Source organism: Leptosomus discolor, chromosome 19 (assembly GCF_034619465.1).
Source record: "Leptosomus discolor isolate bLepDis1 chromosome 19, bLepDis1.hap2, whole genome shotgun sequence".
Classification (NCBI taxonomy): Eukaryota; Metazoa; Chordata; class Aves; order Leptosomiformes; family Leptosomidae; genus Leptosomus; species Leptosomus discolor.
In genome coordinates this window covers 14519992-14592080 of record NC_141409.1, presented here as the reverse complement: position 1 = coordinate 14592080, position 72089 = coordinate 14519992, and the positions used below count along the sequence as shown (strand labels likewise).

Here is a 72089-nt window from a genome sequence, read left to right as displayed (position 1 = left end):
CCACACACTGCGGCTATTTGGCAGTTACAGTTTAAACAACACAAGTCCATTTGTAAGTTACACTTTTTTTTTCCTGTCATAAATCAAACTTATAAAAAGTCAGTGAGAGAAGAGATCCCCCATATAGTTTCACTTTTTTGGGGAAGAAAAAGATAGAATGATAGAATCATTTTGGTTGGAAAAGACCTTTAAGGTCATCACGTCCAACCGTTATCCTAACACTGCCAAGCCTACTACTAAACCATGTCCCTCAGCACCACACCTATAAGTCTTTGAAACACCTCCAGGGATGGTGACTCCACCACCTCCCTGGGCAGCCTGTTCCCATGTCTAACCACTCTTTCGGTAAAGAAATTCTTCCTAATATCCAATCTAAATCTCTCCTGGTGCAGCTTGAGGCCATTACCTCTTGTCCTGTCATTAGTTACTTGGGAGAAGAGACCAACGCCAGCCTCACGACAACTTCCTTTTAGGTAGCTGTAGAGAGCAATAGGGTCTCCTCTCAGCCTCCTCTTCTCTCGGCTAATCAATCCTAATTCCCTCGGGAGCCCCTCATAAGACATTTTTTCATGACCCCTCTGCTTCATTCCCCTTCTCTGGGCCTGCTCCAGGACCTCAATGTCTTTCCTACACGGTGGTGCCCAAAATTGCACACAGCACTCAAGGTGGGGTCTCACCAGTGCTGAGTACAGGGGCACGATCACTCCCCTGCTCCTGCTGGCCACACCATTGCTGATACAGGCCAGGATGCTGTTGGCCTTCTCGGCCACCCGGGCACACTGACAGCTCATGTTCAGCCGACTGTCAACTAGCACCCCTGGGTCCTTTTCTGCTGGGCAGCTTTCCAGCCACACTTTCCAAAGCCTGTAGCGCTGCTGGGGGTTGTTGTGACCGAAGCGCAGGACCCGGCACTTGGACTTGTGAAACTTCATGCAATTGTCCTCAGCCCATCCATCCAGCCTGTCCAGATCCCTCTGCAGAGCCTCTCTACCCTCAAACAGGTCAACAGTCCCGCTTAATTTTGTGTCATCTGCAAACTTGCTGAGGGTGCACTCGATCCCCTCATCCAGGTCGTTGATAAAGGTATTAAACAAGACCAGCCCCAATACTGAGCCCTGGGGAACACCGCTTGTGACCGGTCGCCAACTGGATTTAACTCCATTTACCAAATCTTTCTGAGCTCGGCCATGCATCCAGTTTCTAACCCAGCGAAGAGTAGACCTGTCTAAGCCATGAACCACCAGCTTGTCCAATAGGATGTTGTGGGAAACTGCATCAAATGCTTTACTGGAGTCCAGAGAGACAACATCCACAGCTTTTCTCTCATCCACTAGGCAGGTCACCTGATCATAGAAGGAGATCAGGTTGGTCAAACAGGACCTGCCTTTCATGAACCCATGCTGGCTGGGCCTGATTCCCTGGATATCCTGCACGTACCTTGCGAGCACACCCAAGATGAACCGCTCCATAATCTCGCTCGGTACCTAGGTCAGGCTGACGGGCCTGTAGTTCCCCAGATCCTCCTTCTAGCCCTTCTTGGAGACGAGTGTCTGTCTTGGTTTGAAAGACAGGTGTCTGCGGAGGAAGGCAGGAGCCTCCCTTGAAATGGAAAATGCAACTCCCTTCCCTCCAAATTATTATAATTTTGAAGTTAACGGGCCTTCAGGCAAAGATATGGGGAATAGGAATAACAGTTCTTTACTTATATATATATATATAAAATTAACACAAGGCAGGGAAAAAAAACCAACCCACTGGTTTACACTGACAGAGTCAGAAATACAACCTGACACCCTGTCAGGGTGGCAGTAGCAGTCCGAAAAGGTGGTGGCTGCAGTCCTCCTGAAGCGATGGATGTAGTTCTGTTGAAGCAGCGATCTTGTAAAAGAGTCTGGTCTTCCTCCGAAGGTCCAGTGGTAGGTAGGTAGCTCTTGTCCTCTGGAACTCCAGTGGGGGGAAAAAACTCCTCTGTGAATCCAGTGGAAGAAGGCTGCTAGGGTGTTCAAGATCTCAGTTTTTATTTAGCATGGTAATAGAATACTTTTTTTTTTCTTTTAGCACATTTTACACTGTAACCTAGGACAGCGTCACATTGGTAAGCCTCCGGTCTTCCGGGACTTCTCCTGTTGACCAGGATTGCTGATAAATGATGGACAGTGGCTGGGCAAGTTCCTCCACCAGCTTCCTCAGCGCTCTCGGGTGTGTTTCATCCGGCCCCATAGACTTGTGAGTTTCCAATTGGCAGAGCAGGTCATTAAGTACCACTTCCTGGATTATGATGGAATTCTCCTGGTCTCCATCCCTGTCCTCCTGCTCAGGGGGCTGATTACCTTGAGGGTAACTAGTCTGACTATTAAAGATTGAGGCAAAGGCGGCATTAAGTACCTCAGCCTTTTCCTCATCCTAATAACAAATCCCCAGCGCTGCAATACCTAAGGCTACCAATCAGGACTGGTAGATGTGCTGGGAAAAAAAAAAAAAAAGAAAAAAAAGGAAAAAATAACCTTGATCACTCTTAGTACAGATGTCAGTGTCTCAATCAGGTTTTCACATACCCCTAAAAGATACTTTAAAAGCTTACAGACTGAAAAAGCATAAAGCTTTTATTGTGAAAACAGTCCGTTTCTTCAGAACACCCGAACTGTTATGCACAGTTTCTTTCCTCTTTGAGTACAATACAATTCTCACAGAATCATTTCTTAGTAAGCGCACAGAAACAGAAGAATACACACGCTTGCAGGAAGAGAAAATAAACAGAGGGAAGTACATTTTCCATTGGCCTAACCTGCTCCAGGATAGACATTATTTTATTTATCCAGTCACGATGGAGCAGTGGGGGAAGCGGCAAAAGCGAAGACAAACAGCAGCAATGTTAAGTGAAATCCAGCTTTAATTTTGATCACGTCTTTAAGAGACTCTCCAAGTCTACACCTCAGTCCTACGAAGGACTAGCCCTTTTTTTGGAAGGACAAGCTTCTTTTTTCATGTAAAAGTCCTAGACTGAGGACTCCACAGAACAGAATGTGGACTGAACCACAGGAAAAGCAGTCATCAATGCTCTAATGAAAAAACCAAATCAATTATAAACCAAGTTTTAAAATTACTTTCCATCCTGTTTCTTTGGTTACATTTCTACGGGCATCTAGGTGCTCAAAACTTCACTGTCCTGACACCACAGGTTACTGACAATGTACTCGGGCATCTCAAAATAAAAGGCCATCTCCGTCTCATCGATAAAATTAGGGTGAACCAACAGAAGAGAAATAGACAAGGTAACAGGCAGCTCTTACTTTATCACAGATGAGTCTCTTCCTTTACCTGGAATGAAAACATTTCAAACTCCCAAAGGCCCCCTTGGGGAACAAGCCGTGCTTTGTTAATGGCACTTTGTCACCAGCTTTTCTGCCCTGGCAGCAGATGGGCCGTTTTCCAGGCTCGAGTGGGGAGGGGCGGGGTGTGGTCATGCAAGGACGGACTCTGCATACCAATCAATATGGTTTCAAGCAAAAGCCGTTTATTGAACGTTTGGCTGCGTCTTATATACTGTTTTATTTCCGTACATGTAATCATGCATTTTCAGATTGGCTATCTCACTTTGTCCACCCGCCCAGCATGCAGTTACCTTACTTATGCGATTGGTTACAAGTTCTATGTGACAGTGTCTGTTAGTACCTACTATTCACCCCTTATTTCCTCTATGTCCATATTAAGGATGCTCTCTCTCTGCTAGATAGTCTCCTACAGCGGGGGAACCCTTCCACTCGCCCCGGTTCCTCCACACACACTCTCCCAGCCTCACATGGGCCATCGCCCGAGCAACAACCGCAGCAGCTTGCACAGGATTTACCTCGTGGGACACGGAAGGTGACACTGGGAAGAGGCGGTGAAACAGGAACCTCTTGGTCAGGATGCCTGGCCAGCAGCGAGAAGACCAGGCAGGGGAAAAGCCTCACATGGGCAAAAACCTCTCACGGAGGCATGGACAGGTGGATAGGGAGGGGCATATACAGGTGCATACATGTTGCACCTTCTAATACCTAATAATCTCACCTTCAGTCATATTAAGGGAAAAGCTGTCAGCCAAACTAGGGAAAAAAACAAGGTTCCATCCTGCATGAAGTCCAGAGTTCCAGAAAAATCCAGTACAGCTAGAATAAAACAAACAAACAAAAAAATCAGTTAAAATTCTGTTTTTAAAGCATCTTGCCACCCCTGAACACTCAGTATAAAATTGTTGACATCAAAATCAACAAACCTGCATCCAATGGCACTCTCTACTCTATGTGCTGCTGGACTTTGCCCAGTCCCGCAACTCTTACGTCACACAGATGCTTCTGCTTCTCTCCATGACCAAACCCCAATGCCCACACAGCCCAGCCAGCTCCTGAGCTGCCACTGCTGACAGCACCAACAGAGCACCCACACCACAGCAACCCCAGAGCAGAATGAGCTCCCTGAGCAGAGCCCGGGGCTCATCTACCCCAGACCCCGACTACCACCCTTCCCACAATCACAGGGAACTGGATAAACGGAGACACGGGGAGCGGGAGACCTAGAAATGCCATTGTCACAAGCAACGGGGAAGAATGAAATCAGAGCTGGTGGGGTGCCAGAAAGGAAAAGACATAGAAAGGAAAGGTAGAAGGTGACACTTTACAGGGCAATGCTAGCAGAAGAGCAAAAAGCTTTGGGGAACCAAACAGCCTGAAAGGCAGACAGAGGCAGGGACAGGCAAGGAGGCAGACAGAGATCTGGAAAACCAGGGCAGGGATGGGCACGGACACACATGAGGGAACACGTGGCTCCTGGTGCCAACAGCAGACCTTCACCGCCCCGAGGCTTTTCTCTCTGTGTCTGCCCCTTCCTCCTACACAGTACCAGCTGCCTGACCTTAGGAGTAGGTGGTGGGTGACTCAACACACTTCTCCCACGAGGTTTCCTGGACATGCAGCAGCTCACACGTGTGGCCAACAGAGCCGCCAAGGTCCTGGTGCCATGTGCTGGTGGTGTGCTCTGTTGGGGACGGCCGGGAGGGATCCTTCCTTGCCACAGGGACCAGCTGGAGACAGCTTCCTGTGGAAGCCCCTTGGTTTGACTCCTCAGCCAGGTCCCACAGGCAGGCATGCCCAGGCAGCCCCTTTCATAGCCCAAATCAGGGCCAGCCCCATCATTAGCCTCACTGGCCACACCTGCCCCAGCTGGAGCCCATCAGGAACAGGGGCCTGGCCAAAGCCTCACAGCACATGGGCCCCTCCCTGGCACCTGCCCACAGCCATGAGCTCTGCACCCAGGGGCTTGAAAACCATACAGGGGCACAGAGGAGGCAGGAAAAGTTTACTCATCTCTGTCCAGAATGACTCCTGGCACTGAGCTGGCTACAAGGCTCGGTGCCCAAATGCAGCAGGGGAAGAGAGAAGGGAAAAAGCAGGAGGAAGGTAGAGAAGAGGTGGGGGACAGGCAGCCAGCAAACAGGATGCTGCAAACAGGAGAGGGACAGGGAGTAGGAGAGTAGTGTAAAGAGAAGAGTACTGGGACACTGAGCAAAAAACCCAGGGAGAGATGGAGGAATACATAAGAAAGAGGGGGAGCAGGAGAGAGGTGCCAAAGGGACCAGCAGGACCACAAGGCAGGGACAAGATGAGGGACAGGGAAATATTCTAAAGCAATAGGGGAAAAGAAACAAAGGCAAGAACTAACACATAGGGTCAGGAAGACAGAAAGAGGGAGCCTTACAAAGACAATGTAAAAAGTGACACCATGTCCACCCCCTCTTGATTTCCACATTTTCCCTGACTTCACACCCCATCTCAGCCTCCACTTTCTTCCAGCCCTGCCACCTCCCCCTGGCTTGAGGGGAAGCCCCAGTGCCCTCGGAATGGCAGCAGGGTGCCTGGCAGGCTTCCACAGCAAAGGGGCCAGGACAGAAAGCCATTGTTAGCCCTCGCCATCCCTGGGCAGCCCTTTCCCAGGCAGCGGAAGGAGCGATAGGCAGGGCAGCAGAGATGGACCGGGATGTGCATGGGAGAACGCATGACTCACCCCAGCTCCCGGCACCGGCTCAGATCTTCAGTGCCCCAACACTTTTCTCTCAACTCCCCTCCACTGCCAGGCTGGCCAGCGGCTCACACACACACAGCCGATGCAGGCACCAAGCTCCCGGCAACTCATGCTGGTGGTCTGCTCCATCACGAACAGCTCAGGGGGATCCTTCCTCACTGCAGGGACCAGCCATTCCATGCCAGAGGCACCTCCAGCTCCCTCCTCAGCCAGTTCCCCTTTACCAGCTCCCTCAGGCAGCCCCTTTATAGTCCACAGCAGGGCCAGCCCTCTCATTAGCCCCACTGGCCACACCTGGAGCCCATCGGCAACAGGGGCCACAGGCAAGAACAAACACCCAGGGACAAGGAGCTCAGAAGAGGGAGATGTAGGAAGAAAATGTAAAACGTAATGCTGCTTTTCAAATCTCTCACCAACACCTGCCCTTGGGAAAGCCTGATGGAAACCATGAGACTCCAGGGTGTCCCTGCTGGGTGCTCCTCATTCCCCCTGACATCTACTGGTGATGGCATTTTGGGGTAATCTTATGGATTTGGGGCCCAAGGAAGTGCCAGAGCAAAGTTTGGAATGCAAACAGTTTATTAGTGCTGTGCATCTGGAGCAGCAGTTCTTGTAGAGGTGGGGGCAAGGCAGGTGCATGGAGCAGGGACAACGGGGGTAACAAAGCATGCCCATGGGAGGCAGGTGCAAGGCACACCCATGGCGGAGGGGGGCCGGTGCCCGGGCAGGGTGCGGGGAAGCAAGGCACGCCCATGGGGGGGGCGGTGCCGGGGAGGGGCAACAAAGTCACTCCTGGGGGGCATGCCTACAGTGGCCAGTGCCGAAGAAGGGCAGCAAGGCACACCCACAGGGGGGAGGCGCCAGGTGGATTTAGGGCCAGGCACACCCACCGTTGGCAAGGCCACCAAGTTGGGGGTGGCGTGGGAAAAACCCCAACTGCAGGCACGGACAGGGGGATGGGGGGGCATAGACAGGTGCAGACGTGGTGCACATCTTCACGGCTGCTTGATAATCTCACCTTCAAGTCCTAGGAAGGGAAATGGGGTCACAAACACTCCTCACAAAAAACAAGTTGCCATCCTGCAGGAAGTTCAGAATTCCAGGAAAATCTAGTGCATCTAGAACTAAACAACAGCAAAACTATCAGTTGAAAAAGCTGTGTGTTTTAAAACCCTCTTGTCTCCCCTGAACACCCCGGATGAAACTGCTGACGTAAAAAGAAAAAATAAAAAAAAAGCCCAAGCTGCATCCCAGGGCACTGTCTACTGCTGCTCACCCCTGCCCAGTCCCACAGCTCTCACCTCGCACAGAAGGAACTCCCTGGGCAGAGCCCGCGGCTCATCTACCCCAGGCCGCGCCCACCGCCCTTCCCACCATCCCCCGGGAAAGGGGCGGCCTCGGGGCATGAGGGGAAGAGCGTGCAGTGCGCAGCACATCCACTGTAGGCGGTACCACGAGAGAGCGCGGCAGCGCCGCCCGGACTGCAGTACAGCTTTTCGGTCACAGGGTGGCAGCAGGGAGCGCAGAAAGCGCCTGCGGGGCTGCAGTACCGATTTTCGGTCACAGCGTGGCAGCAGAGAGCGCGGCAACGCCTTCGGTGCTGCAGTACCGCTTTTCGGTCACAGGGTGGCAGCAGGGAGCGCGGCAGCGCCCTCGGGACTTCAGTACCGCTTTTCAGTCACACGATGGCAGCAGAGAGCGGCATAAATCGGCGCCACCGCACACGCGCGTGTACTAGGCTCCAGTACCCAATCCTAGTCAAATGGTGGCAGTAGGGAGCGCCGCAAAGGGCCGCCAGCGCGCATGCGCATATCCCGGGCTGCAGGACCGCTTTTCGGTCACACGGTGGCAGCAGAGAGCGCGGAAAGCTCCGTCGGGGGTGCAGTACCGCTTTTCGGTCACAGGGTAGCAGCAGGGAGCTCGGCAGCGCCGCCAGGACTGCAGTACAGCTTTTCGGTCACACGGTGGCAGCAGGGAGCGCGGCAGCGCCGCGGCGCCTGCAGTACCGATTTTCGGTCACACGGTGGCAGCAGGGAGCGCGAAAGCACCGCCGCGGCTGCAGTACCGCTTTTCGGTCACAGGGTGGCAGCAGAGAGCGCGGCAGCGCCGCCGGGACTGCAATACCGCTTTTCGGTCACACGGTGGTAGCAGGGAGGGCGGAAGGCGCCGCCGGGGCTGCAGTACCGCTTTTCGGTCACATGGTGGCAGCAGGGAGAGCGGCAGCGCCGACGGGTCTGCGGTACCGTATTTCGACCACAGGGTGGCAGCAGGGAGGGCGGAAGGCGCCGCCGGGGCAGCAGTACCGCCGTTTGGTCACAGGGTGGCAGCAGGGAGCGCGGCAGCAACCGATCTCAGCACTCGCTCTATTAAAAGCAACGGGGATTTACAAAAGAAGGAAAATTTTGAAAGCAGCAATGGCGAAGCAAAATAGAGACGGAGAAAATTTGACTGCAAGGGCACCAAGGAAAGACAAGAAACAATAAAATACAGCAAAGATCAGCAGAAAGAATTATTAAAAAGCCATGGGTATTAGGGAAACAAAGGACAAAATTCTCAGATAGGGCCAGTGAACCGAAACGTTTACAAAGAAAATTTTAAAAGCAACAGCACTAAGGAGAAACAAGACGATTAAAACCAGCAAAGAATAAAAATAGGCATAGGAAGACACATTTAATAAGCAATGAGATTAGGGAAACGAAAGAAAAAAATTAAATAGGCACAGGGAACTAAAACGGACACAGAAACAAAACAAAAAGCAAGGGCACCTAGGAGGTACAAGAAACAAAAGAAAGGTAGCAAGAGCAAGACAAGTAAAGGGGATAAAAGCAGACTAAAAATTTTTAAAGCAATGGGGATTAAGAAAATGAAAAAATAATAGTGGCAATAGCGAACTAAAATGGAAAAGTAAAAAGAATCTAAAAGTGAAAACAAGAAGAAAATAAAAATAGACACCAAAAGGCAAAAAGTAGACGTAGAAAGAACATCTTAAAAGCATTTTTTTTGGCTTAAAAGCAAAAATAAAGGAAAAATCTCTAAAAAATAGTGGCAGCAAACTAAAAGAGACATTGAAAGAAAATTTAAAGAGGGCAGTAAAGACAAAGATATAATCAAAAAATAAAGACAGGAAGCAGGATAAAAGTAGACAGAACTTTAGAAGCAACAGAGTACAAAAACCACAGAAAAATCAAAATACAGGGACAGGGAGACAGCTAGAAGGAAATCAAGAGAGAAGTTTTGAAGTGACAGTGTACAGGATGGATGAATTAAAAAAGAGGAAGAGGACACAAGAGAGAAGGAAACACAGGAAGAGAAATTGAAATGGAACAGGTTACAAGAAATACAGGAAAGCATTAAGAAAGAGGGAGAGGGAGCCTGAAAACAGGACACTGTGAACAAGAGAGGATGGGGAGCAGGACAACAGTGTAGAGAGGAGAGCTGAGTTTGCACACAAAAAAACAGGGACAGAGAGATGGAGGCACAAATCAGAGAGACAGGGAGTGAGGCAGAAGGGACCAACAAGACAGAGACAAGACAGAGGATGGGGGAAAATTCTAAAGCAATAAGGGAAAAGAAAAATAGGCACGAAATAAAAAATAGAAACAGGGACCCAGATAGAAGTAGATAAAGAATGAATAATTTAAAAAGCAACAGGGTACAAGACACATAGAGGCAAGAACTAACACATGGGACAGGAAGACAGAAACAGAGGAAGAAAAACTAAAGAAGTGACCAGGTACAGGGCACAGAGAGAAGAATTAAGAACTAGAGACAGGGAGATGGACAGAGGCAAACATAGAAGGAAATTTTTGAAACATGCAAGAATTTTAAAAAATAGGGATGGACAGATAGTCTTTCAAAAGTGATGGGGTGCAAGAATGAAAAAATAGGAACAGTGAGCCTGATAGAAGCAAACTGTGGTGGGTTGACCTTGGCTGGCTGCTGTGTGCCCAGCGAGCTGCTCCACGGCTCCCCTTCCTCAACCAGACAGGGGGAGAAAATACAGCAAAAAAGCTGATGGATCAAGATAAGGACACAGAGATCACTCACCAACCACTGCCACAGACAACACAGACTCAACTCACGGAAATAGTTCTAATTTACTGTCAAAATATTTATTACTATCAAAATCAGAGTACGATAATAACTAGCGGGAGGGAGGGGCTGTGAGAACAGGCACACCCAGGGGTGGGGCCACCACTGGGGGGAGGAGAAAAACCTCGTGGGGGGGGCACAGGCAGGTGGGTAGGCAGGGGCATATACAGATGCAGACACGATGCACATCCTGACACCTGCTAGATAATCTCACCTTCAGCCCTACTAAGTAAAATGGTGTCAGAAAAAATCATGATAAAAAACAAGTTGCCATCTTGCATGAAGTTCAGAGTTCCAGGAAAATGCAGTGCACCTAGAATAAAACAAACAAAAAAACAATGAAAAAAAAGTGTGTGTTCTTAAAACATCTTGCCACTTCAACCACTCAGTATGAAATTGCTGACATTAAAACAACCAATCTGCATCCCAGGGCGCTCCCTACTGTGGGTGCTGCTGGACCTTGCCCAGTCCCACAGCTCTCACCTCCCACAGATGCCTCCGCTTCTCTCCACGACCCAACCTCAATGCCGCACAGCCCAGCCAGCACCTGAGCTGCCACCATCAGCAGCCCCAGCACAGCACCCACACCACAGAAGCCTCCGAGCAGAATAAGCTCCCTGAGCAGAGCCTGGGGCTTATATACCCCAGGCCCTGCCCACTGCCCATCCCACCCCACCCCCCCCCCGGGAAAGGGGAGGGGCCAAACACCACCACCCATAAAGGCCACAGGAGGAGCAGCTATTTTCTCATCCACCTTCAGTTGGTGGGGTGCAAAGCATGGAACAGGGAAAGCCACTGGTACTGGAGATGACCATCCCTGCTCTTTCACTGCAACTACATCTATTGCCTCACCAATGTGACTAGGTAGAGAATTCAATTGAATTTTTCTGGGGTGTAAATAGGAATAAACAGATGTCTTACCAACCTACATGGGAAAGCAGAGTCTTAAATACAGTAATATTATTATAAAAATTTATGTGCTTTAGTTTCCTATTAAAAAAAACCCAAACAAACCAATAGGGGATGGGGTTATGCTTCATTCCAAGCATACTTCCCCTTCCCCTGTGACACCTGAGAAGCCACTGCTGGACCACGATTCATCAGTCCAGTAGGGAAGGGTCACCTCCTGCTCCTGCCCTCGATGAGGCAAGAATCATAGAATCATTCAGGTTGAAAAAGACCTCTGAGATCATCAAGTCCAACCATCAACCCTACTCTACTAAGTACACTCTTAAACCGTATCTCCAAGCATCACATTTAAATGACCTTTAAACACATTAAGCAATGGTGACTCAACCACCTCCCTGGGCAGCCTATTCCAATGTTTCACAACTCTTTCGGTGAAAAAATTTTTCCTAATGTCTAGCCTAAACCTACCCTGGTGCAGCTTCAGCCCCTTCCCTCTTGTTCTGTCATTAATTATCTGTGAGAAGAGATCAGCACCTACCTCTCTACAACATCCTCTCAGGCAGTTGTAGAGAGCAATAAGGTCTACGCTCAGCCTCCTTTTCTTAAGACTAAATAGCCCCAGTTCCCGCAGCCGCTCTTCGTAAGACTCCTTATTCTCTAGGCCTTTCACCATCTTTGTTGCCCTTCTCTGCACTCCCTCCAGCACCTCAATGTCTTTCTTGTATTGAGGTGCCCAAAACTGAATGCAGTACTCGAGGTGGGGCCTCACCAATGCCGAGTAGAGGGTGATGATCACCTCCCTACTCCTGCTGGCCACTCTATTCCTAATACAAGCCAGGATGCCATTGGGGTTTTTTTGGCCATTGGGGTTTTTTTGGCCACCTGGGCACACTGCTGACTCATATTCAGCCACTTGTCAATCAGTGCCCTCGGGTCCTTTCCTGCCAGACAGCTTTCCGGCCACTCTTCCCCAAGCCCGCAGCGTTACATCGGGTTGTTGTGGCCCAAGTGCAGGACCCGGCACTTCGCCTTGTTGCAGCTCATACAGTTGGCCTCAGCCCATTGATCCAGCCTGTCCAAGTCCCTCTGTAGAGCCTCCCTACCCTCAGGCAGATCAGCACTCCCACCTAACTCGATGTCATCTGCAAACTTACTAAGAGTGCATTCTATCCCTTCATCAAGATCATTGATAAATATCTTAAACAGAAGTGGCCCTAGTACTGAACCCTGCGGAACGTCACTTGTGACCAGCCACCAGCTGGATTTAACTCCACCGATCACCACTCTCTGGGCCCAGCCGTCCAGCCAGTGTTTTACCCAGCAGAGTGTACGCTCATCTAAGCCATGAGCAGCCAGTTTCTTCACTAGAATTCCGTGGGAAACAGTGTTGAAGGCTTTACGGAGGTAGAGGTAAACAATATACACAGCCTTTCCCTCATCCATCAGGCAGGTCAGCTTGTCATAGAGGGAGATCAGGTTCGTTAAGCACGACCTGCCTTTCATAATCCCATGCTGACTGGGCCTGATCACCAGGCTGTTTTGTAAATGACTCGTGATGGCACTCAAGATGGTCTGCTCCATGACCTTCCTGGGTACCGAGGTCAGACTGAGAGGTCTGTAGTTTCCTGGATCCTCCTTTGGGCCTTTCTTGTAGATGGGTGTCACATTTGCTATTCTCCAATCCACTGGGACCTCCTCAGTTAGCCAGGACTTCTGGTAGATGATGGAAAGAGGCTTGGTGAGCACATCCACCAACTCTTTCACTACTTTTGGATGTAGCCCATGCAGCCCCATAGACTTGTGTGCATCTAAGTGGCATAGTAGGTCATTGACCACTTCCTCTTTAAGTGTCAAGGCCACATTCTGCCCCCTTTCCCTGTCTTCCAGCTCAAGGGGCTGGGTGTCTAGGGAACAACTAGTTCTACTACTAAAGACTGAGGCAAAGAATGCATTGAGCACCTCAGCCTTATCTTCATCCTTTGTCACAGTGTTTCCCCCTCTATCTAGTAAAGGGGGAAGATTCTCCTTTTGTTGTTGATCTATTTATAGAAACATTTTTTATTGCCCTTAACAGCTGTAGCTAGATTAAGTTCTAATTGGGCTTTGGCTCTCCTAATTTTCTCCCTGCACAGTCTCACTACCTCTTTATAGTCCTCATAAGAGACCTGCCCCCTCTTCCAAAGGTCATAAATTCTCCTTTTGTCCCTGAGGTCATGCCAAAGGTCCAAAGGTCCCTATTCAGCCAGGCCAGTCTTCTTCCCCATCAACTTGGTTTTAGGCACATGGGGACAGCCCGCTCCTGCACCTTTAAGACTTTCTTCTTGAAGTATGTCCAGCCTTCCTGGATACCTTTACCCTTCAGGACTGCCTCCCAAGGGACTTTGTCAATCAGTCTCCTGAACAGGCCAAGCTCTGCCCTCTGGAAGTCCAAGATGGCAGTTTTACTGACACACCATCCCCCTGCCCCTTACTTCCCCAATGATTGAAAACTCTATCATTTCATGATCACTATGCCCTAGATGGCCTCCAACCTTTACTTCTCCCACAAGATCTTCTCTGTTCACACAGAGCAGGCCCAGGAAGGCACCTTCGCTGGTTGGTTCCCTTACCAGTCATGTCAGGAAGTTATCTTCCACACACTCCAGGAACCTCTGCAACTGTTCTCTCTCTGCTGTACTGTATTTCCAGCAGATATCTGGAAAATTAAAGCCCCCACAAGAACAAGGGGTAGCGATCGTGAAACTTCTCTTGACTGCTTATAAAAATTTCTATCCACCTCTTCATCCTGGTTGGGTGGTCTGTAACAGATTCCCACCACGGTATCAGCCTTGTTTGCCTTTCCTCTAATTCTTACCCATAGTGACTTGACCCTATCATCACTGTCATTAATTTGTGTGCATTCATATGTCTCCCTAATACAGAAGGCCACCCCACCACCTCTTCTTCCTTGCCTATCCCTTGTGAAAAGCTGGTAGCCACTGATTGCAGTGCTGCAGTTTTGGGAGCCATCCCACCAGGTTTCTGTGATGGCAGCTAGATCATAGGTTTTTTGCTGCAGAATGGTCTCCAACTCCTCTTGTTTATTGCCCATGCTGTGTGCATTAGTACAGATGCACTTCAGCTGAGCTAATGATCCTGCCTTCGTTTTGGGAGGAGAAGCCCTAATTCCTACCTGACCATTCTCATCCACTTCCAGTTACTAACTTATCAACAAGCCTAGCGTTTTTGCTGCTGCTGCATGAGTCACCACCCCCGACCTCAACTGAGATGTCAGACTGAAAGAACACACCAGCACACCAACCCACAAGCACCGATATCCCGCACCCAGTCTCCTCTCTGGCAAGCCTGGTTTCATCCCCATCCCCCTCTGAAGCTAGTTTAAAGCTCTTCCTATAAGCCCTGCTAATTCTTGTCCCAGGATCCTTTTCCCCCTTTGAGACAAGTTAACCCCATCTGTTGCTAGCAGGCCAGGTGTGTCAGACCAACCCATGGTCAAAGAACTCAAAGTTCTGCCAGTGACACTAGGCTTGAAGCCAAGAATTCATCTGATGGCTCTTCCTGTCAAAACCCTCATCACTCCCTGCAATTGGTGGGATAGAAGAAAACACTACTTGCACTCCCGATCCCTTAACCAGCTGACTCAGGGCCCTGAAGTCTCTCTTCATTGCCCGTGGACTTCTTAAGTTCATCACTACCTACTTTTGAAAAATTAATAACGGGTAGTAATCTGAGGGATGAACCAGGGTAGAAAGTTTTCTTTTTACTACCTTGACCTTGGCCTCAGGGAAGCAGCAGACTCTCCTAAAAAGTGGGTCCAGTCTGCAAATAGGGCCTTCAGTTCCATTCAAAAGTGAGTCCCCTATGACAAGTACGTGCCTTTTATTCTTTACTGAGGCCATTTTGATACGGGGCTCAGTCTGACTTAGTACTGGCAACACCACTAAGTTAGGTGAACCTTCATCCTCGTTGGTGTTTGATTCTCCCTGCAGCGCAGCATATCTATTTTGCAAAGCACCTGGGGGGCTGTGGTAGCTACTGGGGTGCCACGTCTGCCGCGCCTGGCAGTAACTTGTTGCCTCTGATCCTTGTCCTCTAAGTCATCACATTCAGGGAGATGGAGAGATGATAGGGAACCCTCCGTGACCTTAGCACTATGTACCTCTTCTGACTATTCCAAGGAAGGGGTAGAGCCTGACTCCACCAGTCTCTCTCCCTCTCACACTCCCTTAATAGCCCTCAGCCTCGCGACCTCCTCTGTCAGCTCAGCCACAAGGCTGAGCAGATCATTCACCTGCTCACACCTAACACAGGTGGTGTCCCTGCAGTCCTCCATTGCAAAATGCAAGGCTTCAGCACTCTCTGCAGCCGGAGGCCTGGACACGGACATGTTTGCGGAGGACCTCTGTCCAGGTCACCTCATTTCTTTTGACAGCAGCTTTTGGCCGGGTTGCAACCATGACTGGTCCTGCCCGCGTGACTAACGTGCAAACTTCCAGGACAGGCCCAGGTGACTCACCACGCCCCTTGTTGGACCTCGATCCCAGAAGGGGTTTAAATAGCCTGCTGCAGCTGCGGCTCTGCCCGTGCCTCGCGTGGCTCTCTCGCAAGACCTACCGGCTGGGTGAGGGGGTCACTCTGCTGGCCACGTGTCTCCCGGTTTCGGGAAAAAAGACCCTGCACGCTGAGCTGTGCCGCTCTGCCGAGCTGCCGCGGGGACGGTCTGGCTCCGAAGGCTTGATCTCAGCGACTGATCCAAAACTTAAGTAGCTGTCAAACCCACACCCTTCTTCCTTCAGGGATAGGATCAGCTCTGGTTATTTGAGAGTAAAAGCCCAGATTTCACCTGTCTGTCCTCTGCCTGACCTCTAGAATAAAGCAGCGCAAGAAATTTTCACAGCTCTCGGCTCACTCATTACCTTAGCAGGATTTTGTGTGAGGTGAGTGCACCACATCAGATCCAGACCCTAGATGAAAGTACAGAGCTGAACCCTGGTTGGCACAGGAAAAGATTAGAAAACTCACAGAAGGGTTCAGGGCTTATGGTTTATTATCTTAGGATTTAGACATTTCTATTTTTCTAAGTAAGTCATCAATCCTGAATCTAAAAAATAAAAAATTATAAACCTCAAATCTTGGAAGTAAAATGGTTGTTGGGGATTTAAAGTTTATGGATGATGATAAATTTTAAATGCTGATCAGTAAATGAGTAATCTATAAACCCTGAAAAATAGTAAGCCTCACAAAATAAACTACACCCTCCACGTAAGCAACCCTCAGCTACATACAAACTGTAGAAAACAAACCGTAAGTGAAAGATTCTGAACCCTCAGTTTTAAGTAAGAAACGCCAAAGCATGTGTGAGCAGGAAAACAGTAAAGAGAACCTGAGGATTTTTTTCCCACAGCTTTAAAATTTTCCTTGCAGCAGAATGGGAAGACCTACATGAGAATGTATTTCCACTGAACCTACCTGCAACACTGTAAGCACTAATTCATCTGCATTAGGGACAATTAACATAACTTTTGGTGTCCTCTCAGCTCCACAGGCAAACATCCAGAGCCAGTGACATTTACTACCAGCAACCATCTTTTCCTTAAGGAAAGCAGAACCTGCTAAGAGAGAAGCATTTGTGAAAAATACTAATATTCCTCCTGCAATCACTAACAGCATTTCTAAAACCTTTGCCTCTGGACAGTGAATCCCACCCTGAAGACTAACCAGAAAATGCCTCACAGACCAAAGGTAAAATAGTGCAGCTGGGGAAACATTTCTTGTGCTGTAAAATAGTCATGTGTTTTTTTTCAGCCCGTTACCTGCATTCCGAACGTTTGTAGTTCAAGCTGCTTAACCACTTGGCACATCACTCAAATTGCCACTCCTTGACAAATGTGTGCCCTGCTAGGCAGCCCCACTCAGCTTCGGTGTCAAACCCCACCCCCTCCAGCTCCTTCCACCCGGCAGCACACAGACTGTCACACAGCCTTCCTCATCCCCAAGTAGGACACAACCACCTTCCACCTAAACAGCTTCCCTCACATGCAGTGTGGCTGCAGGACTTAGCTGTGCCCAGGGTGCAAGTCTGAGCTTGTCCTCCATCGCCGACCACAGATCTCTATGGAGCTTCCAACTGCGATACTCCTTCAACTACCAGGCTATATGTCAGCACCTGCAAAAGGCAAGAACAGATACTGAGCAGACAGGCAACTGCACAGCCCTCCCAGAACTATCCCCTACTCCGAGGCCTGTAATTGTTCTCACAATTAAGATTGACTCTCACATTGCCCTCAAGGACTGTCAGGCTCACTTAGACGCCCAGCTAACTCCAGCCTTCACTAGATGGTGGTACTTGGAGAAACCGCAGCGCAGACTGAGACTGCAATGCTAGAAGTGTTTCTCTTACTTGGCATGAAAATGCGTGCATGCAACACAGAAAGGAGGAACAAGCAATGATCTTGCACCTGTCCATCATCTTCACTTGCCACAAGCGGGAGAAGGCAAGTCAGGGGATCATTTGTTATTGAGCCTACACGGTACCCATTCAGTGCACTGTCACCAGAAGTGTGCCTCTCACCCATACCAGAGCTAGGAGGACTGCTCACCCAGTGCCACTTCCCCAGTCCTCTGTCACCCCTGCTCCACTTACGCTTTTACAGTAAGTGGAGCCCCAGTCCTTCCTCTGTAGCACAGCACTCGGTATGTGCAGTCAGACCTTCTGACCGCTCAGAAAGCTGTGTCCAGACAAGACAGGATAAAAACCACGGCCTCTAGAAACTCCAGACACTGGAAGGACTGAGCTAAGGGGAAACTGACCCTGGCCAGGACAGTGACAGCAGCAGCGCTTCGCTTCCCTCTCTCGAGCTGCCTCACAGACAACGCTGCACCCTCCCCGCCCCTTCCGCCGCGGACCCGCGGGCTCTAGGACCTGGCGACCGGCGCGGGCCGGGGCTCCGCGGCCTTCGCCCTGGCCCGCAGCCGAGGGCCCCCGGGCTGCCGAGGCGCCGCGCTGCAGCGGAGGGGTCGAGGGGGCGGGGGAGCGGCAGCGCGCCCCCAGCCACGCGCGCTCGCCCGGCTCGCGTCAGCAGGGGAGCGCCGAAATCGACGGGAGCGTGGGGGCGCCGCAGCGGGAGGGCGTCCCGATGCCCTTCTCAGGTGCGCCGGGCAGCCTCACCTCTAGCTGCTGCTGGTGCCCGGCGCCTCTGAGAGTCCTCGGGTAACTACCTGGCTCGGGAGCGTCCGAGGGAGGCCGGCGCTCGGCCGGCGGCGGGGCGCTCGGAACCGCCGCCGCTCTGGCGCGCGGGCAGCGGGCGAGCCGCGGGCGTGGCGGGGCCGGGCGGTCCCTCCACTGGGCTTCCGGAGGGGCAGCGAGGCCGTCTGGGGCCGCGGCCGCCAGCCTGGGCGGGGCCGGCGAGGTGCGCGTTCTTGTCCTTCGGCGGCGGCCTGCGCGACCTGATGGCGACCCTGGGACGTGAGGAAACAGGAAGCGCTTTCAGAGATCTGTTTTAAGTAAACCACAAAGAGGAGGTCTCTGAAGAACTCTTCCGAATGAGGTCTGGGTGAACCTCCAGCCCTTGATAAGGCTACATTTTCTTTTGTTGACGTCCGTGCTCTATGTGTGTTCAGTTGTACTTGCGGGTTTGTGTGTATGTACGGATGGGCACGCGTACGTATTCTTAGGGACATAAAAATGGCTTGCCTGTGGGAAAAGAAATTCTTGTCCTTTGACGTTAAAACCACTCAAAACTGTACTAAGAACTGCACAAATGAATCGTTCCATTTGGGAAATTTAGATTTTTTTAAAAAACAAAAACCCAAGGCATTCTATTTTCTTAAAAACGGGCATCTTTTTTTTTTTTTTTTTTTTTTTTCCCCTTGATCTGCTGCTTTGCTGAGGTATTTAAAACATTTTAATTACTGAAAATAATAATTTCTATGGAAATGGCTGGCTCAACCAGTTACCTGCAAAAATAGCCAGACTTCGGTCAATATTGTGACGTTTCCAGTGCATTTTGAAGATAATTAATTTAGTTCTAGCTATGTAATACACCTTTTTTTTTTTTTTTTTTTTTTCCCCCAGAAGAAATACAGTTTAATGTTTGGTTGTTGGGGTTTTTTTCTTCTGGAAGTTACACATTTTGTGCATTAGCCTTCTTAAAAATATTCATTGAAGTTTTATCCCCATGTTGGAGTCGCCCTTGGTTGTTGGTGTTTTTTTTTCCTACTGGCTAGCATTCTGGTTTGAGATGTATTGGCATTACTGGATTTTATTTGGATTTGCAGCCTCTGTTGCATCAGCTGTGTCATTGGAAGAACTTTTCCCTTGTTTCTAGTAAGCCAGAACTGTCATTCATGTACCAAATTCCATTCTATGGCTTTGTGATTCTGTGAAATTAATACTATTCTATAACAGTCTATGAAATTATAGAATAGGATTCTATCATATTCTGTGAAATTCATACTATTCTATGATTCTTTGAAATTCTCCACTGCACCATGAGATTCTGCCTGTCTGCTTGGTGTCAAATGTGATGCTAACTATGCTTCAGAGAATGCTGTTGTGGTGCTTCTAGTTTCTTACTTCTAAGTAAAATTATTATTTTAGTGTTTCATCTCTGCACAAACTGTGATGACTGTCTTTTCCGCAGTATTCAGCACAATCGTGTCTAGATGTGTCTTGAATTCTATCGCTTTTCATCTGGCAGGCAAGTCACCAGGCGAGCCCGCTCTTTTAGTCACATATTGTGAATGGAAGTCATTCTGGCGTGGCATCTTGACTTGGGAGTAGCGTTCCACAGCAGATCTGACCTACCTGCTTGGCTGTCTTGGAACTGACTAGTTTCTGCTACTTGCAGGCATACTGAATAGGTGTATTTTCCACAGAAAACTCTGTAGATGGCTGAAATTATGTTATACCTTTACAGTCCATTAAATGATCGGTGTGCAGCAGGGTAGTAACAAGCAGCTGCAGGTCTGCTCCTTCTGGGTTCCTTGCCTTGCTAGAACTGTAGGTTTTTCTGGAAATCTCTTTTGCCAAGGGATTATTTTTTTCACCAAGTACTATATATATATATGTGTGTGTGTGTGTGTGTGTGCGTATATCTAGTTTAAGAGCTTAAAATGAAGTACTTTGTCTCTCATTCTGTATGGTTGTTTTGCAAGCAGGCTGGACTTTGTCCTTGTAAAAGCCTTCAGAGGTGGCAATTATGCTACACTGAGTCTAGAATCTCAAACTTGCCCAGGCAGTGGCTAACCCATGCTGCTTGAGGTCTACCCAGGTCCATTGAATGCACAGTGTGAAGGGGAAACCTTGGAAGTAGTACTGGAGTAAAGTTTGACTGTGCTAGAAGTGTTTATGTCTGGATGGAAAGTAATGCAAACCACCTGGTCGAGATTCAAGTGGTCCAAATTCTACATAAGCCCCTAACTGGCTAAATACATTAGAAGGTTCAAAACCAATTAGCTGATAGAAAATGCTGGCTGTGGGGACTTAAGTAGAGTTTGAGCCATCTTACTTACTGAAAGCCCTGTATGTGCCCAGGGTTTTCACGACCTCATTGCTTCTTTTGCAAACATTTTTTAAAAAAAAAACAACTAAACTTCAAACTTCAGCTTTTGTGGCATAGTCTGCTTTTGAGGTCTTTGCTTCTAGACTTGTCCTTTTTTTGCAGCTATCCAGTTGTGAAAAAGATGAGTGGTTTTGATTTCATCTAATAAAAAGAAACTGAACATACTTTCTATTTTTGGATCATTGTATGCTATGTAAGTACTTTGTACTGTGTGCCTGAGAACAACGTGAGATACGTCACCAGTGGAGAGTTACAAAATGGTTTTGCTATAAAGGGATAGTTCATCCTTTTAAAGTGTCACTAAAAGCGAGTTTGTTGTCTTTTGGGAAAGTCGAGGAGATAAAATGGATTTATAGAGTTATTTTGAAATCTCAATTGTAGTGTTACTTGTTGGGCTGAAAATAGACCAGCTGTATTCCTTTCTAAGAGTCTGCAATAATTTTCAAAGTGTATTCCTTGTCTGCAAGGTGCTGAGGATCTCATCTGTCCTGAAGTTTGTTGGAAAGTAAACTTGTTTTACAATGCCTTAACAAAAGTAATGATGAAGAGTCCTTGTTTTGAGAGAATAGTAGCCCTATTTGAAATCGCTGCCAGTACAGATATGACACAAAGACCTTCATCGGTCTTTATATAATCCATTGAACAAAGGGTAATGGTTTTAAGATAGAAGAAGGTAGATTTACGTTAGGACATTAGGAAAAAGTTCTTTAATATGAGGGTGGTGGATCACTGGAACAGGTTGCCCAGAGACATTGTGGAAGCCCCATTCCTGGAGACATTCAGGGTCAGGCTTGATGGGCCTCTGAGCAACCTGACCTCATTAGAGAAGTCCCTGCTTATCATACGGGGGTTGGACTAGATGGCCTTTAGAGGTCCCTTCCAACCCAATACCTTCTATCATTCTATGATTCTATGTCCCATGCTATTATAAAGGTGGAAGCAGATTAAGGGAGATGTAATTCTGGAAATGAAACAAAGAAGGTAGAGGTTAATTTTGATGAACCTTCAGGTTTATTAGCATCCTGTATCTTTTCCAGTGAATAACTCCTTTTTCTTAATATTCCCATAATTCTATTTCTTGGGACTTTCTCCTTTATAATTCATAGGCTGTGGGGGTTTTTGTCTGTCCCTTTAAATATTCTCTGTTTCTCAGTGCGTATGTTTATAAAATCCATTTGTTATATATTATGTTGACATAGAATCAGCAGTAATTACAAATTACAAAGGCAGTTCTGCTATTTGTGTCTGCCAGCCTCTTACTGCAGAGACATGTTGCATCCTGCAACAACTAGAAACATCAATCATTGCTAAAAGCTACCAACAGGAATCCCAAATTTTAGCTAGACAGTATCCAAGCCGGTGCATTTGCAGCATACCTCTTTAGACGCTCTGCGTTCTTACTTTGCTGCTACCTTTCCGATTTCCATCTTTGTGTGCTTGTTGTTTGAGAAAATGGCAAAAGAATTGCTGGCAGCATGTTCTAAGGAAGGCAACCCTTTGTGTACAGAATATTGTGGGGTTTATCATTATTGTTCAAGATTTATTGCAGCATTGAAATTCTAGAATACTACAGAAATACTGTTTTTTGCCAAACATTTGAAAAAACACAAACTTCAAACTTCAATTTTGGTGGCTCTTTTTCATGCAGAGGCTCTGTGCTTGCATTCCACCCTGGTTGGAATTTTAGCATGCTGGTCAGTATGCTATTCGCTGCGTAAGAGGGGCACAGAACTTTTTCAGGCTTTCCATTTCAGGAGGCATACTTGGAAAGAATTTCACTGAGAAAAAGCTGTTGTTGCAATTGCTACAATCTGTGCAGAAGCAGGCTATGTTTCTTGGCTGTTTTGAAAGAGTGGTTGTGTTTTAAAAGTTGATATTCTTCAGGATGACAGAGGGGCACCACAGAGCAAATACTTAGGTTTGAATGAGTGCGTGTATTCATATTAGTTCTTGTTTTATACCTAGTGCACAGAAGGGAAGAGGAATAGGGTAAATGACAACTGCATTAAAGTGGAAATTAAGTACTTTAAGTGGAAGGTTCTTTCTGTATCATTATTTCCGTGGAAGTAGGTTCTTCTGAAGGAACAAGAGAAACGAAGCCTCATTTTTGGCGATCTTGTAAAGCAATCCAGATATTTAGAAAGAAGGAAACTTGTGTTTGAGTGCAAAATACTGAGGAGGAGGTTTTGTTGATATTTCTTTCACTAAAGATTTTAGTTTCTTTAGTATAGAAGTTCCTTTTATTTTACTGGGTGTGCATACTTCGGTTTGTTAGGGTATTTCTTGATACATACGCAGTCAGCTTTGAATTTATAGTGTTATTAGTTGAAATGTACTTTCAAGTGGCATATGGTTGGATTTGTGTTTGGACTTTTTAAGTTATGATGTAATGAGCTCTATACAGGTAGTCTACAAACTGGGCTAAATGAAATTATTTTAGTTGATTTCCAAAACTGGAAGATCTTTTCCATGCGTGGGAGATAATCCTTCAAAACCACAAAAATATATAGTGATTACTAGTGATAACTAGTACAAAACATTGTTTTCAGTAATTAACCAGTTATCTTCTTGGAGTGTTTTGCCTATAGACACAGGGGTTTTAAGATTTAATTTTTAAAAACAAATGTGTAGTTGCTAAGGTGCAGACTCCTGTCAGCTTTGAGGGTTTGTCAGGGAACGGACTGTTGAGGATTGACCCATGCCCATACATTTAACATTGAGTAAAAGCACAATAATATAACTAATGAAGGAAGATTATTCCAAAAATTGTTAAATGTTCCTGATTTAAATTTGATGGCATTATTTCTAGCTGGAAGAACTGTGAAATGCTACAGTTATCTGTATGAGGAAAAAAGCAGTGTGCAGGAGAAAGCATGAAGAGGTGTTACTCCAAGAGTTGCCCCATGCATGGAATTCTCACTGTACTTTAGCACTAGGGGGGGAAAACTGGAGGGGGGGGGGGGGGGGGAACGACAGCAAGCAAATTTAAATTTCCTCATTGAGTATTATGTTACAGACTTAGACGCGGCCATCAACTGCATGTGGACAGAGATACGCTTCTCTATGAATAACAGCCAGTTTTTGGTGAGAGACTGGGTGTATGGGTACGATTTTGTGATTTGGACCTGAGGCACCATCTGCCAAACTGAACAGCTGTGGGACGTGTAACTTGTAGGTGGACCTACATGATGATGTGAGGTTCAGAATAATAGTATGCTGGGTTCCAAATGCATTTTACCACTTTATTCATGCTTGCACTTTGCTCAAATCAATCTGTTGTTAAACTCACAATCCAATTGTATCCCGTTAATTCCCTCGTTAACCAAAAAGAGGCTCTCCCTACCATTTTTTTTTCTTTTTTAAAACCCGTTACTTTATTGAGCAGCTGATAGTGTGACTCCTCACCTTGGCAGAATTGACAGCAACAGGAGATGCTGTGACATAGGAGAGGTCAGTAACTGGTGGGGGGTGCAGGCTCACTTGGACAGAGTTGCTGCCAGAGGCTCCGCTGTGAAGTGATCCCTAGGTGTCAGTATGTTGGAAACTTTGCTTATAGAAGATCCAAATGGATCTCAACTCTAATAAGCTTTAACATTCTATGTTGTCTGAATTCTTTAAAACAAGGCTCATGCTTGACAGAATTCCTCAGCAGTGCGTCAGCAGCTTGCATCCAGCCCGGATCAGCATTAATTAAAAGTTACTCTTTGGTGGCTTCTACTGCATAACGGGTGTACTTTGCACTCTTGTGTCGCTCCTTATTTTTTAGTGGCTGACAGAATAAGTAGAGAGACCCAGAATGATATGAATGCTGGAAATTGAACTGTCTTTTAACACTAGGGAAGTTTTTCATTAAATTTAAAGTAGAGTTTTAGTATATTACCAGAAGTTACTATTTTGTAATAGTTCTTAGAAAGAAAGGTAAGAATATATACACAATCATGTTGTGTAGTAACTCATTATGGTTTACTACAATGACAAGCAATTGAAATTACTGAAGAACTTTGTCTAAACAGAGTACAGTCATCCAAGTTACAATTACCCAATATACAAGTTGTTACTTTAGCAAAGCACTGGTGCATCTTTAGTCATAATACTTGATTGTAATACTGGTTTCAACTCCTAGTGAAAAGTTTTAAAGTAAACCCTCACGCAGTCAAAATACTTTTGGTCACCTTGCCGTGCTTTGATTCCCAGTGTGGGGGTACAAACCTCACTCCAGGGTTTATGTCACATGACAACCATAGGCTATGTTTACCTCCTGAAAAGGTGGAGAACAGTAGCGTATATCTGTGTAAAAGGAGAAAACAGAGTGAAGAGCTTTACACACATGAAAGTGCTGTTGTTCTGTTGTGTTAGGCTTTCAAAGTGACACAGGTGGAGACAGTTTAAGACTTAACTGCGGTGAAGTGGGCTGGTGCAGGCTAGTAAGCCAAAGACTCTGCCCACGTGCGGTCTGACTTTTCAAATTTGTTTAAGTAGTAATACTGAATTGAGCTGTCATTCCTTCCCCGGTAATGTTACACCCTGCTGGCCGGTTGCAATTGAACGTGACAGAGACTATCAGTCTATGAGACGACTGCGCTTCTTAAGATTCTGAGCTGTAGGTGAGCAGGTTGAGAAAAAAAATTATGTGCCTTTTCTGATGCAACGGTAGTAGCAGTAAGCCTAACTCCTAGAATGCAGCAGGGGCCGCAGCTGGATGGCGAGCTGGCAAAGGGGTTTGCTCCTCTTAAATAGCAACCAGGTCCGAGGCGACGACTCCCCGGCGGCCGGCCTCCCTGCCTCCCCGCGTTTACCAAGCGTCGCTCGCGGGGGGCGGTGCCGGCCAAGGACGCTCGCTGCGTGGGGGCGCAGGGCCCGCTCGCTCCCTTCGCGGAGCTCCGCTCCTGGCTGCGGAGAGCGGGCCGCTCGCTCGCAACCCGGGACTACAGCTCCCGGCGGGCCCTGCCGGCGCGCTGCGCGGCGCCTGAGTGGCTCGCGGGCTGGGGCAGCGGGATGTGTGCGCCGAGGGCCCCGCCGCCTCTCCCGCACGGGACGGAGCCGCGAGAGCGGCGCTGGAGGGTGAGGCCTGCGGCTGACCACCCGCATGGAGCTGAGCAGCACAGAAGCGGCCTCTACCCGGTTCCTCGGCCTCACTCAGCGGTACCGGAGCCGGGGAGGCGGGGGCCGAGCTCGGGTGGGGTGGGGCGGGGCGATGCGATGTGGCGCGGGCCCGCGCTGTCGATGGCGGAGAGGTGGTGCTGTGCTACGGGCCGCCGGCATGGAGGGGCCGCGGAGCGGCGGCGCCGGGCCAGGCGAGGATGAAGGGTCCTGCGCGGAGGGGCGGCAGGCCCTCCAGCAGTGGAGCAGCGGGACTCCCGGAGCAGCATCGCCACCCTCCGAGGCTGTTGCCAGTGGCGAGGGCGGAGCCCGGCGAGCGCCTTCAGAGTCGGTTTCGCAGTTGTTCGGCGTTACGTGCGCTTACCGCTGGTCTGTAACTGCAGTTACCCGATCGCTGAGCGCGCTTATGCCTCTGCCTCTCTCTTCAGTGAGAACAGACTGACCGATACTGGCGAGCAGGGGTCTCGGTAGTAAGGAGCGTGGAGAGCCCGGGAGGCGTGCGGGCTGTGGTGTTGTGATCACACAGGTGCAATCTGCAAAGTCACCCCCTTCTGCCGCTACTGCCCCGCCTCCCCAGTAAAGTGCTTTTCAGTGTCAAACTCCTTAAAAGACAAAACTTGTGATTTGACACTAGCATCCTAAAAATATAAGCCTAAATTTAGATTAGCACGTATGTTTAAACTTGCTTTGTGGTTCGACTTTCAAGACTGTTGGAGTTTGTAGGAGCTTCTGTTGAAACGGAAGGAAGCTGGTCCTCTCTCCTCTTCCACGGTAGTGTACATTTATACAACAGCACCTGTGTTCCCAGACAAAGGGAGAGGGAGGTGGAGTATACCCTGGGAGCTGTACGAATGTGTGTAAGCTGGATTGTTTTCATGTGAATAAAGGCTCATCTGTATTGAAGTGCTTTGTAATATAAGTAAATTTTAAATTATTAAGCCGATTTGGCTGAGCCACTGGTAAACTAACCTCAGTATTTTGGTGCTGGCAGTTCATTTAAATAGGATGAAAACTAGTTTAAAACCAGCGTGACTGGAGCAACAGTGTCTTTCTGACATAGATCAGGTCAGGACTGAGGAAGCATATAATCAAATGAGGAAAATTAATAAGAAAACCTAACATTAATCACAGCGTCATTTTTAAATTAGACAATGTGATATGTCAGAGAGTTCATGAGTGCAAATCTTGGTGGTAACCAAGAATGGAGAGCCAAAGAGGTATGCAGGCTAGAATTCATTGGGGAGTGTGTGTACTTATGCAAATAGCGTGATAATGTAAATCTTACCTATGCATAAATTGAGACTAAGATGCTTAATTTTCACGAGGTTATCTGTGTAGCATTTATGTTGGTGTGAAATTCTGCTTTAAGTGCTTGACACAAAGCCGATGACAAGTATGATAGGCAGTAGAAGTGTGATACAAAGTAGTTGGGTTGAGAAGAAGCAGAGATTAGCTATTGGGTGTAATTCTGATTTTTGAAAGCTAGGTATGTTTCAGGTACTTTGAAATGGGATACAAATGGATAAGGATATTAATGTTAAGACACTATTGTTGTAATCAACATTTTCCTCAGATATACTCCTTTTTTTTAAATAGCGACAGCAGTGTCAGAAAAATGCTTTTTTACCAAAGGGTGTGGTTTGTAGTGAGACAATGTATTTCCTTAAATTATTGGAACGTGGTTTGTGGAGAGGGTAGGAGTATAAACCTTTCAGGTACACAAACTGTTCTTCATGCTTTTTCTGAGCTTCTCCGAGTTCTCCTTCTATCTTGTGTGATCTAAGAAAACAGATTATTTCTCCCATTAAACTTGCATGTTCTTGGTGTTCTCCTCTGCATCATTTGATGAATATACTCAGTCTCGCTGCATCTGTGAATGTCTGTACCCTTAGTAGGGATAGATCTTAGGTATTTGGGCTGGAATGGAGTCCTGTGGGTTCACCTTATGACGCATGCATGGATAGCATGTCTGTCTTTCTCACCTGTGTCACCATAGCTGTCTGTGACTGTGGGATTGCACTAGAGGGTGACTGTTGCATTGCAATAACTCTTCTTCTCAAGACCTGATGAACAGTGGTGCAAAGCCTCTGCCAGTTTCCTTGCAGAATGTGACAGTGCTGTCTCCTTGTTTTCTGTACGCTGCTGTTGGCTACTGTCTGCATGCTTATCATCGTGTCTGTCATGCAGTAATGGAACTGTGAAACAGCCCTGCTCTCTGTCATTCTGTGGCCAGCAAAGCTGATGAAATGTGACTTGTTGGAGTATGTCGAGTGCCTCCTAAAGGCAGCTATTTTGGGGCTTGTCATTATGAAAATGCAAAAAAAAAAAAAAAAAAAAAGTTTAATAACCATAGCGGGATTGTTTGGATCAAAAGGGTTTTTTTGGAGATTCTGGAATAAAGGATATATTCATGTGATAGAGAATATAGTTTTGTAGACATCACACCAGTTCTGAAGAGCTTTGTATTTGCAACTGCAGGTAAACCGTAAGTTTGTGGATCAGATGGTCTCTTTCAACATCTTCTCTCTTGTGAACATCAGGGAGTCTTTATGGTGAACCTTTCTTTGGGCTAATTGGCCTCCAGAAGTTTGCTGGAAGCGATGCTGAGTACACCTGACAGGGTATGGAGGACAATCATCTTTTCCATGTTGAGGATAAAACCCAAAGATTTGTATGGTAGAACGCAAACTTAACTCTGCACCTCTTTTTTTTTTTTTTTTTTTTTGATTTTTTAGTGACTCTCTGGTTGGGAAATGTTATTGCAGGAGTCGTTGTTGGGATGTATCTTAATGAATGATCTTAATCTTAATTAAGATGAGACCAGTGTATCTGGTCTGCTCTTAATTCTGCCACCATGTTTTGGACATTAGTTTCCAGGCTCTTTACATGGGCTGCCAGGCATATGCTTTAATACACATTTTGCCTTTTTGTATCTCTAAATTAATGACTCTCATGGCACGTCCTCCTCTAACTCAATAGCCCATATTTTGCTACAGTAGTGCATACATGTGTTGTATACCTAGATCCATTTTATGCAGTGTTTGGTTTTGAATACCCTTTTCATATTTTATTTTTAAAGCTTTTTGTTAGCTACTGACTTTATCTCTGCAGCATTAATATGCCCAGATCTCAGCATGCTTTTCCTGATAGAGTTTGACTTTCATTCAGTTGAAATATCACCAGATTAAGGTATAGGACTTAAGTTGTATATATGCAGGTAGTTCTAAAATGCCTTCATAACTGCCTGGGTTTATCATGCAGGTAATTCACGAGGTGGCTTTTTCCTCTAGGTTCATGCATTTTGAGATTAACTTTGCCACAAGGCAGAAAGTAGTTCAGTTTTATGAACCTCAGCTTACTTTTTTCTCCTGTTTTGTGGAGCTATCGCATGACTGAGGAAATTCTCTGAAAATTATACAGGTGGAGATAGTTCCATTCAAAGCACAGTAGGCCAGGTGCTCTTTGTGGTGATTTTCTAATTTGATTATACTTGTGTTTGGAATTGTCCAGATGTCAGACACACAAAACGGTGACCTGGCTTTCCCAAGGCTTGAAAAGATTTGTTGTGCTAGTGACAGTTGTTGAATTTTTATTTATTTCTTTCTTTTTACCCGCTCCTTGAATTGTCATCTTATATACATTTCTTCATTTGATCAAAGACTGAATTTCAGAGCTCAGTGACACCAAAATCTCGACTGCCGTTTCCCAAAGATTCTGCCACCAGTACTGATGGTGACATGTTCATTGATTGGAATTGCTTTTACAGTGGTTTCTAAGGCAACTAGCATGCCTAACCACAAAAATGAATTTTGTAGAACAAAAGTAGCACAGAAAGAAAATGCTAGCCCTACCACGATTACCTGATTTTTCTGTAAAATTAAAAAAATAACAGAAACGCCACAATGCCTTAAAATATATTGTAAATGAGGCATTCCCTTTGTTCATGAAGCATCTGCCAAATTTCATGTGTCTCTCAAAACGCAGGAACTCTAAAAATTTTATTCGATGCATTATTACTTTTTTAGGTTTTATCTGAACTTTCCAGACTCTCTGCAAGAATCTTCAAGAGGCAAAGGATCACTTTCAGTCAGTACAAAATTAAACTTGGGAACTATTCGTTCTATTTGGAAGGGAAAAGAAAATACAATGTCTTTGGTTTTGTCTGTATAGATTTTAATCTTGAAATACTTTTCTTTTGTTACTCAGTCTTAGTAACTGCAGAGAAAATTTGTTAGCCAGATTTATGTTGTGTTTCCTTCTGAAAGAAAAGATGAGCACTCATGAGTAATAGCTTCAAATTTTTACTGCCAATCAGACTGGAGTAATGGGGGTTTTTATACTTCCCTTCCGATGATGGAAAGATGGAAGAAGAAGATACGTTTGCAATAAAATGTGAAACATGCATGATTTCCCTGTAAATGGCATGTAGGAGTAGGTTGAAAAGAGACTGTCCAACTATGCTTTGAATGAGCATGTCAGTTATTGCTGCAAAACCACATAAAAGTAGAAGGTAACTATAAGAGAAATTACTTGACATATGCAGCTCACAGGTACATTCCATCTTTTCACTGCTGTGGGCCATCTTCTCTGTGTTGCAGGCTCAGACGGAGCTGTAAGTGTTGTGGCGTGCTACAACTTCCGTGCAACAACGTGGCAGTATAGCATGGCAAGGCTCACTCAAAGGTCCAACAGCAGTAGTGGTAGGTGTATAAAAATATATGGACATGAAGTCCTCGTGGTGTGTGATTGCTTAAGATTTGAATCTACTTCTGGATGCTCAGACATCTTGACTTAGGAACAGTTTCTTCTGTTGGTCTCCATTAAGTTTATTTCATCTTTGTCCAGTTGATAAGGCGCTGAAAATTCTCAGTGTCACAAATGTGAAAAGATTAGATAGAGATGTACTGCTGCGAACGTTGAAAATTCCATCTTTGGGGCATCCTTTTATCAGGTAGCAACCTGAAGTAGCCTTACTCACTGGAACTGACTCTTCTTGTGGCTCATTTGTAGTTTATGTATCTCTAAGTTTTTAATACGGTTTCTCTTCTAATTTTGTCTTCGTGTAGTTTATGTCCTGCTGTGGGGGGAAAAAGGAGGAGTTAGTTTCAATTAGAGTACAAGCTGAACGGTGGGGTTGGTTTTTTGTTTTGTTTTGGTTTTTTTTAACCTCAAGTATGGTAAGACTCTGAAATACTTATGTCTACAAACAGCACATCATAAGTAAGGTAAAACTGTAGCTTCTTTGATGACAAGGGCTCTTAGATCATGACCCAAGCCCTATTTCTTCTTATGTCACAGACTTTTTCCGTCTCTGCCCTGCAGATTCCTGGTATGGGAACTTACTCTGAAAGGTACTTCGCACCGATTCTCAGGAAGGTTAAGATTAATAACTGTCCCCAGTCAAACATAAGTTCGTTGTGCAGGCAACCACAAGGTGAAAGCTTAAATAGTTGTATTTGTGTTTAGGTGATAATACTTCCAACCGAGTGATTGTTTTGGAGCTTGTAAAAATTGCATCTAATATGGATTAACCTCAGTTCTTGTAGGTAGTTTTCCTCAAGTCACTTACATGACTGCTGCTGTGGCATGTATGTGTGTGCCCCCATAGGTGTCAGAACACAGACTGGCTCCACTGCCTTCAGGGGTCAAACCAGCCGTATGTGGTCTTTTTTGCTTTGGAAACAGTATAGCTGTGTCTGTGCCACAAGGGATTTGGCTGAAAGGCAACTGACCGAGAAAGTACAGGGTATACGTTACCAGAAGCAATAGTGTCATCCAAAGGTTTTATTCACCTGAAGTTAGAAAGGCAGCTCTGTTGTTGCAGCAGCTAATGTTCCTGCTTCAGGGTGTGGGTCGTTCGAAATTACTATTATTGTCATGTTCTTACCCTTCCTGCATAATTTACCTACTGGAAGCAAATACTAGAATTATTTGGGGAGTTTTAAAGTTTTATTAGATACATGTTGTTTGCATTGCTTCTCTTTGGGTAAAGACATTGGAATCCAAGTGGACAGAACTCAGAAATATTAATAATGTTTAATAAATTTTAAGTACTTATACATACAAATCCAAATAGAAAAGCGGTCTAAAAATTAAAATGTTTCAGAGCCCAGTGTTACAATATCTCCTACGGTCAGGAAGCACGTATGAGACTGTTGTATTAAAATTTAGATATTTCTTCTGTTTATTGATGTAACATTGCAGTTTACAGCACTGATAATTGTCAGAAAACTTGATCTCTTATTGCTGGATGGAGGGTTTCTTGCTGATTTTGTTCGGATTTTTTTCCATTAAAATTAAATTATTTTATTTTTGTTACTGCTGACTGAAAAGTGAACTGTAAATTTGGAATGTGATGGAGGGATTGAGCTGCTAGCCCTGGTACAGGCTGAGTAATCACGGGTTATGTTAAATTTGCACCTAAATCTTTATTTAGCTTGCATTTGTAGCACGCGTATCCCCATTGCAAAGGCAGGAGGCTTAGTGTTTATAGTTAGAGGAGGTGTTTGCTGTCTGTTTTGACCTCATGAAGCATTTAGTGATGTCCTTAATGTGACATGATGGTGTGAGATTGTATGTGATAATGTATGTAGATTTTTGAACTTTGCATTCTAGGATTACTTTTGCTTGCTTCACAATTTTATCTTTGTTAAGGTTGATGGGGGAACCTATGAAATGCTGTTCTTTCCTTACGCTTTTGAGTTAAAGTGATTGTTTAGTTTCTCTTTGTGTGTAGGCTAAAAAAAAGACTCTGAAAAAGTAGCAACATACTAAGTGTCAGCTTATTGAGTGTAGTGCAGTGGTCCTATTTGAGGCCTTAAATTTACTGTAGGTTTTTCTTCCCTTAGATTAAATGCAGGTTTCAAACATGGTTATAAGCCACCACCTACTTTGGAACTCTGATCACACCATAACTAAATATTTAATTGGGTCATATCTTTTGCTTCCAGTCGGGACACAGACATTTCTTTTCCTTTGGGGGTAAAATGAAACTGAGACTGCAATGGCTGCTAGAGATTGTGCACGTTTTAAGCAGCGTTCGCTGCAGTAATGAGTTTATGCACTGCGAACCTTGTTCAGCAGAAATGACATTTGTTAATGCCAGGGAATATAGTTGCAGGAGATCTCAGGCTGGTTGACTTGTGTACACTGATGAAGCGTTTCTATTCCAGCTCTGTCTCTGAAGATCTGGGTTGCAGACGTGGAGAGTTTAGCAGAAAGCATTACGGATCTGTGGAGCTTGTAAGTTTACATAGCCTGTCCTTTGATTTTAGCAACTTGTAATGCAGAGCTCAAATTCTTTTCATTTCCAGGTAAAAAGTTGCGTCTGGTTTGGAAATTGTGCTTTCTAAGCTGGACTTGGAATTTATAGGGTAATAAAAAGAGGCTTCAGAATAGGTATATTAGACCTGTGCTGGGAAATCTTTTTACTACCTTATTTGTGAATATTTCATCATAATGGGACAGGGAATGTTATATATCGTGTTTATCCCCAAGTGGAAATTGAGCCCTTTTTCCTCTTATAAGCTGAGGATTGCAAAATATTAGGGTAGTATTTGATTAAGTACTTGCAATTATGTGAGTTAAAAACTCTGTGTGTGCTCATATATGTGTATATATATGTGTGTATATGATTTTATGTGTTTCTGTCTCAGAGTAGTGGGAGAGGGTTTAAAATTAGAAGAGCTAGTCAGAATAAGAATATTGAAAACTGTTTCCTAAAATCTGTCTGTTATTCTGCATTTTCTTCAAATTCAAAGATAAAGTTGGGACTTCATTTTTCTCATGTATAAATTTCTTCTTCACTGTGAAAATAGCAGTATGTCAGCAGTTAAAATAATGTCACTCTGTAGACAAGGCCATAATGAAATTACATAATAAACTTACTATAGGAAAACAGAATTGGGGAGGGGTAAAGAAACTGAACTCCAGCTCCCTTACTGTGGGGAAAAAAAATCTCTAATTTTCTACTAGCTGATTGTATAGTATATTTATTAATATATATGTAAATTGGGTGTAAATTTATGGCCTAGTTGCTGGAAGTTGCATTGCAAGAACACCAGGTATCTTTCTTTTCTTTCCATACATTCCACGTATTAGATGTGCTGTTTTAATCAATAAAGCAAGTGAACTGCTTTCTGCTGAGAGGCTCTTTCATTACTAGTGCTTAGATTCTTTTGCTGGAAAAGAAACATTTATTTGTAATTATAAATTCACAGTAAGCTCACACAAATGGTCTTGGTCTTTTGATTGGTTTTCTTAAAATTCTGCTAGTATTTTATAAAAGTGTGTGTCTCTATCTTTTGGAGTACAAACGTATAAAGCTGCTTGTTGCCCTTTCAGATTTCTAAATGTTTAATATTGAACCTTTCTTGCTTAGTATTTTCCACAGCAGCATCTCAATTGCTCAATTATTTTCACCTTTTATTTATTACAACACAGTTATTTTGTCTCTGCCCTAAACATTTTTCCTGTGTCTTTCCTGCTGGTGTAAGATGTCCATATAATTTCTCTTACAGATTATACAGGCACCAGGATGTGTTGAAGTTTTTGCCATGTTAGTTTTTCTGACACAGCCTCAGAGCTTTTTTAACAACAAAGAGAGTTTCAGTGTTCTGGGAATCCCTGGACACCCTTATAAAAAGACCAAGCAGTCTTTCCAGAGTATTTATGAAACTCTTGAAGTCTTCAGCTGGAAACAAGCTGTATTTTCTGATATTAATGCTGGAAGCAGACCAGCACATCTCCTGTACCTTATGTTGTTCAGTATCTTCACTGAGTATTATGTTTGGAGATTCTTGCTGCTGTCTGTCTCCTGAAAACATTAATAAATAAAATGCAGTAAAAGACTCCTAGTCCCAGTAATACTGCCAGCAAGTAGAATTTTAGGCTTAGCAAGGCTGAGAGAACAAGAATCATCATGTCTGTAAGACCCGTTGTTTTGAAAGGAGCAAGCCTCAAGATCAATTTCTAGAAAGCGGACGAGTCCCTCTAGGCATTCTGTGTGTGGTTACAGCCGAAATCTGAGATGGGAGAGTTTTGGATTAGTACTGGGATCTACCGAAAGAGTGAATGGCTTTCCTGCTTATGCCTCCTTAGAGTTATAATTGGGTCGTTCAAAATCCGCAGTCAAGTTAGTGATAGCTATGCTGATCCCTTCTCTGTTGGATAGTCATATGATGCCTGGGAGAAGAACAAACCGCAGTAAGCTTTGATTGCTGATCATATGGCTATTTTTGGAACTAGAACCTGTATCTTAAACTCTCTTATAGCTTATATCTAGTGATGCTGATGGAGCCATTCAAAGAGCTGGACGTTTCCGCGTGGAAAACGGCTCCTCTGGTGAGGTAAGTGGCTAAAGATACTCAGAAAGCTGAAAAAATAATTCAGCTCCAGTTATTCTTTACCGCTGAAAGATGTATTTGCAGTCAATTACTAAGGAAGAGGACTTGAAAAATGTAAAAATATGGGAATGTAAGAATCTAAGAGGAGGGAGATGGTAGGGTTTTTTTCCTACCCAAATTTAGCTTAGCTTTTCTTTCGAGAGTATCCAGTCTTGACAATTTAATTTTTTAAGGGAAAAGCTGGTATTTCATTTAGTTTTGGTAACATTTTTCTCAGCTGATCATACTAGAAGAAAAATACCTATCTTACCCTCTGAATAATGCTTCACAGTCTCTAGTTCATCACTCTGTATTGGTGTCCTGGTGACACTACTATGTTCAAGTTGACCTTTGTGCTTTTAAGTTTATTCCTTGGTGTGTTGAAGTTACAGCTTCATTTCCTCCCCACCCCCCCCACCCTTAGCTGTCTTTTGGCAGCTATGCTTATCTTTAAATAAGAGATAAAGAAGATGAGTGGAGCCTGAGAGCCATTCCTTCCAGATTCCTGTGCTGTTAAACTCGTGGTGTGTCCCTGCAACCACTCCAGTGACACTTAGTTTTCTACTTATCTTCATTTTTTATCTTCCTTTTCAAAACTCTTTCAGCTGTAAATATCATCTTAATATTGAAAGAAAGAAGACCTCATATTCTTGAAGTGCATGTAAGGTCTTGGTAAGCTTGTGTTGAACTATTATTAATAGTGAACTATTACTAATCGTCTGCTTGCATCAGCACTGGGTGCAGAGTTTAAAGCAATCTAACTATTCTGCATTGATTCTCTGTGGGGCCGTGTTCTGTACAGTGTCGTCTTTGTTCTGTTTCATGCAGTTCAAAAGCTGATTAGCTTGTATCACAGTAAGATTTTCTGAGTGGGTGATGAATGGCCATGAAGAATGTTTTTTCCTTGGCATATGTTAATTCTTAGTGGAAAAGGACTTGAGGGATGCTTGGGAATTTACCTTAACCAGCCAGTCCAGAAACAACACTGAGAAACTTCCAAAGCGTGCTCTGGTCCAGTGAGGAGTCCTTGATGATTATTTTGTGAAGAACTGAGAAAATGAAACCGGGAGGCAGAATTCTGTTTAATTCATTTATTTTTAAGTTTAAAAAACACTAGTCCTAAAATTTCACATTGAAATACATACTTTTTAGTGGAATACTAAGCTATTATCCCTACCAGTAGTACAATAGGAAAAGACTTGCTTAGAAAGAGAATGGGGGGCATTGCGGGGAGGAAGGAGAGGGAGAAATTTTGACTTCAGCTGCATAACAACTGACTTCAGAATAATTATTTGCTTTTTAAAAAAGTATACAGCTGAAACTCTTGTGGTGAATCACCCTCTCTTGATTGACTTTTGCCTATAATCTCATTTTTTTCACTCAGCATTTGATCTAACGGTCTCTTAATTCTATTTCAGAGTACAGACTACACTCCGGGTACATGGCACAGAACAGACGTGCATTTGGAAAACCCAGAGTATCATACAAGATGGTATTTCAAATATTTTTTAGGGAAAGGTAGTTACCTTTTTGTGAATGGATTAAAGTTTTGATGAATGAAAATGCAATGTAGCTTTGGATTGCTATCACTAAAGTATGATACTAATTTAGTATTAATGCATTTTCTGTCCTGTACAGAAAACAAGTTCTCGTTTCATGTATTTTTAACCTGAAGACAGGGGACAGGTTTCTGTAAGCGGTGGAACCCCTGCTACCAGAAAGGGATGTTTTGAAGCCCGTTTTGGCCTTGAAGGCTGTACCTATCTCTTGGGTTTTTTACACATCTGTATATAAATTAATAAATAAACATAGTTATTTATGTAGATAAGTATATGTTTTTACATACGAATGCATACATTTTACACATTTATAGACGTGTCTGTCTGTGTGCATGTGTGAGTGGGGCTGTGTGTGTCGTCTTTACAGTTAATAACGCTTCTTGGTTTTCCCTAACAGTTCATCAGAATTATGTAGGTACAGATGCAGAGAAGAACCCTTTCTTTCTGTCTGTTGTACTGTCTGACCAAAATAATCAGCGTGTTCCTCAATACCATTCAATACTTTGGAGAAAAACAGTAAGAAACAAATATTTAACCGCTGCTTTGACATTTGTTTGTTTGCTTGCTTGCTTGCTTGTTTATTTTGGATATATTTATCATACGCTTTTTTGCTTTCTTCAGATTTTCACTATTTAATACATATTTCTTATTTTATACAATAAGAGCATAAAATTCTACCACAGTAGATAAAACTAAACTAGCTTCATAGGTACCGTTATGCTAAGCTTTCTGACAGAAATCTGTGATGCCAAGTATCTTTTAATTGTTCTTACCTGCAACACTGTTATTTTTAGAAATGTTGCCTGAATTGTAGTTGATTATGTCCTGCGATCAATTTAGGCAATGACTTTATACTGCTTTTAGGATTTTCTTATGCAACATTAAGAAAATAGTCAGGTGCCATAAGTCTAGGTAAAATTAGCATGGTTTTGTTCTTTATTTTTTCACTTAATTGTTTTTATTAATATTGCTATTTGAATACACAGAAGAAGTTCGTATGTCCTTTAATATCTGCTAGCTTTTTTTTCTGTATAGGGTACTCAGAAAATATGTCTCCCTTATAGTCCCACAAAAACATTATCAGTGAAATCTATATTAAGGTATGTATTTACAAATAAGTTCTCAGTTAACATATTTGTCTCTGTGCCTTTTCCTGTAATTCGGAGCTTGTGTTGCATGGTTTTCGTAATAGATTTATAAAGCCAGTAAAAACAGGTTTACGAATCTTAATCATTGAAGGCAGCGAAAAGTGGTTTTAAAGCCTGTTCTGGAACACACAAAGTGACAACTTAAAATGGAGAAAAAATTCTCAGCACTTTTACTTCAGCGGGGGAACTATTTTCAAGTTAATTGGAAAACAGGTGCTAAGTGGAACTGCAGTGGTTGAGAAGAAATACCTTTTTTAATTAGATAGACAATAAACAGAGCTAAGGAACAGCAGACTAGTTGGTATGTGGCCCTAGCAGGAGGAGACAAACAAGAAGAAACCAAGAATTATTTCTTCAGTTGATTGTCTCCGTGTGAGTCTCACTGTAGATGTGTTACACCCATGTTAGTGAAGCCAAGAAAAGTCTTTCCCCCTACCAGAGTCTGTATGGGCATGCTCATACTCTGTCCTGCCTCTTTTGTGGCAGAAGAGAATATAAAGTGAGCAAGGCCAATGCCATTTCTATTTCTTTCAACATTATAATCAGCTGAAATGCCAGAGCACCTATTTGCGAAGTGTTCATTCAAATTTAATTTGCAGTTTTTATGACCTAATTGTGGTGTGTTTTCTCAGATCCCTCACTGGCAACGTAAGGATTTTGTCTCCTCTAGAAACTTATAAAAGATGCCTTAATATACTGAACAGGTAGTCTGTACCAGATAAACAGGCAGTCTGCAGGTCTTCAAAACCTTTGATCTGTATAGAGTATCAGCAAATGTCTGTTACTTGATTGAAGCTGGTCCATTGGATAACACTGCCAGTGCTGGTATGAGAGGAGAATTCTGGGTACGGGGTGTATGTTGTGATGTGAAGTCAGTACACCAGATCTGGGTTTTCCTACAGCTTCACAATATTTCTGAGGGGTTCCAGACCACTGAAATTGCCAGAGAGGCTAGCAGGCCGTTGAGCCTCACTTCTTAATTCTGAGAAACTTGGCTGCGGTTCTGGTTTGGAGTGTCAAGACAGTGAGTTGAAAACACTTCAGTTCTCTTTCATCTTCTCTATTGAAATGAACTAAGTACTCTATTCTACCTTATACAGCACTGGCTTGAATAGTGTTCCTAGTTGTCACTACTGCATGCTGTACCTGCATAAGCACCTGATCTTCTGTGTCTGCCCACCAATGGCTAAAATACCTCTTCCTAACGTCCCTTTCTAACCCAGCCTCTCCCTCTTCTCTCACCCACGTATACATTTTTGGTCAGGCATCCCAGAGTGGAGAAACTTTTGTCTTCTGTTAGCTAGAGTCGTAACTCTCTTGCTGAAAACACCCTCGTGTTCCATCCTGTCGTGCTCCAGTATTTTACAGAGGAAAATGCAGGCTTGTTTCAGACCTTGTTCCATCTTCTCCCAGGGTCTGTGCTACCTGCAATCAGCCATATAAATGTCGTCTCCTTTTGCCCACTTGGGATTGGACTAAAATCTCTTCCCTGACTATTATTTTGCTTTTATGGTCCTTGAGCCTTTCCTCAGGCCTGATTGATGTTCCTTTGGCATTTTACCCTGTTCACAGCCAGTGTAAATCTAGGTACAGACTGTCTCAAATTAATTGGAACCTTTTAATCCCTTTCAAAAGGAACTAAGGCAAATCCTGGTGGTGTTGTGATCTAGCATAGGCAAAGATGGAAAGGTGCATCAGATTTGACATAACTGTTGGTTCACTGTGCCCCATAAAGACTACATTTGGCACTCTGTGACATGTTGTGCAGTTTTACAAATTGATGCTGGGGAAATAAAATGGGCAAACATAATAGTAAATGCAGAAACATGAGTTAGGAAAAAAATGCTATAAATTAGATATTTCTGTTTATTGAGGCAGTTGATCTTGCTTCCTATTTAAACACTTTTTTCTGTTCTATACATGGATCTTTGGCATGTGAATTTGATGCTCAGCTGCTCGATTTTTCATTTGACTTGCCTTGAATTATTTTGAAAGAGAGAGAAGAAAAGCCTACAGAATAGAATAGGTTGAGTCCTCCTAAAATGTTTGCAATGGTTATGTACAAAGCCAAAGTGAAGGGTGATGGAATAAAGCTCTGTGGTTTATAAGTAAATACAGCAAATTTAAACCTAATCTCAGTGCAGGGTCACACTCATTTCTGTTTTTAAAATCCAAAAGAAGTTTAGGAAGTCTTAGAGATTAGTATTGTGGTAAAGAAATGGCTATTCCACAAAACAGTCCATGTAGGAGGGGCTCTTTGGACAATCCCTTTTGTAACTGGTTTGTGGTCTGCAACCAGTTAGTGGTTTAATGTTGAAATGTATATTTGCCCTTCTATAAAGCAGTATTTCATTTGCATTTCAGTGCTATGAGTCTTGACAAATTTGAAAAGAGCCCAAGGGAAATTCTTCATCCTGAGATACAAAAGGTAGGAGGTGACTTCTCTTTTTGTTTGGTTGCTTGTTATTTTCTGGAAAAATAAGACATTAAGCATAAATGCTACTAGTTTCTTTATTTCAGTAGCAGGATAATAATGATTAGAGAGGTTACATGATGCTATTTTTGTATCAGTTTTGTAAACTGTTTTTGTCAGTTGAACTGGCCACTTCAAAACAAAACTTAAATGTACAAGGATGCTGCAGTTTTATTTGTGTTGACTTTAATACCCGTGTGCTAAAGATATTGTTTTGTTTACAGGATTTATTGGTTCTTGAAGAGCAAGAGGTAAATGTAAACTTGCCACTTCTAGCTCCCAGACCTGTTCATCGAATACAGCTTTGTATTTGAAATATTTGCACTGACATGCTTGTCACAACTTGGAAATCAATTGTTTATTGCAGAAAAAAAATGTAGAATTTCTTTGCAACACATGAGATCGAAAATCATTTAAAGCACCAACTTAATATATTGATAGATCACAACTTAATATATAAAAAAATTCTTAATCTGTAATCAAAGGTAAAGTATTAGGTATCTTCTACTTGAGCACATAATGGAATTGGTATGAAATGTATGTTCCCTTGTATAGGATGTATATAAAGGTACATATATTAAAGTCCTTAGAGAAAAATGTTATGTTAGGTCTTCTGTTTGATTGCCTGTTTATCATATAATATTTGGGTTTATTTCTCAGGGATCTGTGAATTTTAAATTTGGAGTTCTTTATGCTAAGGATGGGCAGCTTACAGATGACGAAATGTTCAGCAATGGTGAGTGTCTAATCTTTTTCTTAATTGTTTTATTAATCCAAATTTTAAAAAAATGTAGGATAGTGCCAACGTGGAAGCCAGAAGGTAGCTGATGGATACATGAGCAGTAGTTTTGTTAGGTTTTCATGTTCATGATGGGTGAAAAATTGTAGCATAGAATCCTCTATTTCTATAAGAGGTTGCTGTAGGAAACCTACTGTTACAACTTGGAAGATACTGAAATTTCTTTTCTGGAAATACGCTATACAACATAGGATTTAGAAAAAGGAAGCAGTTGAAGGAGGCGACTGTTACCTGCAAAAAGTCACTGTTGTTTCTAGTTCTTTCAGTCTTACCTTTTGCAGCATGGTTGTGTTCTTCTGTGCACTTGAGGAATGTCTTGGAGTTAGCAAAAGAGCTTACTGTTTAATGTCATGTGATGATGCCTATTCTGCAAGCCTGGGATGCTGTTTCTGTAATGGTAGAAGGCTTGGATGACATGAGGAGAAACTAACTCAGCTGAAATTTTGGTCCTTGTGTTCTGGGAGCAGGACCTCTTCCTGTATTTTGATTATCTTTTATAAGTGTTCTATTACTGCATGTGCTTTTCTGTTGTAACGTTTCTCGCTTCCCCATGTAGAAACCGGAAGTGAAAGCTTTCAAAGATTCTTGCGTCTCTTGGGTGACACTGTTACTTTGAAAGGCTGGACAGGCTACAGAGGAGGACTGGACACTAAAAGTAAGAACTCATTTGGAGCAAAAAAGTAAAGGGGCTGAAATATAAATGTTTTTACTTATTGCATGGGTTTATTGTACATATTGTTGAAATAATACTATCCCAAACCAGACTTCCTCATGTGCATGCTAAATGCTCTGCTTCACCAGTAAAAGGTCAGGTTAGCTTAAATCACTGGTATGGAATGCAGTTGAAGAAAAGTGTTTATATGACCTATATTTTCAAGGTGAATGGCTTCATTTTATGTTGGAATGGGGTGAAGAATAACCTGATGTGTTACTTGCTTCATAATAGTAGGGCATCATGGCTTGAAGAACTGTGTATGTTTTCAGGAGGCTAGGTGAAGGACATCATAAGTGTGTGAATATGCAAATTAGGTTGTAAACTCAGGTTTGGACCCATGTAAAACATAAAGTGGGGACATTTTCTAAAATGGATTAGAAAAAAGGATGACCAAATAAAGTTTGGTAGAAGTAGCTGCAATATCTTTTGATTTTTAGAAAACTTAGAGGACATGTTCCTGCTGAGAATGTTGTCTTTCCTTGCAGATGATACAACAGGAACCTCTTCCATCTATACAGTTTTTCAAGGGCATGAAATTATGTTCCATGTTTCAACCATGCTGCCGTATTCTAGAGAGAACAAGCAGCAGGTACATCGTTCTCTCTCTTTCCCCCCCCCCCTTTTTTTTAAAAAAAAATTTATTTATTTATTAAATCACGATCTCCGAAAGTTTAAAAGAAAAGAAGGGATTTCTTGCCTGTTGATATTTTAGAAATGTAAGGCTTAAGACTTTTGCTGTATTTTCCTCAATATTGTACCTGATGCTGAAAACGTCATGATGTTTGTTAGAAGATAATGCGTCATATCTTTATTAAGGTACAAATGACACTTGGAAAGAAGGTAAAAATTGATTGCCTGAGAAGTGATGGAGTATTCCGTTATTCAGATAACTTGTAGAGCTTTACTGCTGCAATTATTACCTCAAAGAATTTAGGAAGGCTGGAAATTAGACTTGTGTGTGAATTATCAGAATACTCACATATGTAACACGCAACTCACACTCAGGTATCAATTTGTGTAGCTTGAAAGAAATTCACCTTGTGCGTGTTAACGGCAAGCCTTGTGCATTTGCTGTAAAGAACTGCTATTGCCATCTCATACATTGACTGGGTGGGTTCTTGGGTGCCTGTTCAAATGTGCTGTCATCCATTGCTTGAACCTTTCTATGTATTATATAATGAAAAAAATACTTTATAAGCACATGCGTTTACCTATATGTCACACATCCATAACGATTTTCCTAAAATTACTTGCAAATTACTTGTTTCACTATTTTCTTGTTTAAGTGATAATTCTCTATTATGTATTATTGTAATAATATATTTAGATGACGTAATTATGTTATCCTTTTTTTATTTCCATGTCAGTCTTCTTATGCTTTTGCCTTGGATTGATGACAAGATCACAGCAGAAACCAGAAGCCAATCAGGGCATTTATTGTTTTTAAAGAATAAGTCCTCATCGGAGTATTTTTCCTTTTATTTCAAGTGGTGGATTTGCTTTTTTGGAACGCTAGGTGTTCTCTGCCCAATTTGAGAATATTACTTATGGAAATTACAGAAATTGAGTGCTTTGCTAACTTGAAAATATGCAATAGCTGCTGTTCTAGCAGGTGTCTTGTGTGTGCACCATAGCGTTGCTAGGTTTACTTGCGTATAGTTAACTGATGACTTTATATTGGCTTCAACCATATTGACCATAATTTTTCTGTTTGCAGTTTAGGAATATTGTTTTACCATTCTGTCACAGAATTGTTAAGGTATTTATTTATGTCTTTTAAGTCATTGTGTCTTCCCTTCCCACCCACACTCCCCGCTCCTTTTTTTTTTTTTTTTTTTTTTCTTCTTTTTTTTCCAGGTAGAAAGGAAGCGACATATTGGAAATGACATTGTCACTATCGTATTTCAGGAAGGTGAAGAGTCTTCTCCAGCATTCAAGCCATCCATGATTCGCTCTCATTTTACACGTATCTTTTTCCTTACATTTTCTAGTGGTTTTTGTTTTGTTTTGTTTTGTTTTTTTTCGTTTGTGGGGTTTTTTATGTGTTTTTTTGTTTGCTTTTAAAAGATCAATATTACTTTCTATTCTACCCTAAGTTCTTCCTGCATGCTGTTTATGGAAGTGAAAACTATTTTAGAAAGACAGTTGCATTCTTTACCTTCAACTGCTTGACTAGAAGTCTCTAAGTCTGTCTCATAAAATAATTTTTCTGTTGAACCACTTGGAAGATAAAGTCAAAGCAAGAATGTGATTTTTTAAATTGTATTTTTATTGAAGACATTTATTTGGATCACTTCGTAAATTAAATTTCATACAGTTTCATAAAATATAAGTTCATAAAAATATTTCTGTTAGTGATGTGAATTTGGCAGTAACTACTGAATATTGCCTGTCAATGGTTAGATGCTGTTTATTTTAGGTATTTATGTATTTTAGATGAGTGTTTCTCAAATCTTTTGGACCATAAACCACATATTCTTCAGAATTTTGGCAGCCTATGTGTTTCAAACTTGTGGTTGAAAACATTGTGAAGACAATAAGATTCCAAAAACCAGCTGCCAATCGCTTAGGGTTAGGATGGGGTCACACTAGTGGTCCATAGATCTCAGTCTGGCATCTCTTAGGCTAGATGGAATGGAATGAAGAAAAATGGGTGGAAAGAAGGAAACTCTGTTTCTATCCATGCTCTGTTGCCAAGTTTTTAAAAATGATCACAGAGCTTATGACTTCTAAACCTAGTTCTCAGGCTAACTGTTGTCAGAACGTTCTTGCAAGTTTCGTCCATGGCTGGTCTTAGTTTTTAGATTTAAGCTTTTAATATTAACCTCTTTTACTCTAAATGGAAGAAGTGACTAGAACAAAAAGAATTCTGCAATTTTAAAAAAAAAATCTTTAGATGTCAGAGAAACCTAAATATTGTTAATAAGAAATGTTTACGAAGTCAGTCTACCTCTTCATCAGAGTGTGAGCATTAGTAAAAAATAAATAATTCTTACGTTATTGCTGTTAGAAGGACATGTTATGATCTAATTGGTACACCTTTCTCAGAAAATTGAGAAAAAGAGTAACATTTTGAGGTTCAACTGTCCCTGGTGTCATAATGAGTTGGAGGGGCAGATGTGCCCTAAATCCATAAGTACATGGATTCATTTAGGTCATTTTAAGTAATCCGCAGCTGGTCGATGGAGTCATATCACCTTCCTGAAGTTTTCAGTTGATAGTAGCCAGGGATAAAGGTGTCTGTCAGAAAATAGGGGGGTGACACTGGTCTGTGTCAGATGTGGTAGATCTCAAAGCTCATTCAATCTGTTCTAGTGCTTCATACTCACTTTCTTACATACTATAGCATCACTTTTTTTGTTATTTCTACAATGGGAAAATTAGCAGATGGATATCTCACTGTCCTCTCCTATACAGCAATGATAGCTACTGTAAGGGTTTGCCATATGTCATCTCTGGGGTAGGATTGAGTTACCCAAATAAAGGCATCCAGAACCAATTTAGAGGTCCCAACATATCTGAAATGTCTGTGCAGGTCTGGCAGATATGACTTAGGGTTTACAGGAGATCTGTGCCCCTTTTGGAATAGCAGCTGGAGATTAGGCAATATGCTTTCTAGCATCCTAAATAGCACTGGATGGTTACATTGAAATAATTGAATCCTATCGTAAGCCTTTTTTATTGTGCAGTCTCTGATAGTGCTGATCACAGCTATTGGCAAAGGTCTCTTCAGTCTGGAAAAATCCTGTACAGCCAATGAAGCTATTCAGACTTATGCTTTCTTTGACACTGTTTCTAGGGACTGAAAATCTAGAGGCTGTGTTAAGGTAATCTATCAAAGCAACAAGCCACTAATTGATTCAAGAAAAATATCTTGCGAGGCAACCATAAGGATTTCTCTGATTTTTTTTTTTTTTTTTTTTTTTTTACCCAGATTTTCCCAAAGTTATCAATCAAAACTGGTAATACATTTTTTTGTGTGCTTGCACTTTAAATCATGGAATCATAGAATAGTTTGGGTTGGAAGGGACCTTTAGAGATCATTTAGTCCAACCACCAAATCCTCCTCTCTATTTTCTTATAATTACGTTAGCTAAATTACTTAATTGGAATCTTTTCTTTGGTGGAAACTTTGGTATAAGCGAAGTTCAGAATCAGTACTTTTTTTATCAACTAAAAGAATTTTAATCACAAGTCTGTCAAACACACATGCAAAACAAAACTGCATAGCGCATTTTACACTTCAGATAACAGGAGGAAGTCTGTATTTGTGGCACTAGCTCAATTTTTAAAACTGTTGATCGAACAATAAAACTTTGTATGGGACCTCCTTTATAAACAGTAAAATATGTATAGTCCAGGATTGATTAATGTATTTTACCTTTATTATGTCTGTAATCTGCTGCAGGGAAAAAAAAGTATATTAAAATACATGTAAGTTTCATTAACAGTGGATTAACTTCCTTAACTGCACGGCAGATATTTTTGCCCTAGTGAGATATAATAAGCAGAATGATAGTTACAGGTAGGTGCTGATTACAACAAATAACATCACACTGAGTTTCTGATGGTTTAGAGATAATGGGAAAACATTTGTGTTGTCCACCTGTCTGCGTGCCAGGAAGCCGAATGAACTTATGAAACTGAATAGCAATATGGAGCTGGATGTAGATGGCTGTAAACTGGCTATGAATAAGTTGCACATTTCTAACCATCAGAAAAATGAAATTCTGGAGCAGTCATAAGCTAAGGGGATGAAACAAACCTACTTTTTTAGATTAAATATAACAGAATGGTGCAAGATAAGCCTTGGAATACTCTGACCTGGTGAGATCAATGACATACTGAACTACATGTATGATGAAAGTTAATTAGATATGATGATGTGATAGTCATGGACTCCTTATGGGTCTGGGTTCAGTTGTAGCTAGGCAAACCAGTTCATTTTTAGCGATCTTGTACAGTTGGACATCATGCGCTTAAAACCTAGTGGAATTTTGCTGGTAAATAATGTATTCTTCATCTGTGTTTCAGTTTGCCTTAGGACCCTTGCACTTGGAGGCATATGCTGTCCAAGTCTGAGTCTGTTTGGTCTCACCAGAATCTGAAAAGCAAGCATTTCTGCAGCCTTGTGCCTAGGCATTAATGAACAAAGTGGCTTTAAGCACATAGTTAATCCCAACTGTTGTCTTGAGATTGATGATGGGATGCCAAAGACATCTGTCAGTCTTGAAAATGCAGAGTGGCAGTGGGATGTCATTGTCCAAGCTCATGGGAGGGATTCACCTTAGGCTTTAACCAAATAAGCAGTAAAGAGAAATAAAAGAGCCAACGTTTAGCTAACAGTACGTGCTGCAGTTCTCAGTATAAGATGTAGACTTGCCACTGTTATTTCCCTTTTACAAAGTACTAGCAATGTCTGTAGTGATCCCACTTCTATTAGAAGTTTGTCAAGTCATTGACTACTTAGACTAGGCCAAAAAGAAATGGGAGAATTTCGTTCTTTTTTGGATATGTGCCTGAGGAGAGGATTGGTTAGGTTTGAAATCACTGCCAGCTCAGATGATGAAGTCTCTCATGGGTAAAAAATTTATATTGGGAAACCAAAATAGTTGGTTTATCCAGCACTAGAAAGGAAATTTCAAGGCATGAAACTAAAATTATGCCTCAAACTGGAATGCATGTGTGTAAATCGACAACACTCAAAGCTAAAAACTTTACAAGATGGAAGAGTGAAGTCAATGTGTTAGACTTTGAATGCAGATTTCTAATAGCTGTGTGAGCCTCCATGACATTAGTTATTATTTAGCAAAATTTTAAACTGTTTGCAAATCATTCTGCTTCACATTTGCAGGATGAAGCTGAAGGTTGACAGCATTGTGAAGTACTAGTTAGCTTGTAGTGGAAAGACAGAAACTGAACTTGGATAATGGCTTCCAGGAATACAGGGTCCTTAGGTAGATTAGATTTGCTTCATCCTTTCTTGACAATTCTGTAACTCTGAGGACTCAGGCGGATTGTGAAAGAGGCCAGCAATATCTCTGGAACCGATCACCTGGCACTAGTGCATTTTCTTGAACAACCCATATCACTTTGACAGCTAAGAAATATACTACACGTGTAGAAGGCATTCTTTTAGCCTCTTCCTTAGAGGTGCAATACAGACTGCTGATACCAGCCATGGTCTATGGTTTCAGAAGCTGCTGCTCAGATCCAGTCACATGGTTCCAGCCATTCCAATGTGTGTAAAATCTGCCTTGCTTTGGAAGTTTTTTTTATACTTCATAGGCTGAGCAATTTTCACTGCCGTCTAAGAATCTGTTCTTCTTGCTACAATATAGGTTACTGGAACTTTTTGTATCTCAAAGATCCAGGACTGACTAAGCCTTCTTGCCTAGCTCCAAAACTTGATTGTTAGTAGTAGAGTTTCGTGCTTTTCGTGCAACTGCAGCTCCACCTGCTCATTTATGAATGTTACTTGAAATTGTCTGCGGTGCAAATGTGGAAATGCACAAGAATGTAAAGGCGACAAGAAAATGGGTTAATATTAACTAGATTTCTTTGAGAGCTTTCTGATAAATATGTGTGCTTTCTCCTATCTTACGTTTTTTCTTCAAGTCCATTAATACTTGGGAATCTTTATTTTGGGGCATGCTGGAGAAGAAAGTTCACACCATCCTTGTTGCTCTTGACATGGAGTATGAGATGAGACAAAGCATGTAATATGCCAAATAGGTGCAGGAGTTGAAAGTCTACAAACTTGGGTATTTGAGGTGCATGTATATCCACAGAGGGTGTGTATATGTATATATAGATGGACAAGTACATCTGAAAAGAATTTTTCACTAGAAATAACTTTCTTTTTCAATATAGCTAAGAAACTTAAATCTTGATTCAATAAAATGAGTGAAATCCATATTACTATGTTTCTCTAGCATACATTAAATCTAGCTTCAGAGAAGAATCCAACTGCATGCTACTTCACTTTGCATATGTGGATTTCGCCTGTGCCTCTCCTGTTTATAGCTAAGGTTTGTTTTGGAAAATGTCTGTAGTTCAGTTAAAAGAAAGAGGAGTTTTATTTTGCTTGAAGATTTTGTGACCACCTTCTTGCATTTGTTTCTCAGTTGATTGTCCTCGTAGATTCTGCTTTTCAGCATTTCCAAGTTTGGGAGAGACACAAAACATGTTAACGATTCCAATGTGCAGTGAACACTCAGTTACTTCTTTCCTTCTTTTCTCCTTATTTTGGGACAGAAACCTGGGCATGTATCCTTCATTAGCCTTTAAGAAACGAACAGTGTCCTAATTGTAAGCTAATAGTCAGTAGATGGGCTAGCCATGGTAAATGCTTTTTACATTATGGTTTATTTGGGGGGAAAAAAATCAGTAGCAGTAAATAAATTTGTCTTTCTCACTCTGAATGACTGACTGCTTTTACTAGATCAGTCCATTTATTCCTTGGTTGCTTCATTCTGCCAGTCTTCACACATCTTCCCATGGCCCATATCGTGCAATATTTTTCCCAATATGACAGGCCTAATACATTATTGTATAGTTCAGCTTGGCTTAATTACATTTCTTTCTGTCCCTTCTTAGGCCCACGTCGGACTCTTATTCCTTCTGTTACTTTTTTTGTGAAGACAGTCTTCCAAATGGCAAAAATTTCAGTCAAAAGAAATAGGGGATACTCTAGGCTTTTGAGAATAATTTTCCTTGTTTCATATGCAGTGCCACTGTGAGGTCTGGCACTGAATTTCTGCTTACACAGAATCACAGAATGTTAGGGGTTGGAAAGGACCTGGAAAGATCATCTAGTCCAACCCCTCTGCCAGAGCAGGACCACATAGAGAAGATCACACAGGAATGCATTCAGGCGGGTTTTGAATGTCTCCAGAGAAGGAGACTCCACAACCTCTCTGGGCAGCCTGTTCCAGTGCTCTATCACCCTGTTAATGTGGAACCTCCTATGTTCCAGTTTGCACCCGTTGCAACTTTATATTTTATGTCAGTCAAGATGTCTATTGTTACGGTCAATTTTGTTGTGGTTTTCCCCATCTTAACTCATTCTGCTCTAGCCAAGGAAGATTTCACACCTTGGGTAGTGGTAATGATTATTTCTTTTACCTGGGCAGAGTAAGATAGACATAGGGCATCTCTGAATTGTGTCTCAAATCTGTGAAACGAGTATTATAATGATCAACATTCATGCAAATGTAATACTGCATTTCAGATTGTATGCGCAGTTTTTAAGCTTTCACGAAAAAAGACTGGATGAATCCATTAGAATCCATTTGACTCAATACCAGTCAATCACTGCTGGTTTTTGAGCAAGCAAATCCTTGCTGATTTGTATAACAGTAGAAATGGGTTGAGTCTAGAATTTTACTGCTTAACTTGCTGCGACCTGTATCAGCTGCACACGTGGCTTAGAAGATCTTTGTCTGACTGCTGGCTTACGGTGAAGAAAATTGTGTAGACTGTCACTTGAAATACCAAGGAATGGTTACTTACCTTAAAGAAGCTACGGCTTGCTGAGCATGTTTGCACAGTTTTAGTACTTGCCATTCGTGCTTGCTATGCCGGATTCCTTATGGATCAAAAGAACACAGCAGGCCCAGGTGTCACGGAAGTCCTTATGACTCTTTCTTCCTCAGTGAAAATTCCCAAGATACAGATTCATCTGTAGTAAGCCATTGTTACTCAGAAAGAACCAAATATTTCATGTGTGTGGTGAATGTATAGGTAAGGTGGAAATCTATAAGAAGAACATATTTTGTAGGCAAAAACCTGTTCTTTTACAGCTCCTTTGAAAAGGACTAGGTGTTGCTAGTGCCACTAAAAGCATTGGTCTATGAGTAGAACTGCAAAGTTCTATTGTAATTGTTAGTGTCCCATTGTTAGTTTGTGTAAAGGAGGCAGGATTTTGCTCTAGTGAATAATTCCAAGTGAATGTTTTTTTGTTAGACCTGTAGGACTTCTCACCTAAGACATACCCAGATAATAGTTTCCAGTTCTTTCTTCTGTTTTGAATAGTGTCTATAAAAACTGGGTTTTGAATCTGACTTTCAATATAGATAAAGATTTGTTCTTTCCGTAGGCTGAAAATATTTTCAGAAGAAAGTGTTCCTCTCTTTGGGCCTCCCCTTCCATCCCCACCTGTGTTTACAAATCACCAGGAATTCAGGGATTTTGTGTTAGTGAAATGTAAGTCAGTTTTTCTTTTGCTAGAAACACTTATTTTAAAAGTGATTTAATAAATTGAAATTAATTATGCTTAAAATTTAAACACATTTTCTTGTCTATGCTGCTGTTCTGTATAGAATATTTTTTTTTTTCAAATTTGTAGTGTAGGTGGGATGACTGTTCCAGTCACATTAACAAAAAAACTGAATTTCTAAGCAATTATGCTTCTCAGGCTACTAGATACAAACTGACTTTTACATTTGCAGAAAGTGCAGCCATATTTAGCTTTGCGTTTTCGTAAAGGACTTGGAGATCTGAAAGAATTTATAATGCTGTTTGATATTTAGTAATAGAAGATGTTAGGTTAGCAGCTCTGAAAACATGAAAATCTAAGCTTTTCTGAATGCATGCTGCATAGGTGGCTTTCAGCACCTGTAAGGACTTTTTAATTCTGTAATGATTCAGTTCCAGTTTACATTGACCCTTACTTGACCTTCTAAATTGGTGAGAAAGAAATCTTTGAGAACTGACCGTGATGATTACAATTAGATGCTTACCTGACAGAAACTTGACTAATAACTCATTTAACATGTTTAAATTGGTTTAGTATTTATACTGATTAGAGGTTTGTCTTTTTTTTTTTTTTTTTTTATTAGTTAGGAGGTTAATGGGATGACTTGTAAAGTTCTCCTATGCTAATTTTTTTTTTCTTTTAAGCTTAAGGGATCATTATTCACTAAAAACGTGCAAAAAGGAGGCAACTCTAAATTACTAAGGGGAAAACTGGTATTTTTATACAGAGGCCAAGTAGAGTCAGTGGGAGTTGTCAAAGTTCATTTAGGTAATACATCTTCTTTTCCATAATATTTTAGTAATAAATGGGGAAAAAGCCACATTGGAAACCCCAACATTTTCTCAGAAACGTCAACGCACTCTAGACATGCTGATCCGCTCTTTATACCAAGACCTAGTGCCCGATCTACACAAGGTAAATGAAAGTCAGAAGCCTGCATCCCTCACATGTGCTTTCTTGTTCTCACTGGTGGATTGAGTGTTCCGTTGCTTTAAAAGACTGTGATCCTAATGAATACTGAATTGCATACACTAGGCTAAATACCAATTGCCATATAACTTGTTTTATGGTTATATGAAAGTTGACAGACGGTCCTTTCAGTATAGGACTCTTCATGCATTTGTTTAAAACAGGTGAGAGGAGAAGCGTAACAATGTCATACTTTGTGTAAGCTTACCTGCAGCAAGGGTATAGGAAAGTTATGCTATGCAAATACAGGTATTAGTCAGTCTCATCACTGTAAAAACTGTACTTATTCATTCCATTATGTGTAAATTTGGATAATTTTTACTCTTGGATAAGAATGAGATCATGTCGTTTTAGATGATGAAGACCTATTCTTAAGGTGATTCTTAATGAGCTAAAAATAAGTTTATTTACTTCAAAAATTAGCAAGGTGCTATTTTTCCCCCCCTGTTTATTTCTCTTAGCTACATAGATATGCTTAAACTTTTTTGTCCATATATTCATGTCTGCAGTCTTTGTTAATGATTGCATAGAACATGACAATGATAAACTATGTCAAGTTGGAAAGTAAAGCACTTGAGGATAGGAAGATTAGCAATTTCTGTTCTCTGAGAAGCTATACAGCTAGATTCATCACTACAGGAAATTATCCAAGAAAAAAGATAGAGAATGTAAATGATATCACATCAAGTTAACTCAGATTAAAAGATTATGAAAACTGTTGGTTCAGTTTAAAAAAAAAATGTTTTCTGTTTTAGAACATGCTCAATAGAAGGTCATTCAGTGATGTGTTACCAGAGTCCCCAAAATCCACACGGAAAAAAGAGGAAGCTCGGCAAGCAGAGTTTGTCCGACTTGGTCAGGTAGGATCAGTTTAGGAGGTATGCATGCACCTATGTTTTTAAAGACTGTGTCACCCCTTTTGTTAGAGTTTCATTAGCTTGCAGAGCTATGTCAAGACTTAATGCAGTTCTCTGTGGTCAGAAGTAGGTTTGTAGTATTGCATTAGTTTAAGCTACATTAAGGTAAGATATGAATAGAAGTATTTATCTGTAGCACCTGAGGTACACAACACAAATACAAATATTTATAAAATACATAAGCTAAAGGAAGGTTTGAAAACTCACACCTTAGGATCAAACCTAAAAGGTCATTCCATGCTTCATGCAGCAGATTCTTTCTGCCTCCAAGCAGAAGAGTGCTCTGTCTTTTTCTGTGCTTCGGAGAAATGTAATGTTTTGTGGATTTCTTCTGTATCTTTTATTAAGATTTAATTTTTTAGAAATTATTTACCCTACTTTAGCCAGTTCGACAGTCTTTCTGCTAAATCAGAGGCTGCTGCACATCTTTTTGAACGTACCAGATGCCAACTCTGATCTTCTATGGGCTTATTGATATTTTGGTTTGGTGAGGAGTAAAACTTCCTGATGATTTAGATAGTCTGGTTTGATCTGACAGTTCATTGCAGCAGAAAAAAATAAGACAGTCTATGCTCATCAGTTCCCTTGTCCCTTCCTTCATGTTTTTTCTTGATGCTGGAATTGGTGACATCGTTCTGCTGCTTATCTTAATACCTCTTTTCTGAGCTGATTTAACTCAGCAGGAGTTAACGGAGCAGGAAACCAAAGCAGAAAAAAAAAATAAACAAACAAAAAACCTACACCACCACCAAACCCCAAACCTCTACCCTTTCCTCCCATTTTTTTATCTGAGTTAGTAAGCTAAAGAGCGGAGGAGTCTTGAGAAGTTCCAGATCTGGTTAAAGGTAGAGAACAGAGCCACGTGGTTGAGAGCTGGTGCAAAAGAATCTCAGGGCAGTTAAATCTTGCATTGGCAGGGCTGCAAAGTCTACTCTGTTCTTTGCCCGCTCTTTCCCCAACCACCTTGAAATAGCTAGTTACTCTAGGCAGGTGTATTATAAAAAAATATCTGCAATATTCAGACAGAAGTAACCAATTATTTATTCATCAAGTTTACTAATTACTTTACGGAACTTAAAGAAAAAACATGGTTACTGAATGTATAGACACCTGTAAGCTTGATCCCATTCCATGCTGGTAAGATACTCATGTAATATATACAGTTGGGACTCATTTCTTAAACAAGACTTCCATCCCTGGCATGGTCCTCATCGAAGGGAAACCTAATATGTGGGTTTGTGTTTTTCTTGAAAGTTCTTTTCACATTTAAATCCTTCTCTTCCATAAAAGACCGTGACACCTTGGCACCCCTGGCAATTTTTTTTTTTTAACTTACAGGTTTGTTACAAAGTTTTGCAGGTGAAAGGTCAGCTTGTATAATTCATAAAAGGATCCTCTATCCAGCTAGCATATAAAATTAATTGTGTAGATGACTAGCTTGTACGATTTGAGATGGAGGCTTTTCTCTTTTATTAGGTTTGCCAATTCTTTTCCGATTTTGACTTTCCATTTAAAAAAAACAGACAAACAAAAACCAACCAACCAACATATATTTTGGCTGAGAAGATATCTAGCAGCCCTCTAGTGATTCATGCAGGCTTTGTTCAGGATATCCAGAATTCCGTTTCTTTTCTAATTACTTAAAATGTGATAGGAATTCCAAACGGGAGTTACTTTGTAGTCCTAAATTGTCCTTTCTTTATAGTCTTTAGCTTAGGTATTGCTGATAAAAACTCAATTTTATTAAAACATCTGTTTGTATTAGGCATTGAAATTGAAAACCACTGTGAAAGGGGATGCCACAGCTAACTTGGCAACCACAAGCTTTTGTAAAAAGGAGGTGAGTGAACCTGTCTGAGGAGAGTTATGAAAAAAAATAAATGCTATTGAGTATGGCATTGCATATCAGTTCTGCATACTGTTTTTTTACTTTTGTAATTAGGTGCTGTAGCAGCAAAGATGAAATGTAGAGTGTCAAAGTCATTCTGCAGACAAATTAGTAAAGGATGAGTCTGGAGGCAGAAGCACTTCTCAAGTTAAAGCAAGTGTGGATATTATTGTATCTGAGAATATTTGATGGAAATGCCATTTTTCCATACACAGTCATCTTTTATTTTAACTCCTGCATCAAGTTTGAAACAAAACTTAGTTATGTTTTTATTTCCTGTAGTACCAGATTTTGTTCAAAGGCATTAGGGAGTGAAAGATGCAAATCATACTCTTCTGCATGCATCTTGTACGTAAGCTTCAGAAGCGTTTCTAGAATTTCAGGGACTTCAGCTAATATTTAAATTGTGGGAGGAGCGCAGACTCCGTGAGGTAAGTACAGAGAACATATGATGAAAAAAACAGTTTGGCAGAAAGGCAATTTTAACTGTACCATGTGCTAGTGACTAAACGTCACAAACTGAGCCATAAAATTTAAGCAAATTGCACGTGCATGGTGGTACATGCATTTTAAATCTATAGGTTTTTCCAAGGTTGCACTGAGTATCAGCTGCATGTGTTTTAGTTCTGGTGTCTTAGGAATGTCTCTTACATTTACTAGTCTCCAAACCCAGTTAATACGGAGAGTATCTCCTCTGCAAGAAAATTAACTGAATTTTGATATTTCAAATTAAAAAAATGTACTGTTTGGAAATGTATCCTGCCATTACATATTACTTGCCATTGTCCATCACATCCTGTGTCTGTATGATCTGTATTTCTTAGCGTACTTAATGTGTATCCCTTATGTTACTTCATAGCCTTGGGAATCTCAGTCTTTCTGCAGTAATTTTCCTCATGAGGTTGTCTGTGCAGATTCTTGGGGCCAGTCCTTGCTGGTTTCTACAGATGCTGGCATCTTGTTAATAGATGGTTAGTAAATGATCCAGTGTTTTTCTGTCAATTTTTATGTATCTGACCATTTTCTTGGAAATGTATGTTCATAAGCGCTGTACGGGTGTTGGTAGGTTTCACCTAGAGGGATAGTTACCAGTCCCACTGAATTTATTACGTTATGCAACCTAGTTGCAAAAATTCTCTCTGCACCAGAATCAAGCCATATTGGGGATCTGATGTTAATGCAGATTTCTGAATCTTTTGTTATTTTCTTGACAGTCTGAAAAGACTTAAGAAGTCACATCTAAGCTCAAAGAATGTTTAAATGGCTTGTCTGGATTTCTTAGCCATTGATAGTGAGCAGGAAGCCAAAGGCTTATGAGACAATGAAAGCCTGCTTCTTCCATAGCAGTGATATTGCTAGTTTGACCGCTTATGACAGAGAACGTGTGCCCTATAAGGCCAGCAGGGCTGAGGCAATGAAGTTAGTTCTCTGTGATGATTCTCTAATCTTGCCAAAGGAAGGTCCCTTTCAGGCTTCAGTTGTGTAATCTGACCCATGGCAGTGATAAAATTCTCCTGTGAGGAAGTATTGGCTATGATGCTGTGGTATATGTAGGAGCTTTGTACAGGTTTTTTTCATTTTCATAAGAAAATAAGGAGGCTTTTATTACAAGAAAGAACTAGATCGAAATCATTGACCAGCAAATTTTAGCATGTTTTGAATAAATATGTGTGTTTCTTTTTTAGATGGTCAACCATCAGTGCAAGTATTTGATAAAACTCTCCAAATAAAACAGATGCATGTGTTGGAAGCTCTGGATCTCTTCATTGCCCGAACAGACAAAGGTAGGAGAGGTCGCTGTTCTTTGATTCTCATATCAAAGAGTGGCTGGTGCTGCGTATTATGCGTTATGAGGCAATAGTGTCTACTCCGCTGCGGGAGGCGGAACCCCTAAATGCTCATTCATGCTTCCTTCAAGGCAAGACTGAAACTGGTCATATGGTCTTTCTTCAGCCACTGCTGGAACTCGACACTGTTTGGAAATCTCCTTGACTGAATTATATGTTTATTTGGTTGCACAAAAATTTGGGAGAAATTACTTATGCTGTCACTGTTTAACCAGGTGTGTTTTATTGGTATTTATTCTGTTTACTGTCACCACATCATAGTGCTATAGAATGTATCTTCTTGGATATAAAATATTCTGCTATAAAAGAACTTAAATGTTGTTTAGACTGACCATGTTTCCTTTTTAGCCTCTTTTGGAAGCATTAAATATGCATTAAATGTGCACTCTTTCAATTAGGTATTTTTACCAAATAGTCTGTGATTGAATTTCACAAAGTGAACATGCACAAAGAAAGAACAGGATCTTTATGTGTAACACAGATGAAAGAATTATAAATATGATTGGTTTATTGGTTTTTACCACATTATGTCTGTTTGCTTAGTATTGGCTGAAGTTACATTTATCCAAACGAAGGGTAAAACATCGTTCCTTTTGTATCATTGGGAGTTGCCCAATTTGGCTGCACCTGATGAAATTTACTATGGGACCTTACAGAACAGGCTCAAACTACCCGAGAGCCATTTGCAGTTCTCTCTGAAGACACTTGGAGGGTGGGCGACGTTTCTGAAGATCTGAAAAGGGTAGTTGTACCTGAAGCTTAGTTTATGACGCTTCTAGAAAGGATTATCACAGTTGATTGTCAAAACATTGTAATGTTTGGTTAAACCTGAAGAGAGGGATGTAAGCAGACATTTTGAGGTAACAGAACAAGATATGACTGGCATCAGTTCATGACACTTCAAACATAGTCTGATAAAGTCTTAATCCTGAAAAAAATTGCAGAGATCTTTAACTGTTGATATGGATGCTTTCTGAAGTATTTACGAGAAGGTTCTTTCATACTTGCTAGAATTCTGGCCTCCTATTTTGTATTTGCATACCATATTGAAATTAAGATATGGGATGGAAGAAAAATCATACTTGCCTTTCATTTTCAGACTCTACCTGAGCAGCAAAAATAAGAAAAATTAGTTAGATGAGCAAAAGCATGCTCATACTGGGCTCATAAACTGGGTTCAAAGACTTTTTAAACTTAACTATCAGCAAGAGCTTGGTCAGGTCAACATTCCAAGAGAAGGCGTTGAAGAAGTGACCAATACAGCAGGTGTCAATGACAGCAGAACAAATTGCTTTGGTAGCAGTGGCCTCTGTTCTAATGCAGATGCAGTTAAAGCTAACAGTATGGTGGATCTGTTTGGGACATCTGCTGGTTAAATTTGTCTTAGTAATGAGAGGCCAGGCACAGAAATGGATCTGTTTTGTCCTCTAAACACGTATTTTCTTGTTCCACCTTCATTTTGTGAAATGCCTAGACACGAGGGTGAGGGGGGATGAGGAAGAGCTGTTTTGCTTGGAAGAATCAAGTCTGTAGGAAGTTAAGAAAAACTAAAAATGCTCAGATGATAGTCACTTTTACAGGCAGCCACTGATAAATCTACCACTACAGCGGGGTTGTTTGGAACATCGACGAAAGAACTAGTGTTGTGAAGGAGGAGTGATGCATCCTAGAGGACACACCAGTCAAAGAGCCGGAGCTATTTTAAATAACAGTGAAAGGTGGAGATTTATGTCTGCTGAAAGGCAGCCTTACTGTCAACCTGTGGGGTGCAGATCTCATGGCTTATGGGGATTTAAACCCCAATTCCTTTTTAAAAGCATATCAGAGCAGGCAGTGCTCATTGTTCTGCCATCATAGTGAAATGGCTGTCTGGGAAAGAAGTTACCATATGTGTTGTTCTTTGCTGCACACACATAGCATCTTCACAGAGGTACATATGGCATGTTTGATGGAAGCATAAAAGGTCTTCTAAAGTTTGCTGTAACCTGCAAAAATAAAAGCACTTAATTTACATGATGATAACTTGCTTACCCCCTATGTCTGCCTGTTTACAACCATTTCTTGATTTGAAGAAGGCAGACATTCAGATTGGCCAGAAAAAGTTCTTGAGTTTTGCTATGGGTACACAATTGTAGCATTTCAGAATTGTCTGTATCGCCAAGAATGTTTGTAAAATATCTAGCTGAAATAGTAGCTCAGGTACAAAGACTGAACACTGGAGGAGCAACTACTTAATCAGAGGCAGAATCTAGGAAAAAATGGTAACAAATTTAGAATAAACTTTTTTCAGACTTGAATGGCTGCACTAAAAACCATCCCTGATATCAGTGCAAGTGATGGTAGTCATAAGAGTTACAGCCGATTCTAGATCAGGAAGGATGGCCATCCTTCAGGTTGTGTCAATAGCTGCTTTAGCTTAAAATCAAAGTTGGTAGAAATGGAAGAGCGTTTTAAGGTGATTGGTCACGTGTAGGCTTTTATGTATGTGATGGTGTTTGAAAACAACTCGCGTGTAAAACAGTGGGCGAACGTGCAAGTCCTTGATTACATTTCTCATTTTACAGTGTTAAAATGTTCCATGAATTTGAGAGCCACTCTTGATTCCTTTCCAAAATAAAGATGCCACAAACTTGTTAAGGACTTCAGATTGACAAAAATCATCTATTAGTTGCTGCTAGGCAGCAACCACCACCATCTGGTTTTGGGCGCAATATTGTCATTTGCACTTTCCAAGAGCTGGCGACAGATGTGAGGCTTTGAGCAGATGTTGCATAATCATAAGCACTTATTGCAAAGGTCGATGAAAGGGCTAGTACTCAGTTAACAGAAAACTCTCTTGTGATACAATGCTCACCAGGTATCCTATTTTTAATACTGGCTGTGCCTTATGCCTTTTCTGAAGGGAAATCAGAGGTTCGTCTATATCTTTTTCTGTTGATTTCCCTAGTCCTGTGGGTAGCTATCAAAAGTCACTTTTGGTTTATTGAGAAAATTTTGGATTACAGATTGTTACAGAGGTTCATTCAGTTGCTCTGCAGCTACCTAGCTCAGATTTTGCCATGTCACTTTCAGATGATCATCACTAGCCAGGCCCAAAATTATTGCATCTAGCATGGAAGATGTTACTAGTCAAGTGCCATGGGCAAGGATGGTTTCAGATAATACATATTATTATTATTATATATTATAATATATTTTATGTATTTTATTATATACTATAATATATACAACTATATAGTAGTATATATTCACTATCTGGCAAAATTTTGTATATTTGCAAAATAGCATACATTTCACTGGTTTGAAGCTCTTATATCATTCTTTGCTGCAGCACCACCTGATGGGAAACTTGGCTACTGAACTGAAGGGGTTGGTTACTAGAATTGTAAAGCCTAGAGAGTTCATAAGCAGTTTTGTGTGATGTTGCGGCTCATCCCCAGAGAAGCAGTATGCTTGTTTATCTTTTGCTCTGTTTGTTAGGTACTGCTTCTCTTTAGAAATACTAATTTCAAACTACCACCCTCTTTTTTTGACTTGTTTAACTGGCTCCCTTCATCCCATAGGGAAAGATTCTCGTCTTCTTGTCTTCAGACTCAGTGCTGTCCAAAAAGATATAGAAACAAAACAAATTATAAGAAGCAAATACGACTGCAGAGAAAATAAACTGGAGAGAACAAAAGGTGATTTTATTATAATGTATTCAAAACATCCACTGTGGTATGATGGCAGTAGTTGCCAGGGGCTTATTGGCTCCCTTGAGGCAGTTGTAGGTGTTCACTGTTAATTCTTCCTCTGGACAGTCAATTTAAACTTTGTTAAGCTTACATGTGAAATTAAGTCTGGTGTAGTCCAGCATGACGTTTTAGAACTTTGTGAAAAAAACATGTTACTTGGCAATCACTGCTGATGAAAAGCTCTAGAGGAAAAATAGATATGTTACTTTTAGGATTGAGGGGTATGAGAATTATTATGCAGGGATGTGAGGCTGAGGTAAGGGGCATTCCAAGGTGGAGGAACACTGGCAAATCTCCATTAAATAGTAGTGCTTAGATTAGTTTGGGTGTTGCTGAGTAGTTGAGTAGACATAAACCTTTTCTGGTCTTCAGAAGCAAGCTGCTTTGGAAAGCTGAAACCTGCAGAATAGTGAAAATCTGTGTATTTAGTCTTTACTTGCAAGAGGAGTAAGGGGAAGAGTAGATTTCAAGAGTCATAGCTTTTTGTCTTTTTCTAGAAGTTAGTGTTATCCTTTTGGGAGATTTGTAATTCTGTGTTGCTAAGTCACCAGAGCCCTGTTGTACTAATCATCATACAAATATAGAACAAAAAAAGCAGACCCTACCCCAAGCACTTATAATCTAGAGCGTTATTTCCTCAGGCTGCCATTTGTATGCCATTAATACTCACCATGGCAGTGAACTGAGGATTGTTGTGGCTATTCGGAACAAACTACTTCTCGTCACAAAGAAATATAATCCACACAACAGTTTAACCAGCAGCGCTCTGCTGTTGTCATCTGAATCTCCAGTAGAGGAGTTCCAGTACATCCGGGTATGTATAGTCTAATCGCTAATTACCTTAACAGACTGGGTAGCTACTGGTGGGTAGTGGGAAGACAAAGAGTATGCATTTTTACTTTCCTGAAACTCCAGACGAATCAAAGTGAGAAGCCATACGATGAAGTTCCAGCATATATATGCCAAAGAAATATTTCAGATTTTTTTAATTAAGTTTCTGCTTGTTCTTTATCATGTTTTTGTGCTTAGAGCGCATCCCTTTAAATTCATGAAGTACCTGCAGCACCCACAGTAGGAGCTTGAAAAAGAGAATAATTCTGTTACTTATGTTATAGGAAATATGTCTTTCTGACCCTCCGGTGATTATGACACTGGTGGATGGACCTACTGGAGACAGTGACAATATGATCTGTGTAGCGTATCGGCATCAGTTTGATTTAGTTAATGAGAGTACTGGGGAGTCCTATAGATTGCATCATATTGAAACAAACAAGGTAAGTTTTCATCATTGAAACTATTTTCTTGCAGAACCACACTGAACATAATTTCCTGCAGACTCAGTGCATACTGTGCTGACCTCCTGGGAGTGTAATTTATGGAGATCCTCATGTCTCTTACTTTTCACTTCCATAACCTTTACTTTAGGGCACTCTGAGATATTTGTTCCTTTTGGGGTATGTGGTAATAATCACTCCGAAGAGAGGTAGTTATAAGGTATGATACTTAGGAAAGAGCCTATGTTTCAGGCTCTGGAATATTGCTGTCAGCATAAATTCATTTTTCTCCTTTGTTAGTCAGTAGTTTGCTTTTTGCTTTTTCTTTGTGGTCTCAGTGTTTTATTGTTTAAGGAATTGCAGCAAAATAACTTCAGTTGTTGGCCATCAGTATCTTGTTCAGATTTGCCTATTTGCATGTACTAAGGCTAAAATATTTACACGTAGCTTTTCGTTCTATTTAAGAAACTGCTGCCCAGTCAACTGGTAAATTAACTGAATCTTTCTAACTAGAACATAGGGTTGGGATTTAAGCAAATGTCCTGATTTTCAGAAGAGAGCTCCAGTATTTCCTGCTGCTGGGAAGATAATGATCCTCAACATCTCTGAAAATCTGATAATTTTAATTGTTTCTAGATATGGATGTGGATGTATAGCTTTAGACAAAAAAAAAGGAAGATTTTGCAGTTAGTCTTTTTTGTTGTTTTTTTAACAGATGCTCTTCCTCATAATGAGATAAGGGACTACTCATTTGGTGGGTCTTGTTGATAGTTATTTGCTTTTTAAATCATCGTGTTTTTATTCAGATCCGATGATGAAGAGGTTTCATTATCCTAGCATGGGTGATACAGTGTAAGCTTCTCCACAGTACTGGAAATCTGTCTTAAGCTAGATGAAGAGGGAACTACAAATAAAGAATAGGGGTGGAGAAGTACACCACACCACCCCCTGCCCCCATTCCTCTTCTCCCCATGAATCTTTATTTCCTTTGAGAATACAAAACAGATGGTTAATATGAGCTGTCCCAGTGAGTGTTGTGGTCTGTGAAACATTTGTCTAATGTAATCTTACATATTTCACTAATAAAGTCTCATTTCTTGAACAGATACCCTACTTTTTATGGCTGTTCTGGGTTTTTTAATCTAACTGTAAAAGGCAAATACAGAATTGAAATACGAGAATTTGTAGCCTATGCTATGTAAAAAATACCATGGTTTATCCAGCATTGGTTCTCAGTTTCTAAATTCAGCCTATTCGATAATGCTTAAGTATGTCCCCGTCGACCTCTGTAACTGATAGTGGTTTTAAACCAGTAATTGGTGCATCTGATCTTTCTGCTAGTCATGATGTGCAATAGAGATTTTGGGATTTCACTTTTTGAAGAGAAGTGTTATTTTTGGCATATCATGTTGATTCACAACTGTCCTGAACTCACCCCATTTCCCAAAATTCATACTGCCAAGTAAGTTAATGTAAGGGGTTTTTTATTGCTTTTTACTGTGGGTGTGGTATTGAATATTCAATACTGTACAGAACTTGAATACAAAAAACCCTGATTTCCATCCTGAAAGCATCATGAAAATTAATTACAAAAGAAGCGGCATTTGAAAAATTACTTTTTTTTTTTTTCTTTTCTTTTTATCTGTAGTTGTACACTCTCCCAAAGAATTGTATTGCTTGTTAGTCAAAACCTGGTTGTAATAACCTCAGTATCCTCTGCCTGTTCATTACCCTTTCCCATTATCATTTCAGGTTAATTTTGTTGCAGCTATTGATGTGTATGAAGATGGTGAAGCTGGTCTACTGTTGTGTTATAACTGTAAGTATGTAGGGAAGACTGAAAATGATAATACCTCAATCTGTATATGTAATTCTTTTTTCACTGGAGTCTAGATGTGTATTTTAAAATAAACTTCAGTGTTTCATGGAAAGTTTTTCAATATGCATTCTTTTGAGTTTAAATGCGTATTAGCGAGACTAGAAATTGAAGTAGTATTTTATTGCAGGTTATGTTGAATTTAGACATACTAGCTGTTAGGTTTTAGTTTCAGGTATATAGATGTCAATCTCTATATCTGCAGATGTTACCACCTTACAAAAGCCATGTTTCTTCAGATCTAGCTCATTCTTTAGCTCAGTTTGCTGATATGACTTCTCAATCCTGAACTTTAATAGATGTTTCGTCAGCACTAGTGCATGTGTTTAAAGAAAAATCTTTTGGTAATGGAAGGTTAAGTTCCCCGCTATCTAGATCTGTCCAATTAAAAATTCAGAATTACATTGCCAATAAGAAGCTGTATAAACCAGCATTCATGTCTGACTCATAGAAAGACTGTTAATTTCAGAATCAGTAGACTTACAGCAGCTAAGTAGTAGATTCACAAGTTACATGATTAATGAAATCTTGGTGTCTGTAATAGCCCCTGTGTATAACAGTCTTCAAAGAACAAACTGTGCTAGTGTATGGCTGCTTGAGGGCAGAGAGGTACAGTTCCAGTGACAGTGCTTTCTGAGTTTTTCTTGCCTATTCCTCTATGCATAATCAAGGTAAGGAACTGATAACTGTTGAAGCAGAGTAATATTTACTTTGTGAAGTATGACAACTTACTAAAATGTAGGTCTTTTATTTTGATCTTTCAAATGCTGTGCTCACAGAGGAAGCACATTTCCCGTATCTGTTTCTAGAGGGACTTCTAAATAAATGCTTGATTATGTATATAAGGCCCACACTTCTGCAAAATCTGCCTGTAAAGTTGGTGTTTGTCACTTGCAGCATAAGCTGATGGATGCTTCTTTTTTCTTTTTTGTTACAGATGTTTGCCAATACAGAAAGGTATATCCTTTCAATGGAGGTTCTCCATTGATCCAGCCATCAGCTTATGACTTCCACTTTAGCTGGAATCAAGTTCCTTATGCTGTTGGTAAGGAAATATCTCTTTTTACTAGATGGCTGGCTTTTTCATTACCATTTAGGCTTGCACTTGACTGTTAGTGGAATTACAGTATGTGTGCTAGGACTAAGCATATTACATTTGTGATGTCACTTTAGCTAAGTTTCTGCATATGATAATTTTAAAAAGCAGAGCCTTGGTGCCAGGTTCTTTCTTTGCTGAACTTTTTTCCTTTCTCTTTTTTCTGCTTTGCATTTTCCATTCAGTCTATGTTCTGCCAGGCATGGAGAGTGAAGTTTTCTTCAGGCTTGATGTAGCTCAATGTCCATCAGTATGTTGGACAACCCTTTTCATAGGAAAGGGAGATACCAGAAGAGATCAGATAATCAAGAACAGTTTTTGTGGAGCATCCAAGAAACATTTACATTAACCATTTTTCCTTGCCAAATAATTTTTGTTTCATTGCAGTCTGTGCTTTCCCTTATATCCTTGCCTTCACTACTGATTCCATTGAGATCCGATTAGTGGTGAATGGGAACTTAGTCCACACAGCAGTTGTGCCTGAGCTTCAACTTGTAGCATCAAGGGTAAGACACAGCAAAATCATGTTTGACTATTTCTGTGATATATTTCTGTGATAAAATGTTGCTGCAGCCAAAACCCAAACAAACCAAGTGAAACACGTGCTGCTTGATCTGTGGTAACTGTTCACCTGTGTGCTCTTAGTTGATATCAAGTACAAAGAGAATCAGAATTGATCTCACTGTCCTTTATTGCTTACAGTAATGCAGATTTGAGATATTTGACTGTTTATGGGGCAAGTACTACCCTCAACGTCACAGATGTTCCCTCCTCTTCCATGACCAACCCTAGTTGACTTGACTGCAGCAGTACAGCAATAGTGGCAATAGAACATAGTGGACAAATATTTGAGCTCTTACTTGGAAGATGGTTAAGAAAGTATTCCTGTACTAATGATGAGTTATTTGTCATTTCAGTCAGATATTTATTTTAAAGCTACTGCTGCAATAAGTGGATCATCTGGTAGCAGCTCTAAGGAAATGAGTTCAAGGAGTTCTCCTCAAACACCAACAGCTTATGAAATGCCAGAATGTCCTCTCTCTTCTCTAGAAGGTAACGTGGTTTCCAGGCAGCTTGAATAACGATCTCTGATCATTCCAACAGCTAATGCATCTTAGTGCAGCTGATCTTTTTAGTAAGATGAAATTGATCAGGTAAAAGATTTTGAGTACCTAGCTGAGGGTCTGTAAGAGAGAGATTTTCTGTTTATCCACAGATATGAAGCACCTGGATGCATGGTAGCACTGCTTTGAAGGAATCTGTTCTGTAGGAGGGGAGGAATTAAGCCTTAGTAGCTTGATGAAACTCTGCCAATATGGCCAAGACTAGTAATGCAAAAAGAGGTATAAAATTGTGGGAAAACTTGAGATTTCATGTACACCATTCCTTTCCTTTTTAAGACAAGCTAAAATACCACTGGATGGTTAAAGCTGTTTTGTGACACAAAAGTACAAGAAGTTCTAGCCTCGAAAGAGTTTGCACAGTCAATTTAGTGTAACATGATCTGTGAACAGTCTGTAGGAGAACCGTAATGGAGAAACAAGGGAACATCAACTAGATAATGCAAGATATACATACATCTTCCTCACTTAAATCTGCTGCTGCAGTGTTGCCAGAAGGGGAAAGGAGAAAGGAATCACAATTTCAGTTTTTAAAAGGCAGTGCTATTTGATGGTAAGTTGTTGGGTTTTTCCTAGGAATTAGGAAAACACTTGGTATTTTATGACACCCAAGACGAGGAGCTATAATTTAAACCACTTGGGATCCAGGCTCCAATATACTTGCAACATATTAAAATACATGGGGAATATTGCACAGAATGCAGAGTCATGGTGTAATAGTCAGAATACCAGCCTCAGGACATGTAGATTTACTTCTGGTTCCGCTGCTGATTTATCACATTGCCAAGAGTCAGTCTTCTTTTTGTCTCTTAAGTCAAGTTGCAAGTCTGCACAATGTGGTTGTATTTCTTCCTCCTCCTAGCCTATTCATATTGAAAGATCTGTGAGGCAAGAAAGGTCTTTGTTATTTGGGTTAAAAAGCACCCAGTACAATGAGTATAACTTTTCTGTATAACTCTTCATTTGGAAGTATTAAGAATGATTCTATTGTGAAAGTGTAACATTCTTTTTTCCTTCTGTGTTTCAGGTGACGTTCCATGCAAAAACCTCTATAAAATTCCTCTCAGTAATCTGGTTGGGCGAAGCATTGAACGACCTCTGAAGTCACCTTTGGCTCCCAAGGTCATCACATCTACAAGCATCACCTCTCTTCCAGTTACTCACTCACTATCCTTATCTCGTATGGAGATTAAAGAAATTGCAAGCAGAACACGTAAAGAATTGCTGGGTAAACTCTCCGCATTCTTTAGTGTACATATCAATTGCCAAGTATATAATTTCTAATCTTTTACCATCATAGTCAGATTTGTAACATACAACCAGTATTCATAAATAAGTAGTATAAACAAACAAGTGAAACTGGGAGAACGTTATTTGCAAATAGTCAAGCCAGTGTCTGATCATATGCAAGGTTACTGTATTCTAAGCCAGGTAGAAACTATTTAGTTAATAATGGATACCTTAATGTTTTCATGAATGCATTATTTTCTGTTGAGAGTATTCAGTCTTTCATTCCTTTATTGAGGCCTCTTGGAACAGCCTATACCCAAGCCAGAAAGTGCACAGAAGCTAAAAAAGGTTCCTCGAAGACAGTCGGACCCCAAGCAGGGAGCAGTAAGATCAACTAGTAGTGACAGGTAAATATACTGGCTTTAGAGAAGAACCGATGTTAGACTGTAAATGTTTTCAGAGTTGATTGTTCATGCTTGTCTCAGTTGGCACAGGGCTGACCGAGACTTTTGTTACACCAATGTGAATTTCATGCTAATGTTTGTTAGAGTATCTGAACACTGGAAGTGCTGAAAGGATTATACTTGTTGCTAAAGACATGTTAATGAGCAAAGCAAGACTAAATGGAATTTTGTGGGGACCTGCTGCAGATGAGCCTGTCATTAGGATTTGGACTACTAGATCTGCACTGTGCAGGCTCACTTGCTGTTTTCTTCGTATGCTCTTGTGTTGCTATTTCTAGAATTAATTTTGCGAAGAAACACAATAGCATTTGTCTGTTTGGCTGTGCTTACCTGACCCTACTGCCATTCTTTTGTTTTCACTATTTTATAACCTGTGTTTCTGTAAAATAGTGACAGAATTCAGCCAAGATACAGTAGACCGAGATTAACAAAACAAACAAAAAATCTGCTGCAATGTAAAACCATATGATTTTTTTCACTATTTGGAAATTATTTGGGCAGAGGGCTTCATTAACATTGCCTTTTGATGGTTTCAGTAGAGTAAAATGGAGAGCAACTTAGTTTTAATGGTCCGTCTCTGTCTTTAGGATAACTTGATTGAATCTAGAAATAGCCATTGATCCTACCTGACCAGATCTGTTTATTTTTTTAGTAACTTTTGTCTTCCTCTTTGCAGGATAATCTCAAGCTCTTTTGAAAGCTATTCTGAAGGACGTCATCTTTCCACTAGTTCAGATCCCGATACTTTAGCAAACAGGGAGGAGAACTCACCATCTAGCTATCCGTTTCAGCTGATTTCTTTATATGATGAAGACATCATTGACTTGAAGTGAAGACAGTCTTAAAACCGTTCTTCCTTACTTCACATTTTCTTACAACTCTGTGAGCTCTATGGGAGTGTCACGAACACTGCTTCTAGTGGTAAACTGTGGCTGGAAGTATTGGTGATTAATCTTTATAGAACCCATGTTGTTCTGTCTAGCTCAGCCTGATTTGGTGATGCTTGTATCTTTGACACAGGTATGATTTCTTTTCAGTTAACAAACCATTATTTCTTATGGCATTCTAACAGTAAGTAATCAATGAGAGATTTAGGCTGAAACTGAAGTAAATAAAAAGTATTACTTGTTCTGAGCTTCTTATAATTCAAAGTACACCTGAATGACATTTGGCTAAGTTAATCACTGTTATTGTTATCATGAGTTGTTTTACAACAGTGTATGTCATGTGGGAAGAGGGATTTTACATAAATTTGGTTTTTCAGTCTTAAGAAAAAAAAACCAAACAAAACAACAAGAAGAAAAGGCTTGCAAGCAAGGTCTTTCCAAACAGTGCAGTCTGTCCTTGAAATGATGCAGCTGTGGTATGTTCATTGAAGAATCAAGGATGTTCGATAAAGATCAGGTGAGATGTGAAGATGCTGCTTTCTTTGCTCTGGCCTCTCCCTGCACATTTTTCAGTGAAACTTGAAAACTGTTTTGGCCTTAGGAATTCCTGAGCAGAGAGACTTTTTATAGAAAATACAAACTTTCAAAATATTCCTTAAGAATTGGAAGTAAAAAAAAAAAACAAACAACAAACTGTATTTCCTCATCTACTGGAAAACTGTTACTGTAGTGTACCTACAGATTTTTCCCATTACAGGCATAAGAGCCAACCCCTGATTTTCTTCCTGACTGCACAGAGATTCCTGTGCGGGCATCAGCATTAGCTGTTGCCTGCTCTTGCACCAACAGTGTAAGTCATCATTCCAGATAATCATATTTTTCTAACTGGATCCAGACTGAAATTTCACTGCTAAGAAGCTAGTTTTCTATGTTGAAGTAGTCATCTTTCGTGTTTAAAGCTTGATTATTTTTAACCCTTTCCTCTATGCCAAAAATCAGTTTTAAACTGGATTTTGAAAGGGTTTTGTTTTGTTTGGTTGTTTTTTGTTTTGTTTTTCATGAAAGTATGATGCTTTCAGACTCTTTATATATGAGTATTTTAGCTTTATTAGCAAGTATGTCATGTTCTATATGTAGAAATGCTTCTGTATCCTTGATTTTATTTTGTAATACCATTCATGTGTCATGATTTCACTTTCTGTCCAAGCATGACCATCTGGAGATGTGTGCCTTTTGCTTTGGTCTGTCTGAATGTAAAACTGTTTTTGCAAAGTGTTTTTTGCCCGGTTCATTTTATATAATGGCTTAATTGCTCCACTTAGAAAATATGCAGGGCCGTATCTGAAAGGGTTATTTTTTACTCTCAACTGGAGTGGCTGATCCAGGAAAGAAACAGTATTTTCAACATTAATTAATCTAGAAGCAGAAGTAGTATTAACCAGTGGCTACTATAATTTTAGTATTTCTGCACCCATAGATGTGTGGGGCATCTAAAAGGAAGTGACAACTCAAAGTCTTTGCAAAAGCTTGTAATTCTTTTTGAGAATGTTATTTCCAGAGATTGTCCTATTTATCTGGGCAGCTAAGGTTTAAAAAAAAAAAAAATCAATCTGAAAGTATCACATGGTGCTTATTCTCCTGGAAGTTGTAAACACTTCTGTGGACTTGTTGAATCCTCTTTAGGGAGCACTGCTTGCACTTAGATCTTTTTAGAAAGCAAAAGCATCACCTTTTTCCATAAAGCAATTTCTCAATGTAGTATTTAATTTCTGTTACGTGGGTGTTTTTGAAGACTGTACCAGTGTGTTGCAAACCTGGGGCTTTCATTAAAAAATTATTTTTAACTGGAAACTTTACTTTGCACTGTTAGGATATCAGATTTTAAATATATTGCAGATGTTCACCTGTGCTATTCTAGCATCATTTACCATGACTAAACCATACTTTGATAGCAGTTGAAGCAATATATGAAGATTTAAAAACTGTTTTGAAGAACCTGAACAAACACATTAAGGCTTGTCTTTCAGGATACCTAAGAGATGGAGCACTAGGGAGATCAGAAAGCTTGACCGAAAGTTTCACCACTGGCTATGATGATAAGTCAGGATGCACGTACATGTGGCATTTGCATCATAACAGAGACATGATTATAGAAAGAGGGGCCATAAAGGAAAAGTTACTTCCTTTAACTATAAGCACAGCCGTGGCTATAAAGTATTGCTGTAAAGTAAGAGAGTGCGCGTGTGTATGAGAACCTTTGAAGGTCTGCCTGTAATCACAGCATTGATGACATCTAGCAAATACTAACAAACAGCAAAAGGACTGTAAGGAGTAGATTAAATTTGATTGCTTAAGCTAGATGAAACCAGATGAGACTAGCTTCATGGTACTTATCTGGAACAGGATGTTGGTATAGTTAGAAGAGGGAAGCCCAGCAACTGCCTCCCCGCCCTCCCCCCCCTGAAAGTTATGCTATAGCTTGACTTAAGGGTCAGATGCAAGCTGTTAAACAGGTCCCAATGGGAACTACCAGGTCTAACAGACTGTTACTCATATAGGACAGGAAGGATCTGAACCCTGGAAAAAAATTACCTGTCCTCATCCCTAATGTATGCAGTAAGTGCCTCCACAAGGCTGCCACTTCTTGAGGTTTTTGCTTCTGTAATTAATCAGCATGTCTTGCAGGGATGTAGGGATAATATTAGACCTAGCAAAAGAAGTTGGGAGGGATCAGGCAACATTAGTTTGGTTTATATGACACCTAGAGATGGTAGCTGAGGCTTTAGGATCATGTACACATAGTTTACTGCCTACTTACTGTAGAAGAGCAGCCCAGAGTATAGGTAGATGGCAGAGAACATGGTAATAATGTTCCAATTTTGTTTGACACAAGGTGCAAGAACCAAATTCTGTGAAGGTCTTTAACTTTTGATACAATAGATGTGGTAAAATATCACACAATAATGTGAAATTCCTGGCACAAATGGACAAATACCTACTGTACAAGGATGTGGTTTCTGTGGACTCTTAACAGTCTCATCAGACCCCCATGACTTGCATGCCTCAGTGCAGTGAGTTGGCTGAAGATGCCATTGTTTCTCTCAAAATACTGTCTTAGATCCATACCATTCAGACTGTTAATTAAAATCAAAACAAAAGCCAGCTGGTGGTATTGATATATGAGCTCTTGTGCATCACTTATAAAGGGCAAGTTTTTTATACATCTTTGCAACCTCTCCTGCTTCAGACCAGTGTCAGATGACAAGGCTTGTTGGAAGGCTGCTGGGAAGGACAGCCATATTTTCTTTCACTCCAGCCTTATAGCCATGTTGTTTCCCTTCTGTTTTTCCAGCATGTGCATGCATCTACTCATGAAAATTTAGAAGGTAGTCTTGGGCACAGAGTGTAGCCATGTCCACCCTAAGCACAACCCTTTCTGCTTTCACATCTTATGTTAAAGCTCCTTTAGCCTGCATTCTTGATGTTGGCTGACCATCGTGTGGATGAGAGAAAAGATAATCTTTGAATCTACAGCTATGTAAGATGGGTGTTGTTCCAATAGAGAGGGATACTGAAGAATCTTGCTACAGATGGATAGAAGAAATTCCTTCTGTGAAGGAAGAATTGTTACCGAGCTGAACACTTGCTATCAAGCTAAGCTCAACTGAAGGCCCATTATGGACTGTTAAAACAGCTCAAATTTCTGCAAGAAATGTTTTCTATATCCCA

The 72089-nt window shown here is 41.4% G+C and overlaps 1 protein-coding gene across 2 annotated transcripts; it reads left to right on the top strand.

Moving 5' to 3' along the window:
• Nucleotides 1-18194: 18194 nt before the first annotated feature.
• GARNL3 (GTPase activating Rap/RanGAP domain like 3) lies at nt 18195-68709 on the top strand. 2 transcript variants are annotated; one of them, XM_086475513.1, is made up of 29 exons: nt 18195-18268; nt 32894-32963; nt 34994-35068; nt 36523-36622; nt 37061-37179; nt 37699-37763; nt 40176-40239; nt 40509-40535; nt 40945-41020; nt 41640-41738; nt 42284-42387; nt 43656-43764; nt 46278-46323; nt 50899-51005; nt 51857-51978; nt 52782-52886; nt 54709-54783; nt 55691-55802; nt 56517-56615; nt 60242-60358; nt 61054-61226; nt 61528-61686; nt 63439-63505; nt 64500-64607; nt 65046-65164; nt 65576-65711; nt 66807-67007; nt 67305-67416; nt 68150-68709. In XM_086475513.1, the coding sequence occupies exons 1-29, from the start codon at nt 18195-18197 to the stop codon at nt 68304-68306; spliced, it is 2997 nt and encodes a 998-aa protein (XP_086331639.1). In that variant the 3' UTR covers nt 68307-68709. The 2 variants fall into 2 exon arrangements, with proteins under 2 accessions (XP_086331639.1, XP_086331640.1); XM_086475514.1 differs by lacking the exon at nt 18195-18268 and adding an exon at nt 25708-25763 and having other exon boundaries at nt 51857-51972.
• Nucleotides 68710-72089: the final 3380 nt, after the last annotated feature.

Coding starts and splice junctions, on each gene's coding strand:
- GARNL3 (XM_086475513.1), top strand. CDS start 18,195: ATGCCCTTCTCAGGTGCGCCGGGCAGCCTCACCTCTAGCTGCTGCTGG. Junction 60,359..61,053: donor TAAACTGGAGAGAACAAAAG/GTGATTTTATTA, acceptor TTATTTCCTCAG/GCTGCCATTTGTATGCCATT. Junction 61,227..61,527: donor AGGAGTTCCAGTACATCCGG/GTATGTATAGTC, acceptor CTTATGTTATAG/GAAATATGTCTTTCTGACCC.